The 67,963-nt window shown below is 38.4% G+C and overlaps 2 protein-coding genes across 2 annotated transcripts; both read right to left on the bottom strand.

Moving 5' to 3' along the window:
- Positions 1–5,862: 5,862 nt before the first annotated feature.
- LOC109044796 (uncharacterized) lies at positions 5,863–18,906 on the bottom strand. The gene is made up of 3 exons (XM_019062725.2): positions 18,383–18,906; positions 9,606–9,804; positions 5,863–9,014 (listed from the first exon to the last, which is right to left on the bottom strand). The coding sequence occupies exons 1-3, from the start codon at positions 18,570–18,572 to the stop codon at positions 8,891–8,893; spliced, it is 513 nt and encodes a 170-aa protein (XP_018918270.1). The 5' UTR covers positions 18,573–18,906; the 3' UTR covers positions 5,863–8,890.
- Positions 18,907–24,884: 5,978 nt separating this feature from the next.
- geko lies at positions 24,885–51,825 on the bottom strand. Its single transcript, XM_072300642.1, has 3 exons — positions 51,660–51,825; positions 38,383–38,521; positions 24,885–29,026 (listed from the first exon to the last, which is right to left on the bottom strand). Exons 1-3 carry the CDS (start codon positions 51,823–51,825, stop codon positions 28,855–28,857), a joined length of 477 nt encoding a protein of 158 aa, XP_072156743.1. The 3' UTR covers positions 24,885–28,854.
- Positions 51,826–67,963: the final 16,138 nt, after the last annotated feature.

The raw sequence follows: 67,963 nt of genomic DNA, 5'->3' as shown, positions 1-67,963 counted from the left end.
TATGATTCATCATGCTTAGAAATATTTTACGGAATGTTTGTACATTTCTTAAAATTTTTTTGACTTGCCATCTTTTCAATTTTTGTCTTGGATATATTTTCATAGATCTATCGCACTAATTCATATGTATTCTACATTTATGGGCAGGACATGTAGTAATCCACGAATGTAAATTTTTTCGTTTTCATCAGCTATTTAGACAATATCCGAGGTTATTCGCTGACTGAAGCTGTCTATTATATAAAACGTATTGCTGCATCGTCTAGGGTGTGTATGACCGTGTTGCGGTCAGAAATAATACCTCAGAGTTTTTGAAACTTCTAATGAAGTACCGGCACATTACCAAATAATATTGTTTCTAAATACGGAACAAGAAATATTTTTGGGAGGTTCCTGTGCGTGAAATCTAATTTACATCTAATTTTGAAATCTTGTCGAGACAAAACCTTTTATTTTGGGCCATCGGTGAGACATTGCCATGACCCCGAATGCAATTTTGCTGTATCTTCTCTTTCTTGGTACGTGCCAATAAAGTTGACCAACCTTTTAATTGACATGTCAGATTTGTTATTTTGGCTCGTTGGAGTATTTCGTTTTATTACGAACAGGCGCTGAATAAGTTTTGTTGTGATTTAAGTACGTAAATTATAAATTCAGACTCCCCTCTCGTTGAGGTGGTACGTTTGTTGGAGCAAGATTTAATTCTTACTCAAAGTACGCATGCCCTTTTTGGGTGAAACATGTTCTTCATTATTATGAAAGTTTAGAAAAAGCTAACAAACAAGCAAACAAACAAGCTAAATAATTGGAAACATTCAATTATTTATTTTTCTCTAGTTCTCTCTTTCGCGTTCTTTTTTTTTCCCCCACTTATAATTTAGACTATTTCTCCAGTATTGAAGAACGAGTAAAAGTAAAAGAAGCATTTTAGTCCCTCCTACCACCCTCTCTCGTCAAATGTTTTTCTAAAATGAACAAAAGGGTTTTGATGCGTATAGCAGACTCCAAGGAAACTAGACGGATCTTCGAGCTATCTTTCGAGCTTAATTAAACTGGCAGGACTTTTTCAGTCTCTATTTCCTCAGACTATCTGAGGGGTAAGGTGTCGTATTTGAGCTTAAATTGCCCCGACGAACTCGCCAAACGCAGCCAAATGACCGAAAATTGCGGCTACTTGCAACCCTTAAAATGAACACACAATTCAGTCCCCCGACGCTGTCTAATAGAGCCGGAAATTCAACCAAATCTGAGAAGGAACAAAACATCCAAAGAGCACAACGTTACAGGATTATCCTTCCGTCTCAAAGTGTCCATACGTTTTATATATTTATTTTCAAAATAAACTTATCTCCTAGTTTTGTTCAACCCCCAATTCATTTAAAGTCAACTATTGATGCTCTGAGAGGAAATTTCAATGCAAATTTTTTACGGAAATTTTTCCATAGAAAAAATCGTCAAATGTTCTGGGTTAAAGCTCAAAATTAAAAGGCAACTCAAGGAGTCCTTTTGCAAGTGTTCCGAGTGAAATTGATGGGTTTTATTTTATCGTTGTAAAACCGTGTGCGTTGCGCTTAAGGATGTGTAAACCAACTTTTGCACAGAGTTTTACTAATTCTCTAAAATGTAAAGGATTAGTAAAACTCTCCCTGGCCGTTCCATTAAACGTCATGATTTCATTCAGAATTTTACTTGTTAAGGCTAAAAATGATCTTATAAAATCACTTAAAATCAATAGAAAATATGAAAAAAAGGATCTGGGTGCACTGTCGCCGCTTTTGAGTCAATGCATAGTTTTTTAAAGCATAAAAAACGTAAAATATAGGCTCTTATCTCATTGTACTTTCGTAAAAAGGCAGAAAAAGGGTATTAATTTTTAAAAAAAAGTTCTCCAAAAAATCATGGAATTCCATATAGAGAAAAAATTTTACTGTAACATAAATTATTATTTCTCAGCTAAGCCGAAAATTCCCTCTTCTAAGCTTACGGTATGCCGAAGTTCTACATGCAAATCAGTGTCAAGGTATGAATTTAAGTACAAAATGAACAGACATTTTACTCATCCTACATTGGAATTTATTTTGAATAAACTATGAGAAACAGAAGTAAAGAATAAAGAGTCACACGAAGAAGAAGTCATTTCAAATGAAGTAAGCACGTTTATCAAGTTTACCTGGTTTTTCTTCGGTTCGAAACAAGTGCTCTTCCCTCACCCTTCAAAATACCGTGCTTACATAGGAAATACAACACAGTCGGCGAAATCTTGAGAAAAAGGGAGAAATATAAAATATTCTTATTTATTTATTTAGCGCTCGAGTAACGTTTGTGATTTCATCAACACGTGGGGCAATGTTGCCATCATCTTTTAGCCTCGAGCAGATTCAAACATTTCTCTTAACAGAAATGTTGATTCCAAGACTACATCTGACAATGCGGCACCCCCTCGCCCTCTCCCGGTCGACCTGTGACAATCAAAAAGGGAACTTTGCGGTCCGCATATATTTTGCCCCATTCAATGCAACTTGGGAAATTCGTCGAAATTAGATTTCCTCGCTTGTTACCTCCTTCGCGGCGCGGGAGCTTTGAGGTGGAGGAAAGTTGACAGTTTGCCAAAACAAACTTGCACCTTCTCTTTCCGCCCACTGTTGACTCGCAATGTGTGCGAGTCAAAGAAACAGTGCTGTTTTGCCTTAGTTTGTCGTTACCCGGACAAAGGAACGGAACTCCATTTCAAGGTTGCTAAGTTGACTCAAATAATTTAATTTATTACAAAGACCGCACTTCTGTAGATTTAATAAAAAAATTGCCTCATTTTTGCACAAGATCAGAAATAGAATCAGAGAAAATTTTCATTCAAAAAAGCTGAAGATTCTCTAGTGAAAATACAATTTGTGAGGAGAAATTTGGCAACATCGATTTGGAGTTACGTTCTTTCGTGGGAGAAACGACGAATTGTGCATTTAGCCGTATGGATGGGTTTTTTTCTTTCAGGGCAACAGATACTGCTTCGTTCTTTTTGGCCCAAAAACAGTATTTTAACTTTTGGAGGTTTATATTGAACATCCGAGGCTGATTCAGGTCCGCATGCTCGTTAAAACAAACGAAAAAAAGAGGGAAAAAAATAATGATTTTGGATTACTTTTGTTGACTGGTTTTGTACTGCAAAATGTAGCCAGTTCATTCAGAGTGGCCCTAAATAAAAAGTTACTGCAACTATTTTTTACGGGGGTCAATAATGACATCTGAGGAGGACAGGTGATCTGGTGAAGAAGAAGGTTATATTAACTGGGTACAGCCTGAATGAAATTACTAAAAAAATTGTAACCTTTGTCGGTAAAATGTAAAATACTCAAGGAAAATAAACAACATCCATCATATTGCGTCCAAAGTCATCCAAATATAGTATCACTAAAAACCAGACGCTTGGATTATCCTGTTCATATGAATTGACACTTTAAAAACAAACCTTGCAAAGTGTGAATTTTGAAAATTCTAAAATAATGAGAGGTCAAGAACTGACATTCACTCACCCAAATAATGAAAAGCCTTGGATCCAGAATGCTTAAAGTCCCTTTGATTGTTATTTTTTAACAGCTCCTCGCCTGAGGAGATCCTCTCGGCTGATTGTTAGCGATGCAATATTCCGGTAAGCTGAGATGTTAACAAACACACGCGTTAATTGCGGCACTTGAAGACACTTGAAGCGAAGAATATAAGCACTGGTGTCTTAAGACGGAGTTCATGAGTGAGACACGAGCCGGCTGGCGGTAAAACACTTTTAATTTCACCTGTGTCAGAAAGAAAGTGAAGCAGTGGGCTGGCTCCTTGCCGGGCGTTGGTGGGTGTTGGTTACTGTTGTTGAGTTTATTCCACTCGTGGTAAAGACGCTAGCGATGGTGTCGAATCATTGCTCCAGTGCCCAGCTGTCGCACTCACCCGTGAAATTCGGCCTAAGTTTACCGAGTCATAGATAAATTCATCTTATCCTCTCCTCAAATCTCCTATCCGCCGGGAGAAGAACGGACGCGGGTTTTTCAATATTAAGTTAAACTGCGCCGGTTCAGTTGTTTCCAGTGGCGAATCCGGGGGAAGGGGCATGGTGGCATGCCCCCGAAAAAGAAAAAAAGGGGGCAAGAGAGGAGGGAAAAGGGAGGGGGTAAAAGTGCTCCTAAAAATTGACTGGACTAGTCTTAAGAAAGAACTTTATAACCAGAGTTTACCATACCAATACTGCCATGCTAGCTGCTCCATTTGATCTAAACTGTTAGTGCTCAGCACTATATCGTTTTCTCCGTGTATATTATTTGTCAATTTTCAACTTTTATATGCTGCGCACATTGTGTACATGCTAAAAAATATGAGACTGCTTAAAATTCAATTTGGAAGGGACTATTTGTATGAAATTTTTCAGGCGAAACCCTTCGTACCCCCTAGCTAGGGGGGGGGGAGGGCACGTGTTCCCTCCAGACCTCGTACTCTACATCAAAAAATGTGCCCCCCCCCTCTGACCGTTAACCCCATTTATTTTGTTTTTTTTTTCATCGGTTGTAGGGTAGGCTTTTGCTTTTTTTCTATCTGCCTTTAGAAATGTTACTTCTTTCGAGTGCAACTTTCGTTCATGGGTCACTAAACCTTGTATTTTTTATTAAATATTCTGAAAGTACCAGATGAGTAGATTATATACGTGGTGATTTCTTGCATAGTTTTGGAGCCAGAATTCCGGGCAAGTCTGCCTTTTGAAAAGTCCAGAGACTCAAAGAAATTTCAAACGCTCCGGAATGGTAAGAAATCAATGGAAAGTGATGTACCACGGCTGTCAAATCGCTATCTCCGCTGGTTGATGCCGGATGCCATCATTCAGTTTGGCGCGGAACCGGTGCATTTTCTTCTTTTCCGAAAAAGTTGCGCTTTTTGAACTGCGTATTTCTCGGTTTTTGATTTTTTTTTTTTTTTTTTTTTTTCGCGTTTAACATACGCATCGCATTCTACACGTAATATACCTTTAGAAAAATGTATGCACAAGTCAAAATTGGTTCACAGTTTAGTGACCCATTTCCTGAAGTTCCTCAAATGGTGTGATGCTTTGCCTCAAACAAAAAAAAGTTTGACGTTGTATGACAGCATGCTCTACGATCGGCCACTCTGTCAATTTTTGTCGATTTAGGCGTTCAATCAGAAGAAATAAGATCGATGAAATCTTCAGTTAAAAACAGCGAACAGTTTCCCGGTGAAAATACTCGTATTATTGAAAGTGAAAATTTTGTAACATCAAAATGTAGTTACGTTCTTATTTGTCTGAGCAAAGACGAGTTGGACTGCATTTTGCAATTCGGAACTATAAATTCTCGCTCATCTGAAAAAACGCTTATGTGCATAGGGAAACTAATGGCGCATACGTTGTTTTAAAACTGGGCCGGAAATTATAGTTCCCAATTGCAAAATGTAGTCCAGTTGTAGATATGGCTATCTCGCGCTTGGATTACCATCACCCTCAGCCGCACGCTTGCTGTCTCGCAACACAGGTCTAACAGGCAAGGACTTGAGGCGAGTGGTACAAATTGCATATTTCACCAGTTGAAGGCATTTCGCTTGACAGAGCTTCTCAATGTTTCAAGTCATATAGTAACGTCGGTTTAGTTTGGCAAATGTCCCGTTTGTCACTCCCATCAAAAAGAGATGTAAAAAATTGAAAGGGTAAGACAATTTGGATACCGCAACCTCTTAGAGTATACCTATAGACTCCATACTGATGAACTAGAATTATAAGCAGATCAATGTAAGGCGATAGCTTTGGTGAATTTTTGTAGAGATGTGAGTGGATTCATAATTAAGAGCAGGTCTAAAAAATAGAGAAATAACACAAAGTTGTTTCACTATTTATTTCTTTATTCCGGTTTATTTGTTCGAAATATAATATTAATATCAATCTTTGTTCCGTCAGTCCCTTTTGAGACTAACATTCTTTTTGTCCACAGAAACTTAAGGTACATAATTGATAAAAGGTGGTTGAAATCCAAATATATGATAAAACTAGTTTCCTTTCATGAACGTCCCTGTTTTGTTAAAAATGCGCACCTTTACAGATATTTTAACCCGTACATATTAAACTAAAAGTAAAAATAAAAACATTGACTTTATAATAAGTGGAGAGGGGTAATTATCGTATAACCAATGCAATATATGATAAGGCTGGTGAAACTAGAAGAAAATTCAAAATTTGCAAAAAAAAACTTCTATAGCTAAAAAGAAATAAAGAAAGAAAACAGGTACATCTGAAAAGATTACAAATTAAATCCCACTAGGTCCCAGGAAATATTTAAAAGAACCTTTAGTTTGTCTCTTAGTTATACTATAAAATATTTTTGATTCGTGTTGTTTAATCTCTTAACCTAAAATTTTTAAATTCTTGTCAGGGAATCATGATCATGACTGGGCTTTAGCCATCTGAAGTAAACAGGTCAGAAGCTTGTTGGAATCACATGAAAATTATGGATTTTGGCTCCTTTAAACACATTTTTTTTTTCATGAAATAAGATAGAAGGATGGTTGATAGGTGAATTTAGAATACCACGTATATTTCTGTAAAAAGTGCACCGTAAAAATGAATTATCTTTGCTCCGTAAAGTAAAGATCGTCGCACAAAGCTCAAACTATAAAAACTTATCGAGAATAAGGTCCTCTGATACCACACAAGCTTCAAAAATACACTTCGACTTTCAAATTTAAGAAACTAACATAAACATTACACGGAAAAAATAAAAGTGCTGATTTAACAATTTTTCAGTTAAAAACATGTTTCAATGTGGATTTTACAATAAGAAAATGCTTATTTAACCACCCTCGTGGTTGATTTAGCTTTCCACTATTGTAAAATGAACATTTGAAACATGTTGGACTTATTTTTTAACAATGTAATTGTATGTGCACGAGAAATCCATTTTTCATCTGCGTAAAATTGAATGAAAAACAGAATATTAAGAATAAAAATAATACTCCATAAATTTCACGGAGTAACTCTTCGATATCCACTTCATAGTATAATTTCGTCAATTTTCCACATTTTTTTTCTTACTCTCAATTTTTTTCTTTGCGTATCAAAGTTGAAAAATGAAAAAAATTGGACACTAATAAGTCAATATATGAGTAATTGACGAATTAATTTTTAATTTGAAAAAGAGATCAGTTACGTGCAATGTGTATGATTTGATTTATATAATTATTTATGAGTATATTCCGGGCTCTGAACTTTAGCAGAGCCATTGACTGGTATTTGATTCTAACAAGGCATTTGTATTTTTTAAGCTGACAGACAACATTTCAGTCTTTTCGTCAAAGCTCTCAAAATGAAGGACTCCTGAAAGCTGGTTTTTATCTGCAAGTGATAAGAGACCCTGTATTAAATTATGATGAATTTATCTGAAATGCACAGTTTTGACTGTAAGCAAGGTTATATCCGAAGAGCTATTCTACCTAGTGAACTTTATACCGTCAACTTTCAGACTATAATCACAGTGCAAGCCTTTACATTTTTGTAAAAATTTGCCGAAGCACACATTGAGTACGTCTACAGTTTATTATTTTCAATGTTCCTTCAATTTTTGGAGACTTTTGCCTTCAACATACATTTGACAAAAAATTGTTTTTCAATAAGTCAACACTCCTTTATAAAATCAAAACATATACTGCTATTTTCATGCTCAAAGAAGTGTTGAACTTTCATGTAATTTCCTTCGGTGCAAACATGCCTAAAAATAACAACTACGAATAAACTAGCTCACTACATCCTAGAACAGTCTTTTATGGATTAATCTCTTCACTTCAATCTCTTTTAACTAAGGATTTACATCAACAAATATTCCAATAAAATTTAATACATTCGTAATTTCACGGACACCATGCTCTGAAAAAATACGGTGATTTCATCTGTTTTTTCTTGGATGGGTTTTTGGGTGTTTAGTTCAAAAAAACAAGACTACATACACACACTGAAAGAAAGTTACTGGCTGCATAGACATTCCATGCCTCCCTGACTCTGAGGCCAAAAGTTCCACGTGTTGGAGCAGTAACTTTGGTTGCTCTGGGTGACACACCCGAAACTTTCGGCTTCTGAGCCCGAAACGCGGACGGTATGTCTATATAGCCTGTAAGTACGGCTTCCACGGCCGCAGTTATTTTTTCAGTGCATCCATTTGAAGAATATTCTCAGTTTTTAAACATAATTTTGAAACCAAGAACGCTCAAATATATCGACCAACTTGGAATTATGGTATTTTGAAGTTTACAAGGAGGAAAAGTATTTGTATTCATACATAGTTTTAATCTATGATGCGAGCGGTTCAACATTCATTCATAATGATGTTTTATCCATTGCATTGGTCTAAAAAACAATCCCGCCAGCTGTGATTCATTCGCGAGAATACAAGAAACCGCATAACTCAACTCAAGATTTTCTGAGCCGGCTTTAAAGATACTGCTCCGATGAGTATTTTGACTCCAAGGCTCCTTTCCCACAAAAGGTCATAATAGAATACATTTTTCAAAGATGATGTAAGCTACTATTTCAGGGTCTTTTTAGAAACGAAATATCTGTTATTTTAGCCTTCATGCAGATAGGTGCTTTCATGGATGAGGAGCCGGAAGTACGTAGGAGATCCTAATTCCCAAATGCATTACTATTGATGTTCATTGTTCTTACGCATCGGTCACCGCATGTGGGTGCTCAGTTGAGGACAACCTACTTATGTTTCCTTTGGGAAAAACATACTCGTATTGTGAATTTCAATCCCGTTGCAGAGAATAATTTCTCTGCTTTCTTGATTTTTGCTCTTTGACGTCACATGTAGTTGGAACCAACCTATGCCACAAGAATTCGTGAATCATGGTTTCGGTAATTCTACTTGCAACCACGTCCTCTTTTGACCAGCTGATGACAGAAGTTGGGTGATGCGATAATGTCTCCGATGAACACACTGAGTAGATAGAACTTTTTCTTGTCTTCTGGTGCATTTTCAAACCTCCTGAAACAAAACCAGAGCACGATTAAAATATTTTATTGGTGCCTATGAATTTGCATATACTAAGGACAAAGTTTATCAGAAATAGGCTCAAACCATCATGCTGTCTTTGAATTATTACGTTACACTTTGATTAAAATTCATGATAGGCTAAATGCTCATAACGAAACGTTGACAAAATTTGAAAATGTAATTTATTCACCAAATTAATTATACGTGTTTCTTGTTTGGTCCAATTTAATTTACACGTCAAAAGCAATCAAACCTAGAAGTCAACTCGATCTCTGTTTTGAGAGTTTTTTTTGTTTAAACTGTAATTTATGATGTATTTTACTTTTTCCCTCGTTTTCTTTTCATTTTTGAATTTTTACTTTTGACTCTGACGTTAATACCGTTTAAAGTGAATTTCAATTAGTTTTTTTTTATTTTAACCTTTGCAAAAATTTATAGTTTCGGCTTTTCACCAGTTTATTATGGAGGCGTCAGTATTACATTTTTCCTGATATAAATTAAAAGGAAATGTCTAAAGATGAGAGTATTCTACAAATAGTTTATTGTTAAAGTAATAAAAAAGAAATCAGAGGCAGGTGTTACCTTAACATTTCACCCCAGTCGATGGCTTGATTGTGTCCATTTTGTTGCCTAGCCTTGTAGGCGTACTTATCACAGACATTCTCATAGACGCAGACATTCTCACCCAACTCAGCTACGAGCTTCTTCTCAGCCTCGGCGAGTTTCTCTGCAGTCAATTGCACCTCAGCTTCGTGCCTTTTCACACGACCAGTGTAAGTTCCTGCGAGGAAAAAAAAAAAAATAATCGGCAGTTAATGAAATAGAACAAAAATATCATGAGTAACTAAAAGCAAGAAGGACCATCTCCAATTTTTAACATCTATAATATCGAATGATTAAATCAAGTTCCATACAAATGGATCAAGCCACCTAGACGTTAAGTTTTCATTTTTATTTTTTAATCGTATACTCGTAGTTTTAGAAAAAATCAAAGTGACGTTGACTATCTAATAATATCTAACTCAATTCACTATTGTGCTGAGGAAACATGAACCCACAGACGTTGCAAAATGTCCAACAACACATTTTTTGAGACTTGCAAATATTTTTCTTCCAATTTTTCAGAGGATTTTATTCGCAATTTAATCTAAAATATCTAAATGTCAAGTTAGAACGTTCATAACTTTCGGGAAAAAAGGGAAAAAAAAGTTATAGAGGAAAAGTTAACAACATTCGAATGTTCATCGGGCGTTTTTCTCGGCGCGTGACAGTAGGTAAATAGGCAGGAATTCATAGCGAGTGATTGAAGGATCACTTTAAGAAACTTTTGACTGAGTAAATCGTCAAAAATCTTAGAAAACCTCAGTTTATGAAAAGAATCGCCAAGAAAATTATTTCTGTCAGAATGTCTGAGTGCTTGAATAAAAAATTAATATTTTGTTTTCATTGGGAACACTGGAAAAAAAAACCACATTGGTTCTAGAGTCCAGACTCTTGAAAACATTGACAAGAAAAAATACTCTTGATTCAATCGAATTTTTGCTTGATTCAAAACGAAATCCGCTTGAATTAAGAGGCTTGATTCTTAATTTAAGCTAGATTCTGATAGAATCAAGAGTAACTTTTCTTCTCGATGTTTTTAAGAGTCTGGACTCTAGATACAATGTGTTTTTTTTTTTTTTTTTTTCCAGTGAAGACGATAAAAAAACATTGCACTATTTCTCTTAAAGGTTAAGTTCCAATAAGATTTTAGAATCAGAGAGTTAGCTCGCCTTTTTCCAGTTTAGAAAAAAAGAAAAGAAAAGTTTCAGGTTTGCGGCCAAAATTATGAATCATATGAACCTGATCACTAATAGCCGTGGAGACTTGAACGCGGGAGTAAAAAAGTAAACATCATTGTCGGGGTCAGCTACGGTAAAAAAAGTTCCTTTTGGCTCGTATGTATGATTAATTTTACATTGGTGAGCAATGATCTTTAGTATACACTATTAAAGAACGCCTGAAAATGCTGACCTGAGCATTTTCTAATATTGTTACGAGAAGGCGGTATTTTCATACAGCTGAATTACATTAACCGCGATTAGCATGATCTTGATCACCAAACAAGAATATTTACAGCAAGTAGATATTTACAAAATAATGTGTTACATTCTCTAAGGATACAGTGAGACTTTTATAAGGCGCACGAGCAATATGCTTCGACAAATCTCAAGCGATTATGTCGATGGGCTCTGTTCAATAAAATGAAATACAAACGGGCGTTAGGCAACACCCGATACATAGGTTACTTCCTTTCTGTGGAGTTCGATCCAATTTTAGTCGCCATTTGTTGGCTCTTTTCAGTTTGCAAAAGAGTTAAAGCAGAATTTTAATGAGGGACGAAAGGGGATAGAGAGAGAAAGAAACAAGCACGAACGGAACGGGACCGACTGCGAGAAAGAGAAAGAGAACGAGAGCCAATTACATAAAGCGGTTCGAAGCGTGACGTAACAGAAGCGAATCGACGTCGTCATGCGATGATGTGATGTCTTGGATCCCCTGTTGCCATATCTTTACTAAAATTCACCGAACTTGGAGGATATTTTGCAAATTAAATGGAATTGTGGCAAGTTTAGCGAGCAGTGAATGCCCGCGCGGGCAACGCGTCGCGACTGGCAGGCATGCTTTTATGGCGGCAGGAATGATTCGAGTCTCACTTCTTACATGGAGAATGTGTGATACCGTCGCATTCTACCGGGATGACCTTGGCCTACCTGAAAATATCGATTAATTTATGGATCGCGCGTTGGTCGAATACAGTTTTTCCCCTTGGAGCATAGCTGCAAGTCATCACGTACTCGCTAGATTTAATTTTTTGACAGTTTGTAGGCCAATCGTGACACGTTTAAACGCAGACCATGCGTGGCTTCATAATTTTGGTAAATCATATCAAAAAGCTTCTGCGGAAGGATTCCATAAGCTGTGTAATGAGTTATAATGACGAGACGGTATATACTATGGAGCAAGAATGCTGGCATGATGATAAATGGATACCATTTAACCAGAAAAGAACCGGCTCGATCACAAAGTTTTTAAAATCTTTGATCTTTATTTTGATCAAAAAACGCACGGATAAGTTAACACATGTATTTTTGTTTTTTTCTATCAAGAACTAGTAATTTTAAAAAGAGGTGATCGCGTAAATTATATCACTTCTAATTTAGTATTTATCAAAGCACAGAAGAAGTTGTACGACTGTTGGATATACCTTTAATGGATTGGAACAAATCGGTATGCCACGCTTCTCAGGAAGGTATTCCGGGAAATATGGACAGATGGGACGAGTGGTGCATTGCAACGATGATTTTGGCGAAGGACATATGCTTTTCTGTCTGAATTTTCTTTATGCCGAATTGCAGGCTTCCTCTGCTGTACCGCGGCGTCAATTTTTAGTTGCACGATCAACTGATTGTCCATCAAAAGCGAAATGACAGAGAAGAGTCGCTTCTTTAGACGGTCACAGGTCAACGGTCCTTCCTGAGAAGCATTGGATACCGATTTGTTCCAATCCATTCAAGGTATATTGAACAGTCGCATTTGCACGATCTGGTTTTTTCTTCTTTTTCTTCTTTTTTTGGTGAACTTGGAGCTTCCAAGCTAATTTACATGGAAAAGGGCGCGAGCCGAAAAGGATCATTGTCTTAGTACCATGCGTCAAAAAAGGGTTGGGGGTAGAAATAGCTGCGAACTGAAAAGGGCCACTCCTCCGCGCCGCAAACGGTAAAATGAATCGAAAAAGGAAGCCGCCGCATGCTTCATTATCGCAACCACGATTTGTAGTAAACTCGCAGCATGTTTCCTTGTTTCACAATGGGATTATTCCGGCTGTGAGACGCGGCGCGGGTGGTGGAACGGTGACATAAGATCTTGTGAATCTTCGTTGCGCGCGCTGGCTAATTTCCGCGGGTAACCTAGTGCCAGCTCACCCAATTTCCTCAACGACGCTGCGCCACCAGGCTGCTGCGAGTATCTAGATGCTGTGAAGCCGTAAGAAATAAGCCAGTTTTTCAATGTGGATCCATACGCAGGCAGTATTTACACGAGCAACTGGCAGCGTGCAAAAAGCAATGTTGCCGCATGAGATGTAACATGTTTATTTTTCCTAGTTTGAGTAAGGGGGAATAGTTTGTCAGTGACAACATGGCAACCAAAATTGTGCGTGATTAGCGAGTAATTGCCGCATTGAAGCAGATTGAACGTGACGCTCTCGGCGTCTGCGCGACACGGCAAGCAACGCAGCACCAGGCATACAACTGACCAATCTCCGTTGCCGATTTGTAAAAATGAAAATGGAGCACAAATATAGTTTTAATAATTAAAAAAAATGATAAAAAATAAATTGGGTGAACGAAGCTAAAAATATATATGAAGCTAAAAATATCAATACATCAATCGAATGCCTGTATCATTTAAAGGGAGGATGATGGCTCGAGCTCCGCTTCTTCTCCCGGGATCTCCTTCTTGAAAGTAGAAGATTCTACATAATCTTCTTCTATTTTTCCTCCTCTTATTTTTCTACTCCTTATTTTCTTCTTCCTCTTCTTCATCCTCATCTTCATCTTCTTCTTGTTTACTTTCTTCTCCTTCTCCTTCTTCTGCTTCTTATTCGTTTCATCCTTTCTTTCTTCTTCTTCTTCCTCGCTCTTTCTTTTTCTTCTTTTTCTCTTCTTATTCTTCTTTCCGTTTCTTTTTATTCTTCTTCTTTTTCGTTTTCATCTCCTCCTTCTTCTTCTCCTTCTCCTTCTTTTTCTCTTCCTTTTTCTTTTTCTCCTCCTCTTCTCGCCTTTTTATTCCTCCTTCACTCTGTCACCTCTTTCTTCTCCTCCTCCTCCTCCATTTTCTTCTCTTCCTTCTCCGTGTCCTTCCTCCCCTTCTTTCTCATTTTCCTCTACATTCTCATTCTATTTCGTCCTCACCTGACACACGTCCTACCCAATACCCACATCTGCCAGACGAGAGTTACAAAAATTCCTGATGAATCGTCCTTGCCGTTGGCCACAGGCACTACCGTACTTCTAATCAATAGACCTAACAAACAATTGCCGTCGGCACAATGTAACACCGACTCAATGAAATGTAGGTGACATTACGGCAATGTTGCGGCGGCGCGGCGGCGGCGGCCTGGTTCACCCGTCGCGTGAACGACAGCGACCGACCCGGGTGACTTCCAGTCTCTTCCGCATGGCGCATGGCGCTTGCATCTCGTCTTTTGCACGGTACGGATTCATCTTCTGATTTTTACGCCATGGCAGCGAGACGCTTGCATCAGCTGTATTCCTAAGCTTCCGGACAAAGCTTTCATCCTCTGAAATCATGGCATCAAGCCTCCAGACCTGAGTTCCTTAGTGTGGGTGCTTTTCAATGAACTTTCGTGCAAAATTTTCATTTTTATTAGCTGCTCAATGTAAAATTTTGCGACACCTACTAAGATGCTACACGATGCTACATATCAAGGGCCAAAGTGCAAAACACGTAACTCCTTTGCGTTTTCCCAAAAGCTCCACTCCCTTTTTATTTGTTCGGAGAGAAACAGGCTAACATTATTTAGCAGAAATTTATACGGAATATTAATGTTACAGAGCTGAAAAATCAAAGAGGTTCTCGAGAAATTACGTTAACTAGTTTTCAAAGAAAAAATAAAGCGTCTGCAGCGTCACAGTCGGAGATAAGTAGTTTCACACATTGGTCATCGATACAATTTAATTGTCTGTAATCAACTGAGTTCTTAAAGTAATCTTTGAACAAGGAGTTTTACTGAAGCAGGGATTGGATTTTTTACACAGTAAGCGTTATCAACTTCTCTCCCATTACGACCTCAAAACCGAATTTACTAGAAATATTTAGCTATTTTGTGACATCAATACTAGTGACAAAATTTGTAACTTTATCGCGGAGGTGTGAATGTTCATTTTCGCTAGGACGCTGCTAAGTAATTAGCACATATTACTACCTTATTACTGCCTATTTTTTTCATTCAAGAAATTTTCGGAACCTAAGAGCTGATTTTGGACAGCCATCAAGGCCTGATTCGCCTGTATCGCAAAATTGAACTTAACTGGATAAATAATACATTTTCGACTTTTAGAGAAGCTCCAAAGCTCGAATTGTGTCTTCGAAATCGCTTAAAATGTGAAAAAATTATCAGTATTAAACTCACTATGCCGTAGCAATCCGTAACATTCGTGAGAGAACCATAGTGATGCTTGGCAAGACCGGTGACTTTAACGAGTGGGTAGAAAAGATGTAGGTAGGACTTGTGAGGAAAGATTATTACTCAAGAAGGTATTTATCTTAAGACGACTTAAAAGCGATAGGAGTGTAAACTCTCGATGTCATGAGCGTTGTCTCAAAGACAGAATATGGAGGAGCTCACCACCCGTGAATTTGTCCCCTCCAAGTCAGCTAGACAAAAGTGAAAAACAAAATGAATTTTTCACACCAACAACACAACAAATGACGATTAGTTTGATTGATGTTTGCAAACTTTAGACCGTTGTGAGTAAATACATTTGTCTCCAGATTGAGATTTTCCTCACAAATTGCTATTACGTTAGCAGTCTATGCCAAGGAATTGAAACTCATTAAGTAATTGTTAAGTCCTATGCTGCAAAGCTCCGTAACGCTAATGGGGCATCATTGTCCTCAACAGAGCTAATTAGAATGTCCTTTTCACGCATCATGATTTCAAACGATGCATCTGTTGAGATGGTATAATGCTTGAGTTCTCATGCTTGTATGCTCATTCGAGTTTTTGTTTGAAATATAGATGGAATCTGATAGAACTGGACGTAGATGTGTAACCTCGGTAAAATTAAAAACTTTCTTTTCTGAGAATGATTATTAATAAAGAACTAGGGTCAGTATGGGTATCAATTTTTTTTTGATTCCCAATATCAGTAAATTTACCAAAACACGATTAATCATCAATAATTTTTGAATTTTACATAAAATCTAGGTTTTTCAGATTGATTTCGTAATTTTCTTTAAAAACGAGCAATATTTAACGTCAGATAGAAGAGAAAACTGCAATGTAAATTAACGGTGTTCGCAAGTCATGACCCAGTTAATAGTTTAAGAACGTTTTCACCAAGCATCATTTACTTTTCTCAATTTTTTTAATAAAATTGCTCTGAATAAGCTTGGTACTTCACAAACTGTCCCTCAGGCACACATTAGTTGCCAATAGCGCATTGATATTATCTTTTAGCTAGCTTTTTATCTTTATCTAGCTTTTTTATTTTATATTTTTTGTCCTCATTTCTATAAAAGTAATTTTTCCCTCTCCTTCCCCAGGGGAAGAGAATGTATTGCCTCTGCCTCCTTCTTTTTTCAAAGTAGCTGCCTCGTGTTTCTTTTTGTTTTGTTTTTTTCACCCACACATATTGGTGAGCATGCGAAATAAACAGGTAAGCACCGACAAACTGGAATAGGATGCACATTTTTGGTACGCGAGTTCAAATTGTGTGGAAACAAAGGGGGAAAAGGGTGCGGAGAGGGGAGTGGCAAACTTTGTGAGAGGAACACTGCCGTGGTAAGGAAAAACGACGCATGAAAATTCCAGAGTTGCCAAATTTCCTTCGATAAAATGTTTGTTTTTGAGAAAAATTAGAAACATTTTTCCTTGAAATTTTCAGGAACTTCAGGTGCATTTGCGGACAAAATTATCTGAAAAATTGGAAGGAAAACGTTCATAAGTTTACCGGGAAATTCGTGTTTTATCAAAAGGAATTTGGCAACGTCTTAAGGCTCATACGGCGTTTTTTCCTAGCACGGCAGAGCCGGTGGAGGGGGTAGAGGTCGTGAGTAGAAACGTGAGGATGTACTTGAAAAGGAGCAAGCGAAGTTCATTATACGAGCATTGAGAGATGATGCAATACCCATCTAACGTAATATTAGCTTTCAAATATTTGAGCCACTCAGACTGAATGCAACAAGCTGAGAACACGCAGTGTTGACGGTTCGTCGGTTTTATTCTCGCACCCACATAAACCGAAGGTAATACTGTAATCATTTAGGTATCACTTGACACACATCCATCAAGAATCAAATTAAAATGAAACGTCTCCGTAAAGTCACTGGGGTTACATTTCCTTGAAATTATGATAGCTTATTTTTAGCATGTACCTCTATTATGGTAATCAGTTTTTTTTTTTTGAAAATTTTAGTTTTCACGAACACCGAGCAAGTGTGGCTATACTTTGCTTTAGTGGTGCCAAAAGATATCCATAGAATTCTCAATATTCACTTATGATCGCTTTATAGTTTCTTGTGGGCTGCGTAAACTCTTTGAATCTATATTATTAGTTGAATGTGCAATGAATTAACGATAATTTTAAACAATCTCTCAAAATATGTGTTATTTTTTCTGGAAAATATTTTTTAAGAAAAAATTCTGTTTATTTTCTTTACTTTGTTGATTTTCTTATGTAACATTAGCTACTATAAAAAAAATTAAACGGAACTTTTGCGATTTGATCATAAGAAGGCAAAACTTAAATGAGCTGCGCTCCTCTAAAGTTTGAAAAATTTTCGCTCTGATTTCTAACTTTTAGAGGAGACCAATGAAATATTACAAAAAGCTCATTGGATGTGGATCATTCATCAATTGTTTTTGTCGTGCAAGATAATATCTCTTATTCACATGTGAGAGGAGGCCAGTGTAATTTTTCATAAAATTATTTATGATGAGCATATTTGGTGTGGATGCAGTACATCATTGCAAAAATAATGCAGTCATTTCCTTATTACCTAAAATTTTAAAGAGGTTCACAGTCTCGGGATCGTTTCGCCAAGGAGCTATACTTTTTAAGGATATGTTATGATCTCTGTTTAAGGATCTCTGTTTAAGGATAGGCATGATCTCTAAGCAGAGCATGCCGTTCGGCAACTTGGTTGACCGAGAGGCAGTAACACATGCAAATAATTTTAATCCTCAGTTCCCAGTCATTTTGTCATAAATAGAATGTAAGACTTGAAAATTCTCCTAACGTTGTCTCGTCATTTCTATATGATTCACTGTCATATTTTCAGGAGCCTTAGATTATAGGTTTTCCCTCTATTTCCCACGTATCTTACACAATAAAGCTGCGTAATAAACAGGTAGTACTATCAAGAAGTAAAAAAAAAAAATGAGAAAATTGCTCTATTGTATGCAAGAGGATTGTGTGATCATGTTCACCTGAACTTGACGTTTGATACGCAAAAAATTGCTAAATTTTTTTTTTTTTTTTTCAAAATCCAAGAAGTTGGATGGGGTTGAATTTTTTTTTTCTCTTTCTCCATAACACAAACGGAACACAACACACACACGAGGAACTTACTTGGATTAAGGGAATAGGCAAGTTTTTTAACAAAGTTTGCCATTTTGACGGACATGATAATGACCGGGAATCCAATCAGCTGGACGGGAAGCTCAAATCCAGTGTCCTGTGTCCTCACACCGTCCGAACACAACGACAGTAGCAACTGCAACACTAACGTAAACACGTAAAAACTCCGCAACAAATCCATGGTCTGCTCGGCCGCGCACGATCTGATCTCAAGGGATGATTCCGGCGAGTTAGGTTAGGTTCCCGAAGTGGCGCGCGCCGGGAAGGACTGTTCGACATGCGATCGGAGTTCGAGGTGCGACTGCCCGGGCCCGGCCATCTGACGCAAAAAGTGAAAGTGTTCTCGTGCTGGTGGTGGTGCCGAGCCACGGCCGGCGCTAACTTCCACTTCCAACTTGGACTCAACCTAATTCTCAAGGTGCTTTTCGTGCTTGGTCGTTATTATTTTCGATGAGTGTGCGATAAAAAAACCAGCTTACGCAACGAGTGACGCTCCGCGAAGATCCCTTCGGACCTGGGCCGTGACACCTAGAGACCAAATAACCCAGAGACTCGCGCTGGACACGCGGTGTAAAAGTAGTGTGTGCGTGGACCAAAGCTCGTATTCGCGTGGTGACTTTGCACCCTTGGCGGACGTGTGTGTGGCGCACTTGAGAGTTTATGACTTCGAGAGTGTTCATTTTCATTTTTTATAGGGGGATGGGGGGTGTAGAGGAGTGTGGGGGTTGTAGGGGAGTGTGGGGGTGTAGGGGAGTGAGGGGATGTAGGGGAGTGTAGGGGAGTGTGGGGGTGTAGGGAGGTGTAGGGGCGTAAGCTCCCCCAATTGCCCGAAAAAAGGAGGGACGAAAAGGGAGGAATGAAGAAGGAAGGAACCAGGAGAGAAGAAAGATGCCTATATTTTGCAATTATTCAGGGCGATTGACCCAAACTGCGTTTTAGATGCCTTAAAATTTTGAAAATTTTCTGGAATGCCACTTGGATCACCCTTCTGCTCCCGGCGAAATGTCTGGGTTCGCCTGTGTTCTTTTCAGGGTGAGTTTTTAACCTCTGTCCAAAGCCGATGACACATTTTTACCGCCATTTTTTAAGCCGAGTGAGCTCTTTGCGTGTCTGACGAAAAGAGTCAAACGCATCAAAATTGAGTCGAGTTGATTATTCTGAATACTCGTATATGGTATGCGACATACTGGTATATGAGCTAGTTGTGGACTTATGTTTTGATGGTTCAAACTGTTTTATAGGCAAAATGTAAAGAAAATTGTGTGTTTCACGATGTGTCTGCGTCCCTCAGAAACTTACGTTTTTTAAAACCTATGACGTCATTACCTGTTCCTCTGTCAAGCCATCAATCTATTATCTTACAGTTAAAACGCCGTATGTGATTGAACTTTTGATTCATTGAAAACGATAACAATCTCTGGTTCTTTTCGATGCCGTTATTGAGGGTTCTTTCCTACAATACCATTCGATCAAATTGACTACTACACTGTCGAAGGTAAAAAAAATCCTCATAAAAAATATTTGTAAATATAGCTATGCCTCAGTAGATATTCTCATAACAACTCGTTTTTTCTACTTTACCTTTAAATCATAAACAACAGGTGAATCAAATCTGTCCGTCGCAGCATAAATTTTGACGATTCGTAAGGGAACGTGTCCCGAAATAGAGGAAGCGTACCTTCCACGAAGTAATTTTCTAGGAATGCACCGATTTGTTTGAAAAAAATAATGAATGTTGACAACAGAGAAGTACGATGTTGGAATCTACTTATCATGAAGCATTGCATAGCTATTACCTCGAATTATAAAATACACTTTTGTCACTGTATGAAAGTGACAAAAGATGGGTTGAAAGTTGAATGAAGAAGGATAAGAAGCCACTGTCACCCGTATGATAATAATTCCTCTTACTGAGGAGATGAAGCATACGGTCTACTCACAAAATGGGTGCCTGAAAAAAGACACACGTATCAAGGGGATTTGAATATATTAAAGTGTTTGAACGTCTTGATTGATTCCTCGTGTTTAGCAGGCGTGATGGGAACACATGAGAACAAACTTGAGCGATGTTAAATATCATCCTTTGCCGAAATCTGTCGAAAAATGTCACAAGCAAACGATCAATCTCCTTCTGTGAGGTTTGGCCGTTTCCTTCAAATCGGAGGGGAAAAAAACCATGTCAAAGTGGTCTTGAATTTGATTCATTTATTGTTTAATCTTCAGATTTCTTAAAGGTTGTAAGTTACCTGTCTTGTTGGAAAATACATGTATGGAGAAGCATTCGGTAGTGTTCCCCTTGCATTTGTTTTTGCATTATATACATGCACACCAACTGCGCAGATTGTAGATTAAGGAATGGATTTTATACTTTTCTGGAGGGCTCAGCTTCATTATATAGTATGCATTTTAAGGAAAATCTATTCTATCCGCTGTATCTCTTTCATGCAACAGATCCATTGTATCACCAAAAACATCTTTGAACTCAAACTACAACTTTTAATGGAGCCATGTATCATTATGAGGATTCATTTAAGCGACTTTTCGATACACATACTCCTCAAGTATCTCATGACGGACGGAAATAGGTCATTTTGGGAGGCTCTTTGCAAAGACTGGAGAAGAATCTAAGAATTTGATTAACCAACTAACGATATCAAAAAGAAAAGTAAGTTTGAAAATGACTAAAATGACAAGATGCGAAGGCAACTTTATTTTGCTAGAGCTTCAGCAAGCTATACATTTTGCAATATGTCAATAGAAAGTTGGGCTTAGTGTGCAATCAACAATAGTGCTGGCAATTTGCGGAATGGATAAAATTCAAGGAGCGCGGTCGCTGAGAACAATCATTTGCATTTGGCGGAAGTTCAGGTGGGAACCTACGATGGTGACAACGGACAGCGGATCGCAATCTTCGTCGCTTCCGTCATCAAAACCTCAGCACCTCTTCGCCAAATTTCATCCGTTACAACTACTATTGTTGAAAGTAAGCGGATTAGGAAGAACAATTCGCCGTTTTAAAGATTCATATTTGAAGATAGGAAGCCCAAGGATTGAAAAAATATAGTAGACTGCCCTGAGAGTAAGTTACGGTAATGCTGATGGATGACTCCGAGGGGGATACGATCACTACAATCAGGGTCTCAAATATTGATGTGAAGGACGGTCATTGGTTTGTACATCGAAAGCATTTTAAAAGTATCGAAGATTTCTTCAAGATTAAACTTATAACAACTTTGACCTAGGGAACTTTTTCAATAAATGTTGAATTTTAATGGTATTTTTTTGCTTTGGAAAAATAAAATTATTAAATCAATAAATTGGCATTCCTTTGTTACATTTAAGGCGTCTAGTGCCAAAAGAGGCAACTTCGATTGCTCTGTCTAGAAATTGTGAAATCTTATTAATTTTTTCTGAGGAACGATCAAAACGTCCAGCTGTCATTGAAATTTTCCAAACTTTCTCGCTTAATAACAGAAAATTCATGAGAAAACATAAACATGCAGGTTTTTCCGTTCTTCCATTTTTAAAATTATAATGATCGCATAATTTTTAGACAGGGCAATGGAGATTGCCGCTTTGGGAACTAGACGCCTCATTTTTTTAATTTTTGGCCCCCCTTCCCCAGCAAATTCAGTCCAATCCTAGCCCCCACCTCCCATCCAGAACCCCGAAGATCTAGCTGAAAATGACATCCCAACGTTCCTTAGCAGAGGTTTCAGTTGCAAGAGAATCACTGCAGAGAATTAAGATTGTTTCTCTACAATTTCATATAATTGATACCCGCTTCAAGATAGTACCTACGATGACGTCACGTGCCCTAGCTGAACGCCGGCCAAGTCACGACGGCCGGAAACGGAAGAGCGACAACGCTGGAGCGGAGTCGCGGGAGCTTATGGAAGTGTTGGTCCGCATAAACGAGCTTTGCATCGCTCTTCATTCCTTTCACTTTCGTTGCATTCCGCGCTGCCGTGTACTTACTTCTGTGAACATTTCGTCGTCTCATTCAACCTGTCACTTCGTGTGAAATCTTACTATGATTCCAGTTTTTGCACCGCCTGGAAACGTCATTCTTGTGCTAAGAAGGGGTAGGGTACTCATAAAGGTATTTACGATTCTACTATGCAGGAATGTTAATGGCTAGGTTACATTTGGACGGCGTTTAGCACAAAAGGAACCAAGCCACATCAGTATTGGCCAAATGTAACAGGGTAGTTAATTTTTTAACGAGAGAACGTTTGTGCGGATTTTGTACAAATTTCAGTAAATTATCTGCATAAAGAAAATTCCAGAAAAATTTCAAAGGAATCCGCACAACCGTTTTCATGTAATCAATTAAATTGCCTACACAAGTTTGGCAAAAGCTTATGTGGCTTAGTTCCTCTCTCCTCCATTTTCAGGCAGAAAATTGTGCCTCAGCTTTTTTTTAAAAAAAAAATAAAACCGGCAGCTTTAAGGCAATCTATCTACTATTACACTCATAGTTGAATTATTGCAGTAATGCATTTATTTTCGGAGGAGGCAAGAGGCAGCTCCAATCTTCAATAAGGGGTAGGTGCTCGTTAAGACACCTTCTTTGGTCATAAAAATGTTCGAAAATTTAATGCGCTAAAAACATTTAATCGTGAGAGATTTTACTGTCTTTGTTCATTACTTTAAGGCTCTGCTTGCTCGGTTTTGATTTTTTCGGAGGACAAAACAGATGACTATGCTTTAGTCAAATTGCAGCAAATGAATTTGAATAATAAACTTTTTCCGGATAGGCGGAAGAAGCGCCTCCTTCGGAATCAGCCAATCAAACATTAGTTTTAGTGCAAGAAACTTCCTCGGTAACATCATGTTTATCAACGTGTGTTCTTTGCCTGGATAGTGCAATGGTGACTATACTACTAAGCTTAACTATTCATGGTCCCAAGCCACTTATATTGCCATCGCGATTATTGAAGGCTCAACAGAATGAGAGACACGCACTAAGAGGAAGAATCAACGGGTGTTTCTTGTCAGGATGGAGCAATAATGACAAAGCTACTGCGAGCAACTATTCGTGCTCTTAAGCCGCTCATATTGCCATCACGTTCATTGAAGACGCACTCGACAGAATGAGAGACGCGCAGTGCTAGGCCTCCTACGGTTATTCGTTCTTTCATTTGCTCAATTATTTAAGAGTGGTTAAAAAATTAACTCCCTGGAGTTTTCCCTGATAAGCGCGATATTGAGCCCCGTGTGAGAGGTGTAGATCGTATTCGATAGTGGTTCGATGTATCGTTTGGTTCAAAATAATGGAACATACCCTCGAACAAAAATTTTACGATTTAAGTAGAAAAAACTGAATATGAGAAAAATTCTGAAAAGTTTACTTTTCATTGCGATGAAATACTCATAAGAATAAAAACTCAATCACAAGAAACCCGTTCCCTCAGATTACTCAATTGACTTTTGAGGCTATGTTTACTCATCGATACAATCTCACCCGCTGGATGTATCGAATACGATCCATTGTCATCCGTTGTTGGTTTCAAACCATGAGCATTGATCACAGCTTGCTCCTTAAATTTTTTTTTAAATAAATAAACACCACCAAAAGAAATGTTAAAGGGAAATATTCCAAGATGAGCGCTACAACTTGGTTGGTTGTATCTTTTCTTAAAATAGAAACGTTGGAGTTTTCTTAGAGCAGAGAAAAAAAAATCCCTGAAACAGCTTAGGATATTATGTACGATTTCATTCGAACTTGTGATGCAATATAAGGCTCATCCCACCATCATTGTCAACTGTGAATGTGTATATCTAAAATAGGAGCAATGAAGGGTTACCACTCTTCATGACTAAAAATATTTTAGAGGTGCGAAAGATTTCCAATTTACTTTACCCTTATCATGCTACAATTCCTTACGGATAAAATTATGAGTTGAAGGCATTACACAATGTCGAATGTAATGAGTTCATGTAACGCTGTGTAAAATAAGTCTAAATTGTGCTGATTTTGCGCATTCTGCAGATATCAAAGCACCCCTGTGGAGCAAGTGAAGAGCTCATGAATCTCGTAAAGACTATGATTTGAAGTCGTAGACTGTGAAAGTATGAATACATGCGTTTTTTATTGGATACAGAGGAAAAAAGGCAAAACTGTAAGATGAAATGAGAATCGTCCAATGATTCCTTTTTTATTTTTAGAGATGATCATAAAAGGAGCCATCATAAACGCAAACAAACTTGGAAGTAGGGAACTACTTTCACAAGTAATTGTGATACCGGCATGCGGTCGGAAACTATCTTACGCTAAAATACCTTTCACATTAGGGATTTTTTATTTTAATCGTGTCAGCCTCACCACAAATGATACATTTTATAATACTATAGACTTGCTCGGGGGTGCTTTTTTGAATTTATAATAATTGCATTTTTTAGTTCGTATCGGTTTCAAATCATGATAGTTTTGTCCCCTCCTCGTACTTCAGTGAAAAAATTTGAAAGGATGCACTTTTTTGATAGTTCCTTGATATCAAAGCTTGAAACTTTTATTCACAAATAATGGTAACAATTTAGACAATAAATTAAACACAGTACCTAAGATACTAAGTCAATATAAAAGTAACCGGTTGACTCATTTACAAAAATGTACACGTTAACCTAAGACTTGAACGTAACTTAAACTTAACAATTATACTTTACACTAATCAGTTTCCACAGTCAATATATCTAGCTCTGCAATAGAGAAGTGGTAACAGGAAGAAAAAAGTTCGAGAAGTAAAAATCAATGAATAAGGCATCTGTTTTGATCTCGCAACTCATCATTTGCATATTATGGTACTTATGGAACTTATTTAGGGTACACCCATGAATTTGTAAACTTTTCTGTAATTTGCATGCGTTTAATTGTGCCATTGACCAACAAAACGCTATTTCGGTAACTTCAGAGAACTTAAAGGCTTTAAAGCAGTTTTCGTCAACACTGAACACATTTTTGAACATTTTTTTCTAATGAGATATTATTGAAATCCAATTTGACATCTATAGACTTATAATGAAGCAAAATAACGCGAAAGCAAAATAAATAGACGAGAGTAGCTACATCAATATTTCCTCTCAAACCCGCGGTTACACACTTTTTCGAAAAATTTAATCCTCTAATTAATTGCATGTGCTACTAAAATTAGTGAGACAAATCTATTTGCTACATGCGGTAACATTTTTTCAAGAGACATGAGCTGATAGACCATAATTATTTCTGAATTGTTTTTCAAAGTTTTTAGTATTCATCTCATACACCGAATACCAATATGTATTCAAGCAGCGAGCATGATACAATTATTAGTACAATATCATTGAGGTTTTTATTTTAGAAAAAAAGAAAACAAATGAAGCCTTAAAATTAAATGTTGGCCAGTGCTAGAGGTGAGTTACACATGAATCATTTTTAACGCAACAAAATTTAACGAAGGTAGCTATGCACTCTTTGACATTGGAAAATCAGTTCCAAAGCAAGTAATAAAGCTCGTAGATAATATTAATCTATCAGAAAATTATTTATAAAAAATGAAAAAAAAAATAGATTATAAAATCTGGGCCAAACTCTTGATGGTTTACGCAGCCAATCACAAGTTGCGAAACCTAACCTCTAAATTCTTCTTCTTCTGTTGATTTACTGGCTTATATTCCAGATGTGGAACCTACAGCCATCTATATAACCTCTAATTTCGACTGTAAATCGTGAAAATTATATTTTAACCTCAAGCTGTACGCTAGCTCAGCTTCTTTTACGACAGGCTCACTGGCTCAAGCCATTCTCAGTTCCTCGACGGTTCCAACCACTGGTAAGCGATCGAATTACATAGTCGACATTACTGCCGCAACTTTCAGCCCTACGTAAACTGGCCAACAAGATTCGGGCAAAGAAGAAGAATATTTCATACACACACGTGAGCTTTAACCCTCTATATGGAGCCTGTCAATCCAGATTTTCGACGAGAGTGAACCCCAAAGTGGAAAATTAGAAGTGCACAGATACCATTGCCGGATCCAGGAAGTTGGGAACATTGTTTATTTCCCATTTAAACATATGAAAATGTATCGATTCTCTGAAGGGCTAGAGCTCCTACAAGAATCGATATTTCACTCAGGTTTAAATGGAAGAAAGCCAATGTTGCCAATGTGGACTCGCCCGCGGACACATACTAAAAACTTCGAGAGAACAAATTCCATTTTAAGGTTAATAAATTTTATTTCCTCCCACCCTTCAAATAATCTAATTTTAAAGTTGAAACTACGAAACCATATACCTCGGTGTGAATCGTTGCAGGTATCATGTTTCATTTTACTTCTCATGTTGCATTGTGCAGCTAATATTTCTAGAATTTTGCAATAAGAATGTATGTGCCAATATTTTCCTCACGCAGATAAGTGCTTTAATGGATGCGTTAAAAATAGAGGTCCCTCATCTCAAAATGTAGCTTGACTAATCAACGTCGTTGAACAAAATGTTTTACTGTGTTTTTTTATTTTATCTTTTTAAATTATTTTTTTATTATTTGATTAAATTTTACTTTTGGGGGGTAAACATTTCCAATGGCATTGCTTAGAACCTAACAGAGTAGACGCTGGCACTGTGAAACATTACAAGCAAAATGTGTGTTTTCGTAATTTCATCGCCAAATCATGTTTGCTTATTTTTCCTTTCGTTCACAGATACACTGATCCTAAGTGAATATTAGGATTTGCATTGCGCATTTTTGAAAAAAAACATATATACATACTTAATATTAACTTTCGGTCATACATCAATGATCAGCTGAAAGCATTAATACAACTTTGATGATTTAAGATCGATCAGTCTCAATATTATGTACAAGAATTTTACAGTCAAATTCAACTGAGAGAAAAATCTCTAAAACGAGATTGGCAAGAACAACTTAGTCACATATTTACCGAACTAAGGAACCAATAAGGATCAATGAATTGATCAATGTTACAAAATCGGCATTCACACTACAAAGCTTAAAATAAATTAATCTACATAGACTCTCTTAGGAAAGAGATTAAGAGTTTAAACAAATAATAATAGTAAAAAATAAAAATAAAAAAATATGTTAAACATTGCACTACTAACTGGTAAGGCAATATTTTTAAGTTCAATTGTGTCCTATACCTGAACTTTATGGGTTCTAAGGCCTCCAAGAAAAGTGGAGATGTCCCTATCATGCTTCTTTACACCAAAAAACGCGGTGCTTTCAGTTTCACTAAGAAGAGAAACTGAGTGAATTACTGAGCTATGTTAAGTACAAAATTACGTCATAAACGTCGGTGTTTGTGCTCTTGAAACAGTGATACGTATCACAAACAAAAATTGTCCATGAAAAGCTACTAAATTTTTGTGATGTATACTAACAAATAAGAGCTCTAAATGAATTAATTTCCTTTGCAATCAGTATTTGTTTTACAGTAACAAGCATTGATGACTATGCCATAATGTCAACGTATTTGTCTCGAATCGGAGAAACATACTCAACTATCGTTCCTTTAAAATGAAGAAAAGAGCTGATGAATGAATATTACTGTCTGAATATATGGTTTAGCCAATGAAATATTTCTTGGACAATTATTTAGTCTCAAGGTGATCCGTTCCGGAATCTGGCGTGGTCAAACTGGCATGCGAAATATCGCATCAACCAATGTAAAAATCTTGGTAGATGTTGAAATTTTTGCCAAAAAAGGACGATAGACATACTGCGCATTTAGCCTAAAGCATAGATATCTAAACCAAACAATTTGCAAAATTCAGAGAAATGAGAGTAGGATTCTTTTTGATGGAAAAAAAACCCTGCCCTCATTTTACTGAATTTTTCAATATTTTTGGTTGAGAATGAGTTTTCAAGGTCATGCGCAGGGGCTATCGTCCTTTTTGTGGCTAAGATTTCCAAACCCTCCCAGAATTTTTACATAATTAATGTGATATCACACGCTAGTTTGACCACGCCAGAATCCGTGACGAATTGCATCGCTCCTCCTACGAAGACAACAAAAATTTGTTACAAGTCCCTGATAAGATCCATGTGGAATAAAATAGGACTTCAAATTATTGGAGCTAGTATTCCCAAGAACACTCTACACTCTATTTCAGCACACTCCTTTCAAAGTAAGAGCAATCGAGGCTCAATCTTATCCTTTTCGCTCATACTGAACATGAACATGATTCCCAGGGTTCCCAAGTTCTAGGGTTCCCAGGTTCCAGGGCTCCTAGGTTCCAGGGCTCCTAGGCTCCAGGGCTCCTAGGTTCCAGGGCTCCTAGGTTCCAGGATTCCTGGGGTTCCAGGGGTATTCCTAGGTTCCAGGGTTCCCAGGTTCCAGGATTCCCAGGTTCCAGGGTTTCCAGGTTTCAGGGTTTCAAGGTTCCCAGCGACGACGCTTCCATGGTAGACTAGATTTGTCTTCTAACGATGGAATATACAGTTCCAAAGAGGGTGGAGGAATCATCTAATTTGCACTTTCTTCATCATCGACATCACTTGTAACCCGGGGAACGGGCAGGAGGGATAAAAGTTGTGGCATCCAGTGCCGTCGACTCCTGCAATGAGCTGACCCATGTGTGCTGCGAAGTGGTATCTGGAAGTCACTTCCGCAGTTGTGCTGATACTCGTGTCCCTGTGAACAAAAAAAGACCATGAGTCCACAGATTTGAGTCATAATTTTTAGGTCAGTATACGAGTACATTGAAAATGTATCTACGGTTTGTTGCGTAGTTTGACGGCTTAAGATAGTATCAAGAGTGGCGGTAGCCACCCCCGGTCGAGGAAAATGACGTCCTACTAAAGTCCCGATAACAAACGGGTGGCCGACACTCTTAGTCACAGGCAACTCCCTTAACTTGAAAATTGATTCGATTGCCATTCGACTGCAGCCCAAACGACGGCACGGATTCCTACGATCTTGGTATCTACGGACGCATCTCAATTAGGACTACAAAGTGGAAGAGTTTCAATAAGATCCATTGAGTTTTCAAAAAGTTATAAGCACTTAATGACCCAAAACAAGGAAAATTTTACTTTTTACTTTGCCGGGAAATTTGAATTTCAAGAATCCAGGGTACTTAGAAAGTCACTCAAACTCCGCGATAACGGTAAACCTTAGACCCATAAAAGTGGGTACCTAAAGAATCGTCATGTTACCGTGTCCACGGGTTTTTACAGTTTTGTAACATTCCTAGTGATCTTAAAGAGAAATTACGGAAAATACGACTAAACTGCCCGTCATGACCATCTTTAACAACAGATTTCTCGCTTACCCGGCCGCGGATTGTAATGGAGCCTATATAAAGGGCACTCCGTGAAGATGTGAGGATTTCATTTTGCCTCATAAAAAAGCGCTTTATCTCACGGATAATCCAGCATCCGCTTACATCCTTCAAAATTTTAGCTATAATTTTTGAATTTAGAAAAAAACCAGTAATATAATGGTTCAACGCCATTGGTTCATTCTGTTCAGGTTCGTCCGAGTTTCGGGAACGAAATTCCTGTCGTCGTTATCAACCTCCATCTACTGTATTTATTTGTGAATAATGAACAGATGTACTTTAAAAGTTCAATTCATTTTGGATCCTAACTAATATTACACACTTATATTATTACGCCCACTTTTATCCCGATACACTACTTCATTGGTTTCTTAAAAATCTCAAGTATTTCTGGTCGGTCGTTGCCAACCTCTTTAACTAGTTGTGAATAGATTTACCTAATTTGGATAAGAGTTTAATTCTTTGTAGATGCTAACTACTATATTTACATACTCATATAATTACGTCTCACGTGTTCTACTGGAGCCCGATATACTATAACCTTAGTTTCTCTTAAAATTTTCAAGTGGTATCTTTATTTTATTGAACGAAAATGTGACTTTTTAAGTGAGGTTATGTCGTCATGTTTATGTCAGTACCTGACCTAAGCGATAGATGTAATTCAGGTAAATTACGTTAACGAAATTACACCGAAATTTTGCCAAACTCTAAAGAGGAAGCAGCATTTACATCACAGAATGCATGCTCGTGACTAAAGTCTAAAAATTACTGGAATATGAGCCTCGGCCTTCACATGCGACTGTCACTGAACTTAGACCAAAATTTATTCGCTCTATATCTTGCCATCAACCTATGTGCTCTGGAGTGATTATGCTTCTCTGAAGTGTATGTTATTTACATTAAGAACATGTTTCCTTCATGATTTATCTTGGAATCCTCCTATCTCTTCTACCGTTCTTGTTACGCGTGGCTTGCGAACCTGAGTATGTGAGGCACAATTCCATCCCTTTTCGGAACAGTTCAATCATAGGTCAACTTAATGTCACATAATCAAAGGTCTTTGACTGTGAGCATTTGCTCAAATTGGTTTCTTCTGAGTCGCTTTGATTTTGCGTCAGGAGTTGTTAAAAACTTCATTTTGCCCAACAATGTATAACAAGGTCTTTAATGAAAGGTATGTACCCGTTTTATTCTCATAATTTCATAAGTTGATGATAAAAATACAATGAAGGCTTCATTTTCTTGCATAAATTGCTGTGTGAAATGGGTGCGTCCTTCCCTCCTCTATTTAAAAGAGTAACAGAATGTATCGCCCATCTGTTTAGAGGACTTCAGTATTAAGATACGTAGGTACGTGTTCCTGTCTAGTTCCATTGCAATAAGTGTGATTGTGTTAATCAAGGCTAAATACAATTAGACCCCATGGTATCAATGTAATCATAAATGCCTCTCCACTCTTACCAACTAGGTGCGGCATATCCTCCGATCAAGCGATGGAGATTGCCGTCTCAGTAGGTATGAGGGTGAGCCTACGAACTCAGGTATGGTGACCGTAAGTACCGCTTTGGCCTCTCACATTCAGATAAGCCTTTTTTTCTAATGAACTCATGCCAATACTTAGATCTCCAGACTTATTTACTGCATTAAGAACACATAAGATAATAAATTAAATAGGTCAAGTCAGTTGTCAATCTTTATACCAAGTGCAGGTACCAACATAATTTTTTGTCATTGGGTGGACAAAGGACACTAGCTGCAATGCAGCGATTCATAGATTCAATTGTTCCCAACCGATCCGTGATTTGGCATCACTCCTTTGGATAAAAAGATCACGATATTTCCATTATTATTAATTAAAAACATCATTTAATTTGACAACAGTTCTGTGTGCGTTTCCCACTGTCTGAAGTTCAGTAAAAATAAGGACTCAATTGTGGTGGCCACATTCTTCTAGAGTACCTGTATAGCGAGAGTATGGACAGATGTGAAACTCCGAAAATCCATCAGGCCTTCACCGATGCTTCTGCGAATAAAGTTAGGGCCCAGAAATGCAGCCAACCTATGAATTTCAATTATCCAGAAAGATTTACTAATACTATTGTTACGAACCGTCGTTTATTAAGCACGTGTTTGACTCCGTTTTTGCATAAATTTACTCAATTTTCCGGAAGAACGCTCATTTATGTACATTCTTGGGCATCTCGGTTAGAATTGGAACCTGCAGACTGGCAGTGAAATTTTGTGCGTTGGAAGTTGGTTAGAAGGGTGGCTGCACTTTTGGGCCCTAAGCCCTCCATGAAGCGATCTGTCCATACTCTCGCTATACAGGTACTCTACATTCTTCATGATGCAGTTAGAGTTACTTCTCAACCAATGAACACCTGCAGATTCGTTTCGAAATCAGCATTGGTGCGCTCTCTCGCGGCTAACGCCGAAACCCTAGTTTTCACTTTCACTTTTCTCCACCAGTAGCGCTGTGTGAACCCGACGGCACTTATCATCATTGTGGCTTATGGAGAAATCAAGAACTACTTGTGTTTTTTCGACATTTTTAATTCAATCATCATTCATTTTTGCAAATTTTGCTGCAAACGGGTAGTTAAAGCCATAGTGAATCCATTAATGTATCATACTCTTGAATAATATTCCAAAAAGGAAGTAAATTGAGACTTAAACCAAGTGTGAACCGACAAGCATTTCTTATCACGGCGGCTTACGGGAAAAGCAACGACTGCTTGTGTTTTTTCGACATTTTTTAAGTCAATCGATATTAATTTGTGTAAATTTTGCTATAAATAGATGGTCAAAGCCATAATAAATCCATTCATGTATGTTACTCCTGGATTTTATTCATATAGGGATTTAATTTCTGACTTATACAAAGTGTGAACCAAACCGGCATTCTAACATGGTGGCTTATGGAGAAATCAACAACACTGCTTGTGTTTTTTCGACGCTTCGGTTTTGCTAGTTCTTCGTACAGCCAGACCTTTAGGTACTTATTCACCCAAAAACGACCTGATATAAACTACAAAAACCCTCAAAAACATTTTTCGGGCAAAAAATCCGGTCGAGGAAATTGACGTGTCACTTCCTTTTCAAGTATAAGATAGGCAAAAACCTTTGATGAATTCCCAAGGTCCACTAAGACTAATAATCATCAAAAAGTTCAAAAAAAAAAAAAAATAAATCCCTTGCCAAAAATAAATAATAAAAAAAACCGATTTTGAGATAAATCCCGCAAATGAACTTGAAATCACAAAATCGGTCGAGGATGTCAACTAAAACTTTTCCCCCTTTAATTATGAGCTCCGCAAGAAGCGTGACTCGCTTGTACCTTTTCATACACGAGCCGCACGAATTCATCTCTTCTTCTCTCCTCTCCTTCCGTCCATGGACAGAGGTCCAAAATTTTTCGGATTTACTGACGCGACCGGCTGCGGCTCGGTGCGTAAACATGGGTGGATTATACTAAGATCACACATAAGTCAGAGAGAAACACGTACAACCTGTCGACTTAAGTGGGGCTCATTCCGTGAAGGGACTCAACTCCTCCACTATAACAATTCCACTAATAATTTTGCGATTCAGAAATCCCCTCACTTGTCCGGACCTAACGTGTCTGTCGAAATGTCATCCAATGGTACAGATGTATTTTATACTTAACTGATAGAGTGTAAGAACAATTATTACTTACAACCTACCTACCGTCCAAAGCAAATGGTAAGCTCCCTTAAAAAAAAAATCCATGTTTCAGATGAATCATGTTTCGAAAAAGTCTAACATGTGGTTATGGAAAAATGGGTCGACTGGTGAAATTGCAACCGACTTGAAGCCGACATCAGGGATGATAAGAAGGCACCGATTCACTGAGAGCATCGAGCCGCAGCCGGTCGCGTCAGTAAATCCGAAAAATTTTGGACCTCTGTCCATGGACGGAAGGAGAGGAGAGAAGAAGAGATGAATTCGTGCGGCTCGTGTATGAAAAGGTACAAGCGAGTCACGCTTCTTGCGGAGCTCATAATTAAAGGGGGAAAAGTTTTAGTTGACATCCTCGACCGATTTTGTGATTTCAAGTTCATTTGCGGGATTTATCTCAAAATCGGTTTTTTTTATTATTTATTTTTGGCAAGGGATTTATTTTTTTTTTTTTTTGAACTTTTTGATGATTATTAGTCTTAGTGGACCTTGGGAATTCATCAAAGGTTTTTGCCTATCTTATACTTGAAAAGGAAGTGACACGTCAATTTCCTCGACCGGATTTTTTGCCCGAAAAATGTTTTTGAGGGTTTTTGTAGTTTTTATCCTCACTGAATTTTCGTTTGGTGCCATAACGCTTCAATACATTAGAGTGCACTTTCCTCATTTTCAAAACGCACATCCAGTCAGAAAACTTCGCAGCAAAATATTACGTAGTTTTCTACCTCTTTACAAATATACCGTAATTTAGTTCAACAATTTTGGTAGAATTGCAGACTACATTATGCGGCCATTAATTTCTCGTCTAACAGAAAATAATCAAGTGTAAGTGAACATGTTTGGTCACGTCTAATGGCATGTTTTATTGTTTTTTTTTTTTATTTAGAAAAGGAATAGGTTTCAATCGTTAAACAATTACTCAAAATGGACTGAGTTAAGCAGAAAGGAACCAACCCACATTTTGGAAAAAATTGAGTTATGAGTGGTTTTGAACTCAACCACTGCTCCACTATCTATCGCCAAAAATTCAAAGTTTTTGTTGGAGCAAATTTTGCAGAAATTGAACTGGAAGTTTATCTTTTACATTGAGTCTTATGCAGGAGCCAAACTTTAAACCTCTTTTTCTCGGTTCGATCCCGGTGTGGCTTGGTTCCTTTCTGTTTAACTCCGTCCAAATATTTCGCTGACATTCCATCTACACGCGGTATTTTTTGCTCTGCATAAAACTGGATGCAATCGAAAGAAATGTAGAGAAAAAGTGAGCTTCCAGGCAAAGAAAAATACCTAATGATAATTAATTTGTCTCTGGACAAGGAATATTGAATTGTGTCTTACAATTTACATTTTTAATCGGTGTATGGTTCCAGTTTTGGATCTTACCGCTCAAAAATTTAACAGACTTGGAAAATATCGAGTGTACGTAGCAATCATTCCTTCGGAGACACCGCACGCAGCATTTTTTAATGATAACATTAGCACAAGTTCAAAGATAAGTCCGTAAGATAAAGTCATTATTGTTACACTGGCAAGTGATTTTTTAGCTTTCCAGCTCTCTTTTACATACTTATTAGGAGAGGCAGATCTACCAAGCAAATGGGGTAAAAACGAATTAGGAGAGGAATCGGAGTTTGACAGCTCACCTCCATCCTGACAACGTTCGACTAAACTCATTTCCTCATGAAAAAATAGGAGGATTATCCACGGTGCTCAAGCGTGGTGGCTCATTAGGTGCCGCGGTGGTTAAAATAAAGGTAAATCGAATTTATCAAGCTCTGATCAAATGGTTCATGAATACGGGGTGGAAGCACCGGAGAGAAAAAGAAAAACTCCTCTGTTCGGGGATGAAATGATGCAAAAATCCAAAGTGGGAGGCGAGGGGGCGGGTTGGAGCGAACTAATATGAATGCAAATAAGGAGCTCATAATGAGGTCCTTAAAAGTTAAAGACGCCGCTGATTTAAAAAAACGCTCGGCGCAAAGGCAAAGGTAAGGGCACAGATTTGTACATCGGCGGAACAATCCATTACTCAAATAAGGTAAGTCTCTTGTCAAATGTGACACTGTAAATCTCGCTGCTTGATTTACTTATCCCGCGAAACGGAACATAATGCAAGAGCTGAAGCGTCTATGTAAATCATTGCCGATCCGCGCCCCTCCCTTGTCTCGTGCGCCCCTCGCGCCCTTCCCGCAATATTGAGTGCCGCATCTTTTAATATATTCGTCTCGATCCCGGAGCCGAAATCCAAGATTTACACTTGCAGCCTTGTCCGCCCGCCAGTCACAATGCTTGTCCCTATTATTATTTAGATGAGGAATTTGAATTATATTTTCTGCGTAAGTAAGTGTGCGCCCATGAATTTACTCCCGATGCGCGGCGCTCTTTTCGCCGTACTTTCCATTAAACTTTCGGAGCCGCTCGGGAAGGAAATCGTGCGAGTGGGGGCGTTAGTTATGAGTAAATGAACTGCTTCCTCTTCAAGAGCTCGAGATGTAGGGTGGTAGGGTTACAGGATGTACACATATTTTTGGAGACATCTTTCCCTCTGAGAGGAGGGACAGCAGTAGCCTATACGGAAAATAATCATAACAATCCTAACTATATACCTAGCTAATTTTGGCGCCGGATAATAGAGTAGTTGCGCAAGCCAGAGGTATTTTTAAGTCAGCTTAAAGTGTAGTTGGATCAACCATACCTCGAGCTGGTGCCCTCACAGTCAGTCCAAGATGAAGATGGATTAATTATACCGTTGGCTGGTGCCTTTACACTTATCTATCTAGTGCAACTACTCTTATGGCTGGCGCCAAAATCAACTGGAAGTGTAGTTGAGACTGTGATCCTTTTTTTTTTCAGTGTAGCCAGGATTTTTTTTATGCGACGAAAAATATTCTCAACAATAAGAATTCAAAGATATATAAGAATGTAAAAATGAAAAAAATCGGGTACCCACATACTAACAGCGAATCGTCACCTCCCGGCCACAGTATTACAAGTGCCATGCGACGTTTCAAAATTTCCGGCGTAATTTTGTTTTTTTACGCAGAAATTTTTGGTCGAATCGGTTTAAAAATTTCACTGAATTTTATCGACAGCGCGTATAACATTCAGTGAAATTTTTGGACAGCTTTGTTGAACAATTTTTCTGTGAAAAAATAAAACGGCGATGGAAATTTTGAAACGTCGTATTGAGTTTAAGGTACCTTGGCCGGTGGGTGCCCAAGTTAGCTTTTGATATGGCCGTTTAGCCCGTTTTACGAATTAAAAATAATGTTAAAGATTACGAGGCCCCTGACTGCATATAATTTCCGGGGAATCTAGTAACCAGTAACATTCTCGTAGTGAACATGGTCTATCAAAATTTTAAAACGACGTTTCAAACCGGAAGCCAAGGTCTGTACCGCACGCGACGCGACTTTTAATTTGCTGAACAGTGTTGTCGAGTTCTCTGGAATTACACGCATAATGTGGTGTGCGTGAGAGTATCAGCATCATATCCGTAGTTGCGATATACACTGCTGCATCAAGGAAAAACTCTTTCGGAGCTTTGAAACGTTGCCAAATTCAGTTTAAAAAAATACGAATTACAGGGAAAATTACTGCAAGGAATAATCATTGATTTTACGGACGATTCTATACGTAATTTTAAAAATAGGATCTGAAAAGTTAAAGAAAAAATATTCATAATGTGCAGCAAAATTAGAGATTCGATTGCAGAAAATTTGGGAACGTTCAAATGAGGGTTACTTTTCATGGAATTTATGTTGGTGACATAATTCATTTCCCCCAGGATGAGATCTTTAGAACTGAGATAAACAAATATTACAGCAAAATGAGGTAAAATCACTGTCTATTTTACTGATTATTAAGTTTGCCAGAAAAGTTTTTCCTTAAGAAATCATATTTTGTTCACTTGTAAAAATGAAAATTTTTTGAAAATAAGTTTAATGCATGTAATTAAAGACCAAATATGCATCATCCCTGCGTATTGGTTTCTACTTATCAGAGTCAACAGACTTAATTCACGAAGATGTGTTTAGAGGGTCGAGAAGTTCAGTAAATCTTCCACCCTCGGAATGAAAACGTATTATGCTTACAGCTCTTCACCTTAAACAAGCTATTTTTCATTTAAAAGGCAGAAGACACGAACTTTACAATATTTTATTCAAATGCCGCGCTCATACGAGCAGTAGAAAGGCTCTTACACATGATTCATACCGCTGTGAGAATGTCATAAATTACCTTTCTTCTCCTCGTGCGAGCGCTGCTACTCCTTCCCCCGTTTTGACTTTCCTTTTATCTTTTTTCGCAAAAAGCAATTAAATGTCAAAAAAATTGAAATGAATTATGATGATCCGAGCGTATGCATTGGGAGATATCGGGGACATTAAAGTTCATTTTCTATATCCCTATATTCATCCGTTTAAGTGAATTGTGACTCAAGAGGGTTACCTCCTGCCCTCCTTCTTCATTCTGGGGTTCCGTGATAAAAAGCTTGAGGGGCAAGTGGTGTACGTTCACCTCTAGTATTACGACTACCATTTTTTACTACATATTTTCATGTTTTTCCGAAGCAAATACGATGTCTTGAATTGTAAAATTATATATGCCCAAGTACATTGCAAATAATGTTTGCGTAGCAAGAATAGTTGATACCTAACAGATGAAAAACGAAATGGAAAAATAAGAAAAGAAATGCACGAATAATACTAGAGCAAGATGATTGGATTATATCGTAAGTAAATTAATAGAGGCCGTAAAGGGACGGTACTCAAGAACTTTGTAAATGATAATTTGATGGTACAGACATACTTCGAATGGATACATTAAAAATTGCTCAGAATCTGTCGATATAAATTAATGCACTAAATGAATGAGATCAATTTAGCTCTGTTTGTCAAAAAATAAATAATTTATGGTTAGATCATTCAATAAATTATAGCTAGGAATTTAAGAATCAACCCCCAGAACGCTGTAATTATCCCCAAAAACAGGTTGGCCGTCAGATATTTACCTAATTAAGGACAAAAGAGATCTCTCTGCTTCTGACAAGGTCTCCTTGTGTGGCGATGCATTCAGCTCACAGATCAGTTTCGGTAAACATGAAGTCTTGATTGTATGGACTAGCCTTTGCCGAACATTGAAGGATTTACCTGTAACAAACAGTTTTTACGTGAGATAACGTGATCATGTTCATCATCAACATGCGTTTAAAATACATACAGAACTACAGAATTACAGTTTAAAAATGAATATGTTTAATATTTTTAAGTTACTAAAATTAAAATCAAACATGTTCTTTACTGTTCTTTTCAGGAACAGTACAAGCCCTTTGCAGTGCTTCTGAAATTATTTAACTTCGTACACCATGCGGAAAAAAATAGGATAGTCGTCCACTGGCTGGTTGTGACGAAAATCTTATTCCTCCACGTGCATTTACAGAAAATAAAACGATTCAAATGCATATTAGACTCTGAAAAAATTTTAAAAAAAAAAGTGTTAGATTTTTTTGGTAAAAATTCTAACAGAGCCCTCACATTTTTAAACTGATAAATAAGGCCAAATTTGCAGAATCTGAACAGCATGGCAACGCTTACAAGTTGTTGTCACGATTAATGGCTCAGTTGTTGCTAAAATATCAGTCGGATTGTAAATTTGCAGGCATGTCATTGAAAAAATTAAAAATAAACAAAAACAGCTCAAGCGGTTTTAAAGTTCAGCCATTGACCGATCTAAATACCCAGACAGGTGGGCCTAATAAGGTCAGGTCGTCTGAGGTCTGATCGACCGGAGAAGAAGGCAGAGAGCAACACGAATCTAAATTGGGGGAGAGGAGCCTCGCTGAGGTGCCAATCTTGGTGAAAAAAATCGCGAGATTCCAATTTAAACAACACGGATCATGCATGTCGGTCAAGCAACAGTGCCCTGGCCGTGCTAAACTGGTTGTCTGCTCTTAGATTGAATGGGTGACGAAATCGATGGAGTAATAATTTTTAACTACGACTCCGCCGTGACCGGTAGGTATCTCCTTCGCACCGACCGTGTTTTATTTCATTATTTGTCAAGGCGCGCGGCGCGGGCACGCCTGATGACGAAACGATTCGATCCACACCCGCGAATCTTGCCGTGCTCTATTGGTCGACGAATTCTGCTCGACATTTTTAGCGTTCTTCGCTCAATTTTAATGTGGGGAATATTAGAGTACCTATATTGAGAGAGTATGGCCTCTGGTGTTACCACCTCTGATTGACTCAGACAGCTTAGGCTGAATGGAGCCCTTGGGACCCGAAAATGGCGGACGCCATAAATTAATGTAATGCAAAATGACTTAAAATGTAGTTTTCTTTGCTTATCGTAACGAGAAAACCAACATGCACTATTGCGACTTCTTTACATATTTTTAAGGCTAATCGTGTGCAATTTTTGAGAAAAATTATCTCAAATATAGTAAGGTTGGCAGCAAGTGCGGTTGATGAAAACCGTCAAAAGTTGGCAATGACCCCCCTCTCATCCGCAAAAACCAAAACAAAGCACCGCCATTTTTGGGTTCTAAGCCTCTCCATGGGGCCCAGTGGCCATACTCTCTCAATATAGGTACACTAGGGAATATCCGTCGACACAACTCATAATATTCGGTGGGGACCATTTGGACCGTGTTAAGGAGGAGAAAGAACCAATCCACATCAGCTATTGTTACATTTAACTTGGTGGTTTAATTTTTTACATGGAAACGGCTGTGCGGATTTTTGTGAAAATTTCAGTGAATTTTCTGCAGAGTACGAAGCAAATTCCTTAAAATTTTCAAAGAGATTTGCACTAATGTTCTCTCGTAAAAAATTAAATCACTCACTTAAACTTGGCAATAGCTGATGTGGCTTGCTTCGTTTCAGCTAAACAAGGTCGAATTTTAGCATGCCTCGGTCAATTTTAATAATGCAAATATCCACCAACAAAACATAATTCTTAGATAGAGGGAAAATTTGGTTTCAGCTCCTACAATGGGCCCAAAGAAAGCCGTCCCTATATTACGTAACGCATTGGGGGGGGGTGTATGTGTGATACGAGGAGAGCGGTACACCATTTTATTTTTACGTGTTAAAGGATAGGGACCTTCGTTCCAAAAGCTTAAAAGGGCTGAAATTCACTTCGAACCAAGATAGTGCCGTTAATCTCATGATTCCCACAAGTTGGCAACATTGCGTTCCGTCTAATCAAATACATGCAACTTCAATTATACTTAATCGATATTTATCAAAACAAGCAGTTTTATACGCAGAATCGATGCTTGCAATATATTTAAATGGAGGGAGAAACAGCACAATCGACTTCCGGGAATTGCGACTGTCTAATGCTGATCTCGAAGTCTCTGCTCCTAAAAAAAACTTCGCGATTGAACCATCGCTTACTATTGACTAATCACATATTTGATATCCATTAGGTGTTATTAAAGAAGACTGCCAGCGTGAGCTGCCTAGTTTTTCGCACAGGTTTATACGTGGAGGCATAGTTTTTATCAAACTTTCGGTGAATATGAGGAACCCTTGTCATGTCAGGGTTCATTCTCAGTGCCTTCTTTAAAGGTGTGCAGAATTTCACAAGCACTTGCTCAAAATGTATTAAGATACTTGAAACTAATTTACGAATGGACAACGTCTATCATGATAACCAGATAACATCAGAAAACTATAGCTGAGGATGATTTTAAACCCGCTTAAAAGCCTATTTCTCTCCGTTAAAAATCTGATGAATAGTAAAAATATTTAGGGTGCAAAAATTATGGGCTTGAAATTTGTATTTTATTTCATACTTGTCTATACCAAGTCTATGTCACTTTATTTCCACACGCTGAACATTACCTGTGTGATCGTGTAAGGAAAACATTTCCCGAAAGCACGATTCCCTCAAAATTTACATGAAGCTAAGCGGAAAAAGTACTCAGTAGAGGATGTGCGAATAATTTTGCATCGCATTAAACGACTCTGATCATTCACGTTCATTTCCAGTTATGAATCTGCTTCCCTGAGATTTTGTGAATCGCTTAAATGTTGAGTTACGGTCGGTTGTAGTATGCAAAAGAGTCTATTTCACCTTGAATTTGGAGACGCTCTAGATTTATGTCATTTAGGTTAATTATGGAGGGCTGTTGGGAGCATAATTTAAAATGACCGAGTTATTGAATTCGATCAGTAATCAGTATGCTCTCATCCTGGGTAGAGTTCCCGGCAAAAGTAATTATGGTCATTCTCCCAACTCAATCGTATAATTAATTCGCGTAATGGGGAATCAATTATGCAAGCACACATCATCTATGGGTAAGTTGTTTATCATGCACATCAACGCTTAAATTAGCGTCTTATGGGTACATTCATAATTTATTTCTCCTCGGCGGAGCACTGTATATTCTGAGTTTCATCTACAGTTCCTGACCAAAAAATTAAGAAAGTCATATAGCAATGAGGGCTACGAAGCATGAAAAAAGTATGATAATATCAACTATAATCTCGGCTGATTTTGACACGAGCCAGAAGTGTAATTGTACCGGCCAGAGGTATGGTAGATTCAACTACATTTTTAACTGACTCGACCAACTATACCGATGGCTAATGCAACTACACTTCAGGGTGGCGTCAAAATCAGCCAGGATGATAGTTGAAATAACTATCATATTTTTTTCCGTTGGGGCTACGTGTACTAAATGTACGAGTTCGGCATTATTTCTTTAAAAACAGAGAATCTCCGTTTAATATATTCTATCGTTGTCGTTCTCTATTTTTTGCAAATTCCCCCTTTTCTCTCTTCCTATTTCTTACTGCCTACCCCTTTTTTTGATGTTTGATAATTATGTCATAGTAAATGGATCTCTTCTCTCCAAGGGTCTTAATGACTTTCTTTTGTTAGGGCACCTTCAAATAAGTGTATTTACCTATACTAATAAAAATATTTGTATTCTTCTGTTTATTTTGGTTATTATAGGAAGTGAAACACAATCCGACACAAAGTTTGTGTTGATTTTGGTACACAATGCGGTAAATTTAACGCAGAAAAGAATGGAGGGACTGGGAAACTCCAGTTCAGAGTCAACCAAAGGCTTGGGTTTTTTGTGTTTTACTTCTCGTATTAACCTAACTTCTGTGTTGAGTTTTCTCGCTGTGTATCTTCCTTTTTAATTCTACCGTAATTTGTTCTATTCACAGGTCGTAGATGAAAATATGACTGCCATATAGAGGGAATTGAGTTCTTCCTCTTTATCCCCTCCTCCCTTGTTCCTAAATTTTCAGCTAAAGTTGATTGAATGAGTAAAATCACTCAATGGGCTCTCAAACTTTGTGACTGAGCACTTGCGTCAAAATTCGTAAAGTTTGCGACATGCAAGTTGGGATTAGGGAGATAGTGGGCATCAAGAGGTTAATGAGGTGTGTGGCTCGTATTTTAGGTTCCAGATGAAACCTGTTTATGGACTATTCTTCTAGAATACCTCCAGCCAGCCCATACAAAAAGGACTGGAGTTGACCTTACGATGACATCAATAACAGTCATAGAGTACCTGCCTAGCGCCACGGGATATCTCATTCCAAATATGACCACGCTCACTTTTTTGATCGTGACCTGAAGCTCATCTCGAGTGGTTTACGCCATCACCTTGCGAAACAAATTTGTCTACACTTCTGACACGCATTTTTATAACTAAAAGTCGATACGTTATTTAGATGTATGTTTTGTTATGTATGTTAGATAATTACAGAAGAATTCACCTCTCAATTTAAGACGCATTGTATGGGAAGATATGATTTATTCTTGTTTACTTTCAGTCTTTCCAATAAAAAGTTCATCATTAAAAATATAAATAATCAGGATTATAATCCATGCATGTAACTTTTAGTCGATTGGTTGGTTGTTATTGAAGACCAAAAACTACTTTTCCCCAAAAAGATTACTTCTCCTCTAAAGATCCTAAAGACTCTTCTCCTAAAAAGATTCCTATTCTTCGCAAACTTTACTTTTCTTTAAAATTATTTTTGATTTTCTACATAGTTTTTGAAGTATAGATTGAAACGCGACATGCATAGGAATAAAGTGAGCCCTGCTTTAGTTGGTTACGCAAACGATGGCTAGTCGAATAATGGCTTACGTATCTTTAAAAACTCATAAAACCAAACAGGAGAGTTGAAAACCGAGGCTCGCGAGGAAAATAAATCGAAGGAGCTATTATAGAGAGCGAGAGAGAAAAAAAAAATATGTGGCTTAGGACTGGTCGAGCTAATGAAAAGAGTTCCATAGAATAGCGGGTGACCTTGAATGTTAGTTGAATATGTATTTCTCCGTCGCTAGAGTCGGATCTATCTCCAGTATACATTTCCGTCACTAAAATTATCAAAGCACTCTTTCACGCAAGTTCAAGTTCAAGCGTTGCACCTAGAATTCGGTTGTAATCATGGAATTTAGATTTCAAGCACGGTTATGATTGAATTGCAGGCTGAAATTTAGGAACTAACATCCACAATTTAAATTATTTCCATTCACAGACACCTTGCGATAAATCCGTTCATTCCGCAAGTATTTTAACCATTGAAAAGCTCTGTCCCAATTTCCTAATTGACTTCCTTTATTTCTGAAGGAACACTGATGAACTTTTATTTTTAAAATCATATTTGTTTTTTTAACTACAAGAGGCTGCTTTGCATTCTCTAAATTTTTTTAAAATACTTGCTTCGATTATGAAGGCAGGATATTTTCAAGGTACAGGATTAAGAGAAAATGAAGCGCAGTGGATGACGCATTTTTATAGTGCTCTGAATTTCGCATTCACGTTTCCTTCTTACAAAAATATAGTATTCTTATCGTTACACGTGTGTGTTCTCATGACGTATTTCAATAAAATGTGGCTTCTTGGGATCTACTTTTCTCAGCTTCATTTAACTGTTTATCTGACGCCACCACTTCAAACGACAAAAATAGGATTCTGAAACAATAGCTGTGAAAAAAATCGAGATAACCACTATTTTTAAGAGCTAGCCTGCAGGAAAAAAGAATACTAAGAACGTTCTGGAAATCAAACATGAAAGATTTGATACCTGAGCTCTAAAATCCTAACCAAACATAACACTCAGTGATGGCGCCAGGGTGAGCTCTCCACGCTAAAGAATAATTATGTATTTGAAATTTGCCAGGAAGGAGGCGATTCATCCTCAAAAATTCCAAAGGCTACTGAGATGGACAAAGACCGTTCAAGAAAAGGTCAAATTTGAAGAGAAGAGCGCCAAAATTTATAGGGCAGTACCTAATGAACACCACCTACAAATCATAGGTGAACTTGCAGGCCCTTTTTTACACCAGCATTGTATGTGTTATCTTTCTATCATAAAAAATATGTTTCTTAACGAAGAACTCTCTCTGATTCTCCAAAAATCTTAAGATGAACATAAATTCGAAGGGTAATTAGTTAATACTCATAATATTGGATCTCGAGGTTGTACGCAACTTTTAAAATTAAAGCGAAGCTTTTCATGATGGGAGTTTCGAAATATGTACGAGATATTCTGTGTGTCTTGCATGAGAAGTTCACCGATAGATTCATTGAGTACGCGCCTGCGATTTGTACATTATTATGTTCTGAACGGGTAAATATAAGTCGTCAAAGCTTTTTTAAAATTTAGAGAATTCAGAAGCAATTTAATGAAGTACACTTTTCCCCGTGCAATTTTTCTTTCCTTTGACAGAAATGAATTGTAAGGCCTTTTTGGTGAGTTTAAGAAAACTATAAGAAAACTTGTAAGCAATGAGGCGGGTGTGGGTCGAAGACCCACCGTTGTTGCGAATGACAAGAAAGTTGGAAAATCTCGTCAAGCTCTTGAGAATAACGAATAGAACAGACTCAACTAAATTAAATGGCGGAAGGTGCTAGTTGCTTGACCGGATTTTGTCCGTACACCCTTCCTTGTTGTCAAATTAGACAGAAACGTTTTTTTTTATTTTTTAGGCCCGATACTAACTTAGTAGATACTGATGAAAATGTTGAAATTGTAGTGTGAATTGACAGCTTACTCATGCATTTTCCATTAAAACCTGATCTGCCAACGACGCAAAGGAACAAGATTCTATTCTTAACACTTAATAAATCACTGCCAACGTTGCGTCTGCGATATTACATTGGTCAGTATATGAGGTAAGGTTCTGGAATTTTCGATTTTCAGTTTGATGCATTTATTCCCCATCTGCGGTCATTTTTTTCTCCTGGGTGATTCTGATGACTAACATCTGAAAGACCTGGTCACTTTTTAAAACAGAGGGATATTGAAGAGATTGCACAATACTTTTTGTTAAGGTTTGGAAGCTTATTCTTCTCGTCGAATACTTTCAGCATACTTTGTCGCTGCATGGTTGTGAGCCGTCAAAGATGTTCCCATCCCTATGGAACATTATTACATAATATGCACCTACAAGCTAAGGAAAGCCATTTTCCTGTTCAGTTCCACACGTGAAGCAGGCGTGGCTTTTAGGCAGCAAAAAAGTGACGTTTTTCACCTCAGTATAATTTTTCTTGTATTCCTTTTATGTACGTTTCTTATTCCCTGAGTTGGCGTTGTTACGTATTTCTAATCCCGTTAGAAAATTAGTTACTGAAACTTAATTTGTTTTAATTGTAGAGTTTTCCCCAAATTTTTTGCACGGATCGTGCCAAATTGACATTTTCTAATTTATTTTCCTCATTTGAAAGATATTTCTAAGGTCATTTACACGTCGAATGAAATGATCGGTTAAAGCAAGTTTGGTTTTTATGTGAATTCGCACTGCGACGAGTATAGCTGTCTTCGTACTTCAATGGTGCGTGTTACAACCACTGAAAACCAGTACAATAAAAAGGGATAACAGATTATTATCTTTGCTTTCTTTGATATTTTGTTTTCAAGAGTATTACATAACGTAAAACGGGAGCAAGGGGCAGCATTCCTACATTCTATCTTTAATGTTCCTCACAAACTCTTGAATTAACACCATATTCGTTGCGTAACTTTCTTTCAGCTTTCTTTGCAGAAGACAAAAGATCCAATAATAAGAAACCAAACAACCTCTCCTTGAAAGATCCTCTTGCTCTAAAAGAGATTTTAACCAATGGGACCAAACACAACACACAACCTCACATGTCATCAATAATAACAGAGCACATTTATCCACATATCATTTAAATGAGTGTGTCTGTGTGGCTACCAATCCAGGGCCGGATTAAGGGGGTGGCCACATGGACTGCGGCCCATGGCGGGAAATATAGGGGGCGGCAAATGTTGTATTTCTTTCAAATGTAGGTATCAAGAAAACAATCTGAAGCAGAAAAAAAATTACGAACGAGAAAAGGCGGAAAAAGCTCTAATTTCCTGAGAGTTATAGTATATAGTAATTTCTAATTTGTTCGTCTTTCGGTGATACAAGAGACAGAAGTTGAGAGAGAATCCAAACACGCAATTTGGCCCGGAGCGACGCGGCGCAGAGAGCAATGATGGCGAGAACTTGAGATGGAAAGGAGAAGCCCTCGGAGCGCCGGTCGGCATGGAACACATATTAGCGCCTACAAGACTCCATGAATACTTCACGCATTGCATCAAACGTAGTGCGGCCAGCAGCGATCGGCGCGTGAAACGCATAGCGCCTACAAGACTGCATGAATACTTCACGCGTTGCGCCTTTCACAGTGCGTGCACGCCGTGCAGCAGCGGTCGGCGTGTCACGCATAGCGCATACAAAACTGTAGGAATATTTCAATACTTCATGCATTGCGCCATACACAGTGCAGTTGGCGCGGTGGTGGAAATTAAAAATATGAAACCACATTCATGTTTATTCTTTCATAATTTTTTCGTTCTTTTCTTATAAATGAACGGTCTCGTTCACACAGAGATAGGTTTACGGAACTTAATTTTCGCGCAAAGTTCCGTGAACTTTTGCTAGTGTTGACAGGGCTTTCACCAAAAATGTGCCCAACGCGAGTAAACGCGTCTTATGTACCCCTCCTCCTCCGGCACGTTCACTTGATGGTTTGTATCGGTGTTTCAAAACGAATGAGAAGGGGCGGCAAAATAAAGGCGGCCCATGGGTGGCAAGTAGGTGTTAAAAATGCACGCAGGTTCGGAAAAGAAAAATAAAGAGGAGATAATAAATTATTTTTCTTAAAAATTAACTGTGGAGTGTCAGACTATCCAGATTACTCAAACCTACATTCTTCATTTGGCAGCCACAGTTGGAACGGGGAATTTTTTGGGAGGATCGGAAAGGCACATCATTAAGGGGTCTGGAGGGTGTATCAAACAGAAAATCCAACAAAAGGGGTTGGGGGGGGGGGGTCCATAAGGCTCCAAAAAGAGGTCCTCGAGCCCTTCCTGGAAATTTGTTTAAAACATAGACGCCTTGAGCAGCCATTGCCGCAAAATGCATTTCAATAAAATTTTAAGGATAACAAAATGTCACTCTCTTAAATCGAAACATTCCTCCCATTTTTTTCAGGCGAGTTTTTTTGAGGTAAGGAGCTAATCCTCCCTTCCCTCATCCCTTCCTAGCCTCTCCGGTCGTCAGATAACAAAAATGCAGTGGCCAGTCTTGCAATTTGGCAACACTGTTTCCCCCTAATTTAAATGTATTCTAAACAATCGATTTTAGGAGAGGCAGCCTGTTTCACTCAGAATCGATATATTTAATGGATTTAAACGGAGTGCTTACAGTGTTGCCAACTCGCTGGATTCGCCACCACAGATATGTCACTTCTTCATTTCGGAAAAACTCCCTAAATTTCCTGGGGGAGATTGAAGGGACTATTGGCACGGTAGCCTCCCTGTCTCCTTGGCCCCAGATTCCACATATGTCAAAATCAAACACTGGAAAAAAACCACATTGGATCTAGAGTCCAGATCTTAAAAACATCGACAAGAAAAAATACTATTGATTCAATCAGAATCTAGCTTAAATCAAGGACCAAGCCTCTTAATTTAAGCGGATTTCGTTTTGATTCAAGCAAAAATCCGATTGAACCAAGAGTATTTTTTCTTGTCACTGTTTTCAACAGTCTGGACTCTAGATCCAATGTGTTTCTTTTTTCCAGCGAATTTCAAGATTTTAAATCCTTGGAAAAGTCTAATTACGGCGCCAAAACCCGGTGAGGCCAACGGTAACAGTCGGAAGTGACACTGCGATGAGCTATAGTCGACAGGCGCCTAATTTACTTGTCACGGCCGGGTCTGGGGCCGCGGCCGCTGAATCATCAGGACGTAACTATACTTCGCTATGAGCCCTGTGCTCCATATAAGTCAATGCTTTCCTGGGCTCAACTTCATAGGTACAGTTACGTCTTTTTGTCGGCCAAGCTACGAAATGTGTTTTTGGTTTCGTCTCTGATTGTGAGACGTTCCCGCGACGTCTGTGACTCGGCTCGCGACGTGGCTCCCTTCCGCAATTGCTGATTGTCTAATCAGCCACTGATTCACGCTCAGTTGAGCAAAACCGACTCAAATTTTACTTTCTTCTGTGCTTGCACTTCCGTTCCTTTGGTTTCCCTCCGCAATTAATAGACTTTACTTTATTACTTGGGCGAAATTTTAAAGTTGTGCTTGCCACTGTAGTACTGTGGCAAGCACGCCGTATAAACTATTGAATGTTGCCAAATCGCTTTTGATGAAATACGAATTTTGTGGATATTTTCTTTTCAAATTTTTGTATGATATTCGCAATTGATGTAAAGCATTTGCAAATTTTAAGGCAATACATTTATATGTGGTCAGATTTGAGGACCTTATTTTCCAAAAGGAGATCTTTAACTTTTTTCAAAAACTAAAATTACATTTTTCTCCAACCGAAATGTTTTTTAATTCCGAAGCTTCTGGACCCATGTATCCTCCAAGTTTTGAGCTTGAATTGGGTCAAAATTACACCAAACTTTATAGATTTTATTCCCTTGTGCATTTGCAAAAAGTTAAGGAAGAGTTTCTTCTGGAAGATAAGGTCCCTTTTCAGATATCTAGTCTCAAATAACGGACGCTCCTTAGCTATATATAAACATTTTATCGAGAGAAATATGGTAACTAATACCTGGAAGGAACCTAGTAAGGTCATCGAATTTATCATCATGGTTCCGATATTTGCTCAACAGACGTATTGATGACATCACTTCTAATCTAATTGCAATTTCCGCAGAATTAATTGAGTGAGAAACTAACTATTGATGGTACGAATGTAGTGGTCTGTAAATAAGCGCGTGCTTGAAGCCTTAGAGGTAAGTTTATTGCTGAATCAAAACCAACAACATGAAAAATAAATTGCACGTACGACCAATAGATAACTTCGATCAAAAAAAAATCAAAGACATTCTTCGGTTCCGGACAGAATTATTCTGTACTAACAATAAGTACCTTTCATTATACCAGTGAAAGTAAAGTGCCAGCATAAGGTCTACTTTCTGAGCTTAATTCAATGGACCTAGGTTCCTTGGGCCTATAGCAATTAATAGACGTTACTTTATTACTTGGGCGAAATTTTAAAGTTGTGCTTGCCACTGTAGTACTGTGGCAAGCACGCCGTATAAACTATTGAATGTTGCCAAATCGCTTTTGATGAAATACGAATTTTGTGGATATTTTCTTTTCAAATTTTTGTATGATATTCGCAATTGATGTAAAGCATTTGCAAATTTTAAGGCAATACATTTATATGTGGTCAGATTTGAGGACCTTATTTTCCAAAAGGAGATCTTTAACTTTTTTCAAAAACTAAAATTACATTTTTCTCCAACCGAAATGTTTTTTAATTCCGAAGCTTCTGGACCCATGTATCCTCCAAGTTTTGAGCTTGAATTGGGTCAAAATTACACCAAACTTTATAGATTTTATTCCCTTGTGCATTTGCAAAAAGTTAAGGAAGAGTTTCTTCTGGAAGATAAGGTCCCTTTTCAGATATCTAGTCTCAAATAACGGACGCTCCTTAGCTATATATAAACATTTTATCGAGAGAAATATGGTAACTAATACCTGGAAGGAACCTAGTAAGGTCATCGAATTTATCATCATGGTTCCGATATTTGCTCAACAGACGTATTGATGACATCACTTCTAATCTAATTGCAATTTCCGCAGAATTAATTGAGTGAGAAACTAACTATTGATGGTACGAATGTAGTGGTCTGTAAATAAGCGCGTGCTTGAAGCCTTAGAGGTAAGTTTATTGCTGAATCAAAACCAACAACATGAAAAATAAATTGCACGTACGACCAATAGATAACTTCGATCAAAAAAAAATCAAAGACATTCTTCGGTTCCGGACAGAATTATTCTGTACTAACAATAAGTACCTTTCATTATACCAGTGAAAGTAAAGTGCCAGCATAAGGTCTACTTTCTGAGCTTAATTCAATGGACCTAGGTTCCTTGGGCCTATAGATTACTAAAAAAATCAATTGCACTTCAGATAGATGTTGCATGGTATGGAATGCATCGTTGGCCTCTCAGACAGTCTATGTACCAGTTCTTTATAACATCTGAACCTCATTTTCATGAGAGATGTTAAGCTTCATATATCTGATGGAAATAATCACAACGAATGAGAAACTTGCACTCAGCACTGTATTCAGCTTCCCATTTGCACTGAAAATCGAGTCATTCTTCGTAAAAACGGAGCATAAGCTTTGAAATGCCCCTCAGATTGTGCCAAGATTTTCATAATATGTAGCAAACAAAACAAACATGAACGCAGTAATTATTTCCAGAAATAGATAAGTGAAAGTATGAAAATTTGTAAGGGTAAAATGCTAGTCTGGTTTGTACATTGATTATCTGCAAACGATGCACCAAGTTGTATCACTGAGAAAAAGTACGCTAACCCCAACTATTAGTCTACTTGATTTTTCACACAGTGATACCATTTAGTGAAAATAACCAGAATTATGGGAGTATTCAACAGAGCTCAATTGATACTAGCCATAATATGATAAATGCTACCTCCGAGTCTGGTGTTCCTTACCATACTCGTATCGCTGTGTCAGAGTATGGTAAAATCTACCATAATTTTTTTTTTTTCAGTGGCACAATTCAGGCAGCATTGCAACGCTTATACGTTGTTTCTACACAGAATGACTCAATTTCGTTATTTCCTTTGTATTACAAAAACTTCTTACTATTGAGACTCCACTGTAGAAAACTTACTCGTTTCATAAACCTTAGTTTTTCCTACGATTCTCCTCATCAGCGCCGAAGGAAAAAAGTTAGGCCTTGGTTGATATCGACACTCCTTGGGGGGGGAACTGTTCACTGCCGGGCACACTTTTCCCGCCGGTGGCGTCCGCCAAAATCGTCGCACTTTCAGACTTCCCATGCGCGGCGGAAACCGTCCTGAAGCGGTCGTACACATGACTCAAAATCAGGTTGAACTCACTGGTGAGCACGAAGAAGAGCACGACCACTAACACAATCCTGAACACCGACTCCATGGCGCACTTCACGGGGGGATCATGGAAAACTGAGCGGGGGGGATCATGGAAAAACTCGAGCGGGTGTTTTTTGCGGGGGCCCGGGGAGGGAGGGAAACAGCTGGTGGCGCTTCCGCCGCGGAAGTAGGTAAACATCGCAGTCTGATCGCCGCGCGCCGAGCTGGTTTGGTTAGGTGATGCTTGCTGGTTTCCACACCCTTTGCGTTTCCCTTCCAGTTCCACGCGGCGCCGTCGACGTCGTCAAGGACCAGAGGCGCAAACTCGGAGCCCGCCCCACGCGCGCCCGCCGCAACCGGGGGCCCCGCGGGTATCACCAGGCCCATGGCTGGATATACCACCGCCGTTCGAGGATGGGAACCCGCACAATGCGTGGTGGGTGGATAGAAGAAGAGGGAAAGAAAGCATTGTTCGATTGGTGCGTTCTTCCTCAACGGCGCCTGATCTGGCCTACATATTCCGTTCTTGGAATGGTGCTCTTTTGGCGCGGCCGCGACGGGACGGGGGCGATTGATATATAGCGATTTCAAATATTATTAATTATTTTAAATTAAAGTGAAGTGAAGTTATTGTCAGAGGAAAAGAAGAAGGTGTAGGTTTGTTGTACGCTCCGGTCTGGTTCCTATCGTTTGGACGGTTGAGGTGCTGTTTCGGGACCGGGGGGGGGGCGGGGGGGGGGGGGGCAGGGGGAGGGGGGGGGGGGGGGCACCCCAGCCAACGTTCGTCGCGGCCGCGTTCGGTCATGGTCTCATTCCGAGTAGTTCCGGATCCCGAATATTGGAGTCGTTCCAAATTGATTCGGGTAGATTCTTTGGGATCTAGCAGTAAAAGTCTCCTGCTTCAAACACTCTGGATGAGCTGATAGAAAATGGAGTATTTTTTTCATAAAACAAAATTGGCTATTTTTTTTTTTTTTTCCTTTTTTTTTTTTTTCCCTTTCTTTTTTCAAAAGGATTGCTTGATAAGTTGTGCCCACTGTATTTTTCAACCCCCCCCACCCAAATAAAAAAAATAAAAAAATATTATATGGAAAATTGTATAAAAAAAAAGGATAAAAACGAAATTTTCTACCGCCTTGTGGCGTCATGGGATAGAATTCTTCATTCAAAAGCATGTACAGGGTTATCCAAAAGTCACTGACCACCCCTGTAACTTTTTTCCAAATTGAGATAGAAGTTTGAAACTTTGGGAATGTTCCTCGGTCTACAGTAGCAACTTTTTGGTCCCCCCAAAATGTTGGGGGGCGGCCTCCCCTAAGAGGGGCGGGGGCTAACTTTTTTTTTCAAAGGGCAACCCCCCCTTTGTGATACCTCATTCGAAAGATAATAAAAAAAGAAAATTTTTGGCGCAAACCGCAGGTCAAAATGTTGATTTTTGACAAAATGGCGGCCGGTCAAAGTTCAAAATGGCGGAAATTTGGCATCTCCGTTTTTTATCGACGGATTGGTCTGAAATTCAGAATCTGAGGGTTTTTTGGGACGAGAAAAACGATTCTGGCATCGGTTTTCCAGAAAAGTCAGTCCTTTTCAAAATGGCGGCGGTCAAAATGGCAGCCTAGAGCGAGAAGTGGATATTTAGGCTGCTTATCGTTGGATTTGCATGAAACTTGGTATCCGAGGGTATTTCGGCACGAGAAGAACTAATCTTTCACTGGATACCTGAAATTCCGACGAATTTCAAAATGACGGCGGAAAAGTGGCGAGAAATCAGTTTTACGGCTGTTAACGAATAGATTTGCATGAAATTCGATATCCTGGTGGTTTTTGGCTGGATAAAAAGAAATCTTTCATTAATTCTTGAAATACGAAATAATCGATATCGCATTTCATGCAAATCCATTCGTTAACAGCCGTAAAACTGATTTCTCGCCACTTTTCCGCCGTCATTTTGAAATTCGTCGGAATTTCAGGTATCCAGTGAAAGATTAGTTCTTCTCGTGCCGAAATACCCTCGGATACCAAGTTTCATGCAAATCCAACGATAAGCAGCCTAAATATCCACTTCTCGCTCTAGGCTGCCATTTTGACCGCCGCCATTTTGAAAAGGACTGACTTTTCTGGAAAACCGATGCCAGAATCGTTTTTCTCGTCCCAAAAAACCCTCAGATTCTGAATTTCAGACCAATCCGCCGATAAAAAACGGAGATGCCAAATTTCCGCCATTTTGAACTTTGACCGGCCGCCATTTTGTCAAAAATCAACATTTTGACCTGCGGTTTGCGCCAAAAATTTTCTTTTTTTATTATCTTTCGAATGAGGTATCACAAAGGGGGGGTTGCCCTTTGAAAAAAAAAGTTAGCCCCCGCCCCTCTTAGGGGAGGCCGCCCCCCAACATTTTGGGGGGACCAAAAAGTTGCTACTGTAGACCGAGGAACATTCCCAAAGTTTCAAACTTCTATCTCAATTTGGAAAAAAGTTACAGGGGTGGTCAGTGACTTTTGGATAACCCTGTATATTTTAGCATATTGCCCTTTGTACACGTTGCAAGTTTTAGTTGAAAGTGGGGGTCATCGATGAGGGTTTTTGCAACACATTGCACGATCATCCATGAATGATGCACCGATGACCCCCACTTTCAGCAAAACACTTGCAACGTGTGCAAAGGGCATATCAGATCATTCCGTAAAAAACTCTTCGATCGATGTTTAGCTTAGGAACCGAGGATACTTTTGTGCTCGGTTCACTCAGTATTTCAATTTTCTTCAAATTTGAGGTATCAGCAAATCGTCAACATCACTGTTCATACTTTTCGTCGAATGGCTGACATGACATAAGGACGCAATTACAATTATTTAAGATGATCTTGAAAAAGCATTAAGCATCAAGCGCTCTGTATTCTGTACTTGTAAGCATGTGCATTTAAAATTTTGATGAAATGCCGAAATAAAAGATACGCTGTTCGACCCAGACCATTGTATGGCCATTTAAGTTTATCGGGATGAAAAATTACGTCGCTCGTCTTGAAAGAACAATCGAAGAAAGCTCTCCACCCACGCAGAGTGGAAGTACCCCATCGATAAGCAAATTTAATGACCCGATGAAGATGTTTGCGAGTCTAGCTGTCCATTAATTAATTCGCTGCCATTCTCACAAAAAGACGTATCTATATCCAACGATAAACCACGTTGCGCATACGTCGGTATACTGTCTAGAGGGCACGGGAAAATTCAGTAAAGCTCGGTGAATTTGGAAGAGGCGCTCATAGAAACTGACCCGAAGCGGTCCCTAATGTCGCTGCACGCGACCGATACGAAAACTCTCTAAAAATTATGTCATTTGATGTAAGATACCGCGTTGCGTCGCGTCCTCAGTCGCGGTGGGAGGAGAAACCAGTCTCGCGGCGTTTTACGGCTGCCGGCGGCAATAACGCACTTCATTGTCAAAAGAATGTAACGACATCTACGCTCGAGTTCTGAAAACAGGGGTTTATATGGAGGACAAAGCTCATCAGAAAGAAAGTTTATACGCTTATTAAAGTGTCGAATGTGGGGGTGGACTCGTGGAACGGTCAGCCGAAGTTTCCGCTCCTCGGCTAAACGTCTTTGACGGATATGCGTTCTTACTGAGCGTTGCCAAAACTGGGAACAGTGATTCACCCTTGCAGCAACAATTGTCGAAATTTTTTTAAGGAAACTCGTAATTTTTAAGAGGACTTATTTGAGGAAACTCTGTTAGGGTATTTTTGAAGATATTTTTTACAAGAGGCAAGAGTGGAGCAAGAAAGTGTTATAAACTTTCACAAGGTCTATAATATGTGATCAATGCCTAAAGTGTTTGAAAAAATGCCGGGAGAGACTTTTAGAGGAGGTAGTTGTTTCGAAAAAGTTTTGTAAATTCTATTTGAAAGAGATATCTAAGGAACGCCCGTAAAAATAATTTTTAACCTTTTCTTAGCGTTTTCTTTAAGTGCTTTTTAACGATTGCTGCCTCCAGGGTGACAAGGTCGGAGTAGATCGCAGGGTAAGATTTAAATCACCACAAGACAGATTATTTTTCAAGTGGGAGACCTGTGGAAATTTCCGATAGCAACTCATAAAAAAGAAATTAATATAACGTCTTGCTTTATATTTTACTCATTAATTCAAATTGCCTGTCCTGTGCTGAAAAAAGAAAAGATTGAGAAGAAGAAACAAAAAAGAAGGAAAAAATTAACATGAATTAGACGACCGTCAAGGGTGAAATTATGCAGTGGGTTCAATTTTTCAGAAATTCCTATGCTACTTTTGGTTTTCTTTTTTTTTTTTTTTGTAAACTTCTTCGTGAAGGTACAAGTCAATCCAAAAGACATACACTCTGATATCAGCCCATTACGCGATGAATTTCAGTATAATGCTTCAGTTTTTTGGGAATGGGGGTATTTTAATTAAAGACTCAGAACACTGTTAAAGCTCACTTTTGGTATTATTTTCTTTTAAGAAATTGTATACTTTCTTTAATTGATTTTCTCATTATTTTCATGTGTATCCCTCAATTCATTTCTTTCCTTTTAAATTAATTCAAAAAATCAGGGCCGGATTCACATACTTGCCGCTCAAGGGCCGCTTTTATTTTACCGCCCCCTTCTCACTCGTTTTGAAAAATCAACAAAAACCATGAAGTGAACGTGCCGGAGGAGGAGGGGTGCATAAGACGCGTTTACTCGTGTTGGACACATTTTTTGCGAAAGCTCTGTCAACACTACTAGCAAAAGTTCGTGGAACTTTGCGCGAAAGTTAAATTCCATAAGCCTACCTCTGTGTAGACAAGGCCTTCCATTTATGAGAAATTAACAAAAATATTATGGAAGAACAAACATAAATGTGGTTTAATAATTTTAACTTCCGCCGCCGTGCCGCGCTGACCACACTGAGTTTGGCGCAATGCGTGCAGTATTCATGTAGTCTTGCAGGCACCTTGCGTTTCACGTCGTGCCGACCGCTGTTGACCGCACTGTGTTTGACGCAATGCGTGAAGTATTCATGCAGTCTTGTAGGCGCTGTGCGTTCCACGCTGACTGCACTGTCTTTGACGCAATGCGCGAAGTATTCATGCAGTCTTGTAGGCGCTAATATGTGTTAAATGCCGTCCGCCGCGCCAAGGAAGAGCTTCTCCTTTTCATCTCAAGTCCTCGTCATCATTGCTCTCTGCGCGGCGCCGCTCCAGGCCAAATTGCGTGTTTGGTTTCTCTCTTAACTCGACTTATTGAATGTGCTGTCTCTTGTATCACCGAAAAACGACAAAATTATAAATTACTCACAATCAGAAAATGAGAGATTTTATCGCCTTTTCTCGTTTGTAATTGTTTATCTGAATCCGATTTTTTTTATACGTACATATAAAATAAATGAAAAGTTTTTCGCCCCCTGAATTTGCCGGCATGGGCCGCGGCCCATGTAGCCACCCCCTAAATTCGGCCCTGATTGCAATTCGATATAAAAATAGTGGCTGTATCAAATTGGTTAGAGGTAGATCAGCTAGTTGAGGTTTTATTCGCAATACATTATGAGTCAAACAACACAGTCGACACATTTTTAAACAGATGATTTTTCGAGCGATAAGGATGTTTTCAATAGCATATATCGAATATTGAAGGCAAAGTGGGAGGAAATATCTCCCCATTACTATGCCTCCTAAAGTATCATGGCAACTGAGTTTTTTCTTAAATTTTAATCAGAAGAAGTCAATGTTTGGAAGCTTTCCATGACCTCTCTTACTTGTTTATTTATCGTGAGATAAAATTATATTTGAGAGGCTTGAAGAACAAGCCGCGTAAGTGCAGTTTTTGAAAAAGCTAGATGAGATATTAATGATTTCAAGTGAAACTATAGTCTTACTGCATATTTTGTGGAAAACTCACTTCGAAATTCCAATCTTTAAGCATCAAAAAGTCAGTTAAATCTTTCTTTCCGCCTTAAGAATCCGTTTAATTTTGTAACTTCAAACACGTATCGCTCGAAGTAGCAAAGACTTCACTTATGCGCCTTGTCCTTCAAGCCCCTCATATGTTCTGTTGATTATCTTTTCATTCCAATTGTTAACAATAAGTTGTAACATTCTTCAACAGTAATTAACCAATTAATTAAGTATAATTAATTATGAATGTTAGTAATTATTCTGTATCGTTTACTTGAGCTATATGACAGTAACTTTTTACTTTGTAACTTTATTAATTGTTAATATACAGTAATTCTTATTTTAAGAATAATTTCTTTAATGAACTAATTTTAAGAATTTTGTAATATTGTTTCTGGGGGATGACATGTCAATAAGACTTTAGTACCTCCCATTTGTAAACATTCTTTACAGTAAAGATCAAATAAAAAAAAAAAAAAAATCCAATCGTTATCTTACGTCGTCTCTCTGAGTAAGGTCCGTCTGAATGAACGCTGAGTTCGGCAACCCTCGGAGACCGTTTAATTTTCTTCACGGTTCCTGGTGAGACGGGATTGTTCCCGGAAAAAGTTTATCCTTGCACGACCAAGTCCGGGATGGGTAATTAGATGAGCTTTGACTCGGTCCGAGTGCAGTTGCCCGCCCATCAAAGCTCTGCTCCCGGTAATTTGTCCGCGAAAAGCGAAAACTCGCAGACCGGTCCCTTTTTAAACTCGCCAGATAACCCGGAGCTTTCACCATCCTCGGGGTTAATGGAACCATTCAGACGTCGCGGGAGCGTTTCCCTTAAAAGTTTTCGGTTGTAACTCAGCAACAATTATTTGGCTACTCCGAAAAAAGTCGTTTGCTGTCTGCGATGCTTTGTTGCGACCCATGAACCGCGGTTCGACGGAGAGGTTTCAAAATGTTGTTGGCGTGCTACACTCGTTGTATGACGTACCATTGTGTTTAACAAAATAGTCATGACGAAGGACCATACGGACTTCTTTTTGTTTTCCTTTTTTTAAAGAATCTTCTGTAGCGCGATTGAGTGTAATTTCTACACGCAAGGACTCGCATTGACATTTTTCTGATTTTAAAATATCACTCGTTAATGTTGAACATGGAAAAATGAATTGCTGATTAACAATCGGTCCGACATATTTCAAAGGTACATTTTACAATAGTGGACAGCTAATTTAACCACAGGGGTAGTGTAGTCTACATTGAAACACGTCGGACACTTTTTTAAATTACAATACTGTTAAATCAGCGATTTCATTTTTTCCGTGAAACTCGGCGAGATTTAAACAAAAAAATATGTGAATATTTATTAGAGGTTTTGAAACACAGTTATGAAGATAGGAGACATTTTAAAGATGGAAAAAGAGAATGAAATAATTTTTAATTTTATTAGACCATAGTATCAGTAACATCTCTCAAAGTCATAAAATCTACAAAGCCACAGTTGACCAGGGGCCGTCGCATAAAATCATACTACTGCTACATTTTTTAGTTATCTAAGGGGGAACAATTGTATTAACATCAGAATTTCCTTTTTTCCTGGAATCTTTTCTAATCTCATCTTCATCTGTGTTACCTTAATTGTGTGACTTTAGTTCTTTACCTACAAAAAATGAGTACAATCGGTACATCAGAGAGTTCATTCATCAGAGCAATTTTTTATCAATGGGCGTAACTTCGTCTGACCTTTGCGTATTACTCAACTTTGTACGAGGAAAAAAATAATGAAATATGCGGGTCCCCTCGACACATTTTTACAGTTACCTCTTTTCTCTCCTTTCTTGAAGTAGTATCTCGCATGTTGCTAAACGTCCTAAAATAATTAAAAACAAATCCACGTGTCCAAAAGATTTGTCAAAATTAAAATCGTAGCGTCCTATTGATGCAAGACTTTTGAGCAGGCTTTATAATCCGCCTTTGATGAAAACAAACGGAAAAGGAACTTGACCTTTGAGCGGAACCAACCTTAGATGAAATTTAAGAACACGTCAATCGCCGTTCGACCCAAAATTTATCGTGAGTTGTGAGACTCATTAGCACACTAATGACTTTATTCAAGACGAATTATAGGCTGGAGATATCTCGTTTTGAACACTCAAGATTCCCCCACCACTGGTTTCAGGCAACGCGACAAAAAAAAAAAAATGAGATACGAGAATTCACTGTGACGTAAGCGTCAAAAGTGTATGAGCTCTGAAACCCATACTTCAACAAGGAGCACAGGGCTTCAGATGTGATAGTGAGCCTGCATCGTAAAAGTTGGGCCTTCCAAATTCGTAGACGCGGTTAGAAGTGGATCGATTTTCAGCATCAAAGGTTCTACTTCTACGCGAGGTGTATAAAACTGGATTGCAGATGCGATTAATCGTTAAGTTGCGGCTGCATGGGGGCGTTCCCTACTTGAACCTTTTTTTTGCAATTTAGAGTGGATGTTTGCGACAGTACCTTAATAAGAGGTGCACACGTACAACGAAACAAAAGGATTGGGTGCGGCGAGGGTGTAAATTAGAAAAGGAGGGCAATTACTTGCCTCCAAGATCGAATCGAATGCATACGTTGTTGCCATTTCAACTAGAATTAATGACAATTTACGTCTTTCATTCTAATTTATATGGGGTTGTCATTGAGTAGGAGGCAAATTAAGTCTGCTAACTCTCATTACTTTCTCTTGAATAATATTGTACCTATAGTTTAATAGTTTACTTACGGCTTCGTCTCCTTTTATGCTTGTTGGTATCTTTTAGTGTTTCAATAGAATTTAATATTTCAATTGCCAATTTTTGGGGCTAGCAGAATTTTCTACCATCACATTAGACATCGGGAACATCATTCATTTTTTGGACATTCGGCATTACCAAACAATTTTAATCATTTATCTTTATTTTTATGGAATTGAAGGAGTCTCTCCTTCTTTATTTTCCTCAATCTCCTTTTTCTCTCTCTCTTTCCCCCTTTTTGTTTTGAAAAAAAAAAAAAAAAATTGGTTTGAAATGTGCTGAGCCTCACTTTCCCCCACGCTCGCCCACCCTCTGAATCCATGCCTCGGCCGCTTCAGTTTTGAAACAATGAAAAGGTTACGCAACGCCTTCTTGAGTATAATTTTTTTGTCACCACTCCGAAGCAAAATCTTTTTTTCACGGTGTAAGAATGTCAAATCTGACCGTGCTAACAATAAAAACAAAAAAATTAGTATAATTAGATCTATTTACATTAAAAAGGAAATATCTTAATTGTGATCTGAGCCCTAAAACTCATAAGAAAACGCACATGGCAGGTCCATTATTTCAATGGTCAAAATTTTAATGTGGTTTTTCTTGCATCAGAGGCTAACATGAAAATTTTCCACGAAAACGCCAGACATTTTATTGGTGAGTCATACGTATTTTTTAGCACTGAATCTGCAATGGCTCTTCAGAAGAAAATTCCCGAAAAATTAGCGCATGGCAAAAAACACCAAAGCCATTTTCGAATACCTCAACCAAGAATTCAAAGACCAAAATGTATCGAGCGATTTGAAAATTATGTTCTTGGTTCCATGCTCTCTCGTCCTGTGGCACAGGTCTCTCATATTGATCCGATTTTTTTTCCCGGACACCCGGTGGTCCAGTTTTCAATCATTTTTAGCTGTTAAAGCCAAAAAAACCTTTATGTTTTCGATCACCAGTCGATTTTTCGACATATCGCTTGTTTTTCTGAAAATTCAATTTGCCCTGGAAAATCTAAGGAAATTCTTAATTTTCTGGAAATTTGGTTATGATGGAGAAAAATCAAATTCGGAGTCTGAGTTTACGGAACTAATGTGTAGGAATTGTCCGTTTAATTTCCAACGTAATTTTAAATGCATACTTAAAAAAGTCTCATTTTCAAATTCGACACTTTAAAGTATCATTACGTTAGCTTGAACTAAATTCTTTGGAGGGGGGGGGGGAGCTTTATTTTTCGCAACCTATGTCTTTTTTCAGGTGCAGCACTTAAATCTTAAGTTTGATCATAGACGTCATTCAGTACCTTTGATTGAGCATCAAGGATGCCTTATCAAATGATAAATCACCAAAACAGCGGCAGCTTTGGCAAGGCCGCTGAACACAGACACAAATTAAACCACGGCAATGCACTCAACACAAGGCGGCGCGACCCGACATAAGGACGCAACCCGATCCCGCCGGACAAAACCAACAAGCCAAAACAAAAAACCGTCTAATTTTTAAGGGTTGTCGCAGCTTCATCCCCTGCGCGCCCACCCCTTTCGCGGGACTCTCCGCGGCTATTCTCAAGTGGCCGCTTGGCTAAATACAACATGTGTATTTGACACACCGTTAAATGTCATTATCAACTAAACAAACAGAGCTCCTTTCAGCTAGGTAGACACCGAGTCTTCCGGGTCTGTTCCCGCTCACCCGGGCGAGGTACAAAACTCCTCTGTTTTGATAACCCACCCCCCACCCCCCTCCCACGCCTTCTTCCGGAGGATCTTTGCACTTTGAAATAGGCCCGCGCTAAATACCCCGGCCGCATTTGCATATAACCTCAGCTACTTCAGCGACACTCTGTTTTTCTAATTTATTTATCCACGCCAAAGACAAAAGTTGCCTCTTATCTTTGCTAAGTGTAAAATTGTGTTATTTACGATTGGAGTAGCGCCGCGCCGCGGTTCTGGAAAGCACTTGTTCCGCGCCCAGAAATCGCACGGTATTGTTTGTTTTTGCGGATGTATGGCGCCGATTTGCATTGACAGACTTACTCATGCTCTTTACACATTGTGCCCTTGTTTTTCATTTTTTTCTTCTTATCATGTCAACTTCAGACTCCCTTTCAACTCGGAGGTATCTTACAAAGGAAGTTTGCTTTTGACGAATAATCCTCATTAAAGTAGCAAATCCGAGCGACTTTTATGTTATGTTAAAGTTGCAAATCCGAATCGCGAAATTTTAGACAGGGAGGGGGAGAGGGGTAGAGAGGGGGTGGAGCGAGTTGGATGGACTTTTCATAGGGGTAAAGAATATTGTGAAGCACTGCCCACTTTTGCCCCTGATTTTTAATATCGCAGAAAACATAAGACTAAAATGATTATTAGGATAAGAGCTTCTACTCATGAGATAACGACATAGCTTTAAAAGAAGCAAATCAGCCAAAACAACATGAATGAAAATAAAATGAAATGTTTTTCTTCGGTTATCTTTTTTATTTAATTTGATTTTTCATTTTTTTCATACGTGATGGGTTGCCTACTTAATTTAATAAAATTAAATATAATAATTGATGTAATGATGAGATCTTTGGGTGGAAATGGTTTATCATATATTGGTGCTTTCGGTATAATTTTACAGCAAAAATCAAGAAGAGAAGCAAATAACAGTACTTGAGAATGAATAAACGGACGTATAATTGAATTAGTAACGGAGCTGTAATGTTCTCCTCATCCCAGAAATAATCTGCAAACGAATTGCGACAGGAAAGACGCTACATCATTTCAAGCTCTGGTAGGAAGTGATAGTGGAAGCTGGACGATATATTGAGCAGGGAAAGTCGTAAAACAAAGATGAATCCATCATATTAAATGCTTTTATTGATCAATGAATCAGAAAGGAGCGTTTTATTATAAAAATTACAGGGCATTGGCATTTATTGCTCATAAAACATCATCGTTTAATTAATTTGCAGGCCATCGCAATTTCATCTCGCACACCACTGAACTTACAGAGAAGCTGGACTAGATCTCAGATGACACGTATGCTTGAGTCAAAGACTGCGGCGTGATTAATCATGGTGTGTAAGTGTATGTTGCATGAGTGGTCATTATTAGTATTGTTCATACAGGGCGTGACCAATGTCTTAAGGAGAATAAAGTTTTTGCTTGCTTTGCAGGTCTTTTTTTTTTGTGGATCTTGTTTTTTTCTTAGGCTTTAATCATTGCAAACCTAATAGGGGTTCATCGGTCATTTCACGTTGAGTTTGTTAATATAGGTCTCAAATGTGCAATACTCATAATAAACGTTGCTCATTAATACACAGAATTAATTAGGTAAAATACAGGTGTTTTTCTCCTCTAAAAGAAACTATGAAAAGCAAAGATGATGCATCATTTTGCTAATTATTGGCCGACGTTTTTTGCCGCTGCAACGTATCGATGCAATGACTTTCTGCTGCAAACTTTTTGTGCGGTTTGATTATTTTTTCATTATCGAGGCGAGAATTCGAATAGTGAAACAGAACTTATATCAAAATCGTCCTTCAGCATGAATGCGAGGAAAGACTTTGCGACGATGAAAAACGCAAATCCTCGGAAAAATAACTACTCCTATTGCTGCTTGGAGAAGGTATTTTGGCCTGCTTTCACGATTGAAGGCGAAATTACACCGTGCATTTCCTCCCCTCTCCCATCTCGTCTAAAGTGCTCTCACTAAATTTTAAGTCTGTCACTGATCATAGAGAGATCCAATCAGCATTGCACCATAGGCGAATGTTGAATTTTCGAAGAAAACTTTTGCCCCACCTGTTCACATAATTATAAAAGTAAACTTAGGATCTGAAAGACACTTTGTCTCGGGTAGCAGTTCTTGGTGACTTGATTAAAGCAGCCACTAAAATGCTAATACTGTGACTGTGGAGCAAAAGGTCAAGTTACGCATCCTAAATTATCGCGCCACTACAATTACCCCTTCAAAAAGTTGCATACATTGACCATCGGGGGTCATGCGTAAGTGAGACGGACCATGCCTGCAGATGGTCAGGACATCTCCCTCTCGCTCAATTTAAGGTCAAAAAAGACCGAAACCCGATAAAACACGCATTTCGCGTCACAGAGCCACGAGATAAAAATCGGGGCAGTAATAATTATAATTATCTGCATTTACACCTTCCCTAATAATGAAATTATAAGCGTGCGCACCTCTTAAAATTATTAGGTGTGACGGAACGTTCAGGAAGGACGCGCTCCACCCCGCACATCGCTATCCTTGATGACGACACCAGATAGCGCCACGACCTCCAGCTCCGGACATATGGTCTATCACTAAACAAACATCTGATAAGAAACGCAACCACCAACACCGACGCCTCGCTGATAATTGTTTATTAATTAAAAGAGATAGCGCGTGTTGCATATTCACAAGGTGAACCCCGACGACCCACCAGAGCGCGCGCGGGTGCCAAGACACGTGCCCCTTCTCCCGTTCTCACAATCGGACCGCGCGCCAAGGGGTGTCATTTCGCCTAGGAAGCGTCACTCCAGTTCGAAAATTTGTGCCATCTTACTATGATGAATGAGGAGATCGACGAGAGATATCACCGCGGTAAAAATCGGCACGCGACTCGAGGGGTGGCGAAGGCGAAGAGGGCACAAGGAAATTTGGGGTCTAATTATTCATTGTCGGGGTGGGTGAATGAGGTGATATCGGAATTAGCCGAAAGGAGTGTTTTAATTAAGAAGTCAAAAGCAAAGGACGAGTTGCCAAATGGGTTGGAATTCGCTTTGTGGTGGGTGTGAGTTGGACGTTATAACCTTGCAATCTTGCATCGTTACGTGGATTTAATTGATAAACAGGCTGCGTTAAGGACAGGTGTTAATTACTATCTTAGGACAAGGCACGCGTGGCGTAGGTGTAAAACATCTTTTGAGCCACTTGTAATTGAATCTGGAAACGTCATGTTGTGAGATGTAGTGCATATCGTTTATCTGCATGAGTAGGTATGTCTTAGTAGGCTTAAAATGTCGGATATGCTTATTAATTACATACATCACTAAGGAAAATTTTTGTCAAAAATAATTGGTATGTCAAAAAAATTGTCATTGCGTCGAAAAGAAAACGTATCGTGAAATTAGGAGATTCTACCGTAGCCTGGAATATAGCATTAGGAGTAATGAGCTCTCGATGTCACAAATAAAGTTATACGCCGTTAATAAAATACATATAAGGAGACCTATCTTTTCTAGGCAATGGCTCATTTTAATTATGTGTACCTATATAGCATGATCACTCTTTATCAAACTGCACGGATTAGCAGTTTAATCCCGGCAAGTATGATCTTTGATCCGACCAAAATGTATGCTGTTTGGAGAATTACAACTGTGCGTAATACCCATTGAAATGAGGTAACGACCAACTCTTACATGTAGTACCTTGATAAATACATTTGCTAATACAGTATTGATGAATCAAGCTATATTTTCGTCAAAGCTCGTTTATTTTTTGCTCGTCTATGAATTAAAAATGTTTTCTGGCAAATACAGTAAATTTTTGGAAACAATCACGTGAGAAATCGAGTGCGGAATACGGTTAGTTATGTAGTGTATGGAGTTCGAAAACTGTGGTGCTATATCATTTAGTTTAAACGTCAACATATCTTTCTGAAAGCTTCCCTCCACCCTTTCATAAGTGCGTTATTCATTTCAATTTGACTATTATTTAATAATTTTTTCAGTGAGAACGATTTAAGTCAATCCATACATTGCCTCCTAATGAACAATAATTATCAATTTTTTTTACACTTTTTATAACTGTTCGATTTTTTTTTTGGTTCCGGTCCCCTTGTAAAAAATAAACCCTCGGTTTTTGTTGCCATTGTTTCAACTGGGCGCCAGCATCATACCGCAGTCGCTCTTAACTTTTTTCAACCTACTTTGGAATGAAAAAAAGAGCAGTGACTGAGGGGTGCAAAAAGTACGAAAAAAATTGTAATATTTAAAGCGAGCCCACCCCTGAGCAGAGGGAACCAGGCGTGGCCACTTTTTCGTGGTTAATTTCTCATTATTCTCTGATTGTAAGTGGTGCATTTTTTTAACTTTTTTTTTTTTTTTAATTAAGTGGTGAGGCGTAACCCGCAAACCCATGTTTACTGGAGCAATGAATGGAGCAGACATATTTCTTTAGAGACAACCGTGGGTATAGTTCCTATCAACTGAGTTACGATAAACATAGATGATTTATATTTTACTGTTGACTTCCAGGTATGTTTCAGGAGAAAAAACAACCGGGCAACAACGTAAATGAACTTAACTAACACGACTGACTTAATTAGAATCATCAGCAGGTTCCTCCATTTCCATCGGGAAATATTTCTCATATATTACGTTTTATTTAATCACAAACTTTTGTTCAATTTCATCATGGCAATACTTTGATTCTATTTAAATATTTTGGTAGTAATTTAAGTTGATTTTTGATCCATATTTTACCATTTCCTAATCACGAATGAGCCATCCATAGTTCTTCATCCTTAAAACAAAGAAATTAGCCTAATAAACTCAAAAAAGGCCGGGACAAGAATAGGAAAAAAATGCGATCACGAATTTTAATGCGCAGTCTAATGGCTTATTTTTCAGCATTACTCGTTAGATTAAGAATGAGAGATGCCTAGAGGCTTTCACTCGAAAATCCAGTAAAAACTCAAGGAATGAGGAGTTAACTATTTTCAAGCGAGAAGGAATAAAACGCCCCGCTTAAATCGGCAGTTAAAATTTTATTGCTCTAATACTTTAATTGAGTGCGACGTGTGTTTGTCTATTCATTTATTTATGAGAATGTTCGTTTTATTTCCGGAGGCTCCTGTTGCTTCGACCTACAACATATAGTTTTAATCTACGAGATGAGGTAACCGATTTTTCCCATATTTTTTCTTTTGGTGTTTCGCTAATCTTTCCCATTAAATTTTGCGTCATTGACAATTGATATTTGTTTTTAAACACTATTGTTGTTAAACAATGGATGCTTCGAGGTTTCCTCTTCAAAAAACTTCGATGAAAACACAAAAAATTATGATGTGTCGTACGTTTCATCATGCTCTTGGTCTTGAAAATCCGCCACCTTTTAAGATAGAGACGTTATTTTTAACTTACGATTCCTAACAAACCAAATGTAAAAAGAGGGGAGTTATTGGTTTAAATTACAAGAAAATAAAATCATATTATAATAAACGCACATTACGGAATGTAAATTGATTATTTCAGTGACACACTAATTTGAAATGAATGATGAAAATATAGCAAGTCAAACGCAGCATAAAAAATACCATAAACTAAAATAATGGAGTCATCAGAAAAGTAACATTGTTGCCGGTGGCATGGCGCGCTTTGCGATATATCGATTGATCTGCCATCTAAACCTATGGATATGGATAGATTAACAGGGTGTTCGTAACAAGCACCTTAATAATCGATTTTTTGCCGTGGCTTCGAATGGGGAAAAATCAATAATCGATTATTCACGACTCACCCTCCTAAAAATGGTAAGTACAAATGAGTAGAAAATCAAAGTCTTATGAATAGAATT

Source organism: Bemisia tabaci, chromosome 5, assembly GCF_918797505.1.
Source record: "Bemisia tabaci chromosome 5, PGI_BMITA_v3".
In the NCBI taxonomy this organism is placed as follows: Eukaryota; Metazoa; Arthropoda; class Insecta; order Hemiptera; family Aleyrodidae; genus Bemisia; species Bemisia tabaci.
Note: the sequence above shows the minus strand (reverse complement) of the source record. Positions and strands in the feature narration are given on the sequence as shown.

What these genes read in the sequence shown, in the direction of transcription:
- LOC109044796 (XM_019062725.2), bottom strand. Translation starts at nt 18,572, where the DNA reads ATGGATTTGTTGCGGAGTTTTTACGTGTTTACGTTAGTGTTGCAGTTG. An exon ending in TGCCTATTCCCTTAATCCAA is followed by an intron (nt 9,805 to 18,382) that starts GTAAGTTCCTCG and finishes TTTTCCTCGCAG; the next exon opens with GAACTTACACTGGTCGTGTG. An exon ending in GACTGGGGTGAAATGTTAAG is followed by an intron (nt 9,015 to 9,605) that starts GTAACACCTGCC and finishes GTTTTGTTTCAG; the next exon opens with GAGGTTTGAAAATGCACCAG.
- geko (XM_072300642.1), bottom strand. Translation starts at nt 51,825, where the DNA reads ATGGAGTCGGTGTTCAGGATTGTGTTAGTGGTCGTGCTCTTCTTCGTG. An exon ending in GGACGCCACCGGCGGGAAAA is followed by an intron (nt 38,522 to 51,659) that starts GTGTGCCCGGCA and finishes TGTTTGTTACAG; the next exon opens with GTAAATCCTTCAATGTTCGG. An exon ending in TCTCTTTTGTCCTTAATTAG is followed by an intron (nt 29,027 to 38,382) that starts GTAAATATCTGA and finishes TTTTGTTCACAG; the next exon opens with GGACACGAGTATCAGCACAA.